Genomic DNA, 60,948 nt, shown 5'->3' with positions numbered 1-60,948 from the left:
CTTTTATTTTAAGCAAGTGGACGATTGTCAATCAGGACAACTCATGCATCAATGTAATCAAACGACTAATTGAAACTGGGTTCATCGTCTTCAGCGTTAAATGCAACGACCGTTGTCCAACGAACGATCAAGTCCGATTTCTTTAAGATATTTCAAAAAGCCGAAATTTCAAGTCAGCGAAAATAAACGAATCTAAAAATTCACCTATGGAACATAGTTCTTACTATCTTAGACACATAGAAATCATTAATTATTATTATATTACGCTCGAATTGTTAACAAGATGTCAAGACTCGCAATCATATATAGTTCACGTATACAAAACAATTGATACTCAGTAAAATATGCAGGACAGTTTTAATATAATTTATCTTGAAGAAATAACAGACACAAACACATACAAAAGTGATGGACATATTGGCATTTAGCACAATGAAAAATATTACATTCACCAACAATTATTGTATGCAATTAATTACACACTAAACAGTAAGATTTCATGGTCAATACTTGGTCATGATAATTTTTAGATAAGTTCTTATCTTAGTTTTACAGAACTGATATGTTGTAATTTGGATGAACCCATATATGCTAACAAGATATTACTTGCAAAGATATAGGAAATACAAACAGAAGAGAAGAATTGATACAACAGTATATTGCATTCAAAGTGTAGATTTGTTCGATTTCTTTCAGCATTCCAGCATCTAGTAGTCTTCGTCTAGTCCACGCAGAGCACGGAGCAGTTCGGTTAGTTCGGTCACGTTGGCATCTGGAGCTGAAACACAGAAACAAACATGATATACTTTGACCAACAGGTTCAATGTTCATCATTTGATTTACCGATACCCTAGAATGAACGTGTAGTTATTGTTTAGGATTAATATGTAATATGCAAGTAATTTGGGTAGAACATTAATGCGATGACACATTACAAAAATACGAAACATCCGTGAACAAGTCCGTTGAATTTGATCAAATTACCTTCTATTACATAAGTGTATTGTTCCGTGGCTAAAACAAGAAAGGGGTTTTCATTAAGTCTCTAAGACGAAAGGATGCACATTTTATCAAATATTCTTACCGTTCTGAGGAAAGGGTTCAAAGGTCAACTTCCTGGAATCGGCATTTCCCACCAAAGCGGTGATGTGATCTTCGGCAAGGATCGGAATACGGAAACACCCGAGGTTGAGATGAACTGACCATTTCTTTAGCTGAAATCAAAAAACACATAAAATTTTCCTCCTAGATATGATGGATATCTTTTGTTGATGCAGCTAGAGTTTATTTTCATTTATTGTTTAGGTCAAAGATCTCGTAAAGTCTCGAATCGTCTCCATTTAAGCAAGGAATGAAGCGCAATATCACGCCAGACAATAACAAACAAAACATGTATTCCTTGAACAATTAAAGAATCATGCGTTATCTTATAAACTAAACTAATGTAGTTCAACTTGTTACATATATAAAAATACGCGTTGAATAATGATGTTGTGCGTTTATTTAAATAACGTAATTTGATGATTAAGTAATGATTTTCATTTTCCATGTAGATGAAAACATAATGATGTACACATGTTTGGGTAAATAGAATAACAGGGAAGTGTTGAACACAGAGGTCTATGTATTCGACTTGAAAACTTGAATTATTCGCAAAAGCTTGTGTATAAGATTATATAAACATATATGCATTTTAGACTAACCTAGTAGTTTCTATAAACTTATTCAACGAAGCCGCTGTGTCGAGCGGAGCGGCTCATTTTAATTTGATTTTTCGCCCTTTCCGGACAGAATACCACGTTTAATTATATTGGAAACAACTCAAAAGATCGCAGTTTAAATTCCACGTACCATGAATTCAATTGTTCCAATGAGTTGAGTACATCGGCTCATGATAGGTTTATTTTCTTCACTTCCAGTAACGATACAACGTGTTATCAAACCGGAAACAAATCAAGCCCAATTGATCGTACCTTCAGGTTTATAGTTCCAACGAGTCGAGCGCAGAGACTTTTCTGAGCAAAGTTGACGTTGTAGATCTGGAGGCAGATGCGGGCGGATCGTTGAAGACCTGGGACTCCGAAACACAGATGCGGTGGATGGCGAACTGAAAGATAGCACCCATTATAGGGGCTTTAACACCTTAAGACCTAGTTGTTGGTATTGACCGTTCCAAGGCGGTGACTTAGTTTTCTTGATGTGCGTATGTTAGTGATGTATGTTTATGTCGTTGTGTGTGTGTGTGTGTGTGTGTGTGTGTGTGCGTGCGTGCGTGCGTGCGTGCGTATGCGTGCGTGCGTGCGCGTGCGCGTGCGCGTGTGTGTGTGTGTGTGTTAGTGATGCATTTTTTGTGTCGTTTCTATGACATGTGTTGTGTGTTGTACGGTTTTGCAATTTGGTCTTTGTCAGAAATAAAGGACCACATGCTTTTACATGATATACCTCCTTCATGTTTTACTTTGATTATATAAGATAAAATATGCTTGTTTTCGGTATGACAACTGCGTAAGTTTTAATATTCGCCTCTTGTGTCACGAGACATTCCTAAATATTCCATCGCTTTAACGCAACATGTACTTTTAAAATTCCTTTATTTAGTCAAAGAATGTGGTTTACTTTTTTGCATCAACTCATTAGCCTAAGCATATTTTTGTTAAACTGTGTCATTATTTTGACGCAAACTGCAATCACAATTATTTGGGGCAATCAATATTTAAGTATTGGTAGAAATATGTTCTAGAGGTTTTACCAAAGGAGGTTATTTCCATTTTATATTGTTCTGTTACATCTGCGAATAAAAATGATTGTAATTAAACATTTATTTATAAAATTAACCCATTTATGTCTAGCGTCTAGAAAAAAGGCCTTAGCAAACAGCGTAGACCCAGAAGGATGGGAGGGTCAACTAGGCATAAATTGGTTAACTCACGCGATATCTCTCGGTTGTACAGGGTGCGTCCGTTGAACGTTATCGTGAGACGGATACCACAGTTTCGGGGCAGGAACCTCAAGCTCACGCATCCTGAAATGACGTCACAACAATAAAATCAAAGGGTGTACCAACAGTAAAATGACGTCACGAAACTCACAATAGTCAAATAAAGTCAGAGTTTTGTTAAGTATCAAGTGTGAAAATAATGACACCTGTTATTTTAAGAGTCGGAAATATGTCATAAATGTACAAATACTTCAGGCAATCGAATTCAAGAATATGAGTCCTTAAATGAGTTTTTTGGTATTTAATAATTATGTTATTAGAAACAAATTTGGGCGGAGCCTTTTATTCCAGTTTATTGATCAATATGTACACATTCTAAGCGGTGTACTGTAATATGTGTCAATTTATATGCACACGTTTTTTATGTGTTGCACTGGCATTGGCAAATAAGAAACCGGAATTGGTAAATATTTAGGCAACTTTGACCTAAATAATTCAGTAATTATTTTTAAACCATTTGTATGGCTCACAAACACTAGCCTGATACCCATGCATTAGAGAGACTTGCCATTCGATTTGGAAAAGAACATAAGCAAACATGCTAAAAATCAATCGTGACAAAGAAACTGTTCTTTTTTTAAGCTGTTCGTTCAAAAATTAAAATCGGTAAAATGAGAAAACTGGGAATAATGCATGTGCGTAAAGTGTCGTCCCAGATTAGCCTTTGCAGTCCGCACAGGCTAATCAGGGACGACACTTTCCGCTTTATGACATTATTTGTTGAAATGAAGTCTCTTCAATGCAAAAATAAAATAAAGGCGGAAAGTGTCGTCCCTAATAAGCCTGTGTGGACTGCACAGGCTAATCTGAGACGACACTTTACGCACATGCATTTAGCCCAGTTTTCTCAGAACGCGCCTCAAATAATCAAGCGTCAACAACGCCTTTCGTCAATGATGTTCACCCTTAAAGTTTTTCTTGCAGTTATTTTAAAATACGCTGCTAATTCAAAAACATGAGTGTGGACCTCTATTCCCATCTTTTCCTCCGGGCGCTTTTCATTAAAGCAATACGTAACCATCGTTTTTGCTAACTGCTGGGAAGGTTACCATGCCAAAACGGGGGGAAACGGGGGAAATAAAAACAAAAACATGTCAATTTAATTAGCGTTTAATTACTCAATTGTTTGATACAAATAAGAGCACGTGGCTCGAACCTTATACCTCACGCTCCGTAATTATCAAAACACAAGTTATTTTGTTCATATTACGTACCATTGAATGTGAAGCTAACACGTTTGCAGAAGATCTTCGCTCTGTATGTGTGTCGCACACAGCAACCGCACGTGTATCTACGGCAGCTACACCCGGAACCAAGGTTCCCGAGGTAGATATCTGAAACAGGGAAACAAATTGTTCGTGTTTTTTACGGTTGTTGTATTTCCAATGTTGATCTCATACCCAAATAAACGACGGTTGAGCAAAATCAATTGAACAACATTTCGAGCAAAAATTTTGTGCACCTACCTGAACCATTTTCGGAGAAAGTGATTCCAAACTTTTCAATCAAGAATTCAACGTCAAGTTCATCATCATGATCGCCAGGTAGATCAATGACGTCATCATTACTCTGGGTTACGTCGTGAAGGGAATCCTCTTTTTGAATTTCTGAAATGATAATCAAACGTTTATTTAATATTAATACTAATGAGAAACTTCTCAGTAAGCAATTGAGCAGTTTTGGGTTATATACTTAAAAAAGGAAAACTCTCGTTACTAGTGTATTGTATTTCATCTTAGGCAAGTGACCAAAAGTCTATGCAAACAGGAATACTTACAACGTAGAAAATTGGAATTCCAGATACATGTACATGTCAGGAGATAAGTTTATGTAGGCCACATTTAGTTTTTTAGCTAAAACAAATTACCAGTTGAATGTACTATACAAGACAATACTTAAACATGACATAAAACATGAGTACACAACACTTGACATGGATCAACAGTTGGGCGACGCCTTGCAACGGTCAATAAAACAGAAAACCGGATTGTTTAGTTACCAGCGCCATATTTGATCGCCAGATCGAAGAAATCCTTATTCGTGAAGCACGTGACACCACGCATTGCTAGGATACCAACTCCGACGAGGAGAGCAAAATAAAATGTAGAAGACATTTCTCCTGTGGACTAATCGACTGCAACAAAATAAAATGCGGGATAAAAGTTAATGGGGTTTACTGTTGTCGATATAAATAGATCCAAACATAAATGGAGAATATTTACCAGAATGATTTCAATTGAAACATAAAAAATATGAGTTATTTAACTGAGACCTACGGTGGCATAGAGGTGACATTCACTTCTCTTTTTTTAAATTGCTATTCTCTTTTTTCTAGAAAAAGAGGAGTGCAAAACTAAATAAAAGCGGCGTACAATTAAAAAAAGAGCGGTGCTTCTCTTGTTTTAAATTTCTCTCCTCTTTTTTCTATCTCGTGGCCACGAGTTAGCTATGTCGTGGCTACGAGATAGAAAAAGGAGGAGTGCAAAACTAAATAAAAGCGGCGTACAATTAAAAAAAGAGCGGTGCAGTAAAAAAGGCAGAGTGCATTAAACAAAAGAGTAGAGAATTTTTGCTATCTCGAGATCCCGACTTAGCTCAGCCAATCAAATTGTTTGTTATGTCAATTTAACGTTTAGTTTGGATTACCTGCCCCTTTGTATACAAAGAGTCAGCAGGTACAGACGAAGTTATAGCGGAGGCGATGGCAATAGTAAGTTAACTAGCAAATTTCAAAAGGTGGTTCGTTGTGCAAATTATTTATCTCTTGATCAGTATTATAATTAAGTATTTCAATGGTAGGATTCATTTTCACGGAACGATTGATTTTTTATGAGATTTTTCATTCTTCATAAGTTGAATAGTTTTCGGATAAATAAATGGAAAACAGTAATTTCGGATAACATTAATTATATGGATTAATAGTACCGTCAAAATCCTTATTTTTACCAATGATATGTACATTTTTGGCTTACATAATACAAGTTATTCTGTTTAAAAATCGATAATGTATGTGTACATCCATTTAATTTGATTGTTTTATCAATGCTCATTTATAACAAACAACTATATAATAAATTTTACAAGCCACTGCTCATTCTAATAGAACTATTTACATTGACCTATTGTGCTTGCAATTTTTGCTATGATGGCTGAGAGAGCTGAGTTAAAATTTAGTTTTGCACTCCTCTTTTTTTCTATCTATGTCGTGGCCCCGAGATAGAAAAAAGAGGAGTGTTTTTTTCTATTTCGAGATCTCGAGATCCCGACTTAGCTAACTCGTGGCCACGAGATAGAAAACAGAGGAGTGCAATTTAAAAAAAGAGGAGTGAATGTCACCTCTATGCCACCGTAGAGACTCGTAAATAATACTGTTCGTTCACCATGTTTTATCGACAGTCACTTACTAATCAAATACAAAATTCACGCGCTCAGATTTCTAAATGTGGACGCGGTTATTAATAAATTATCTTAATCCAAAAGAACACATACAAACATGGATGAACTCAAAGAAGCTTATTGATATATTGCTTAAATTAAGAAGGCAACGATTAGCAACACTTGTAAATATAAACTGTCCACTCACCCGATAAGCCCGGAGCTCCCTGCAGTCGATGCGACAAACACAGTCGGCGACCCTCTTTTTATACCAACATTACGGATCTCTTCAACAAGATTGTCCGCCCAAATGCACTTAGCCAGTATACTTTATCATTGTCTGTTTGTTGTTGTTTTTCTTAAAATAAAAACTAATATTCGAAAGTTTTCTCAGTGCAACAAAGGTACATCTAACAAGCGTTAATGAAGTAGTTAGGATGTTGTTGTACTGATGTTGCGAGCTGAATTCGCAGCCTTATTATGACCAATCAAAACAGGTACTTGTAGTGGCAAGTAGGATGCAAATTGATCGATATCTGGGCTTGACGTTCGGTTTGATTGTTTGCTACTTAGAAACAAACCGACGGTTAATAAACAGGAAAACGGACACTTGAAAGCTCTGATATCAGATAAATAAAAAAGCAATAATAATCTGCTGACTGTATGTTTTTAATATAAACAACCGGTATATTGGAAACAATGATTCGAAGTCATAATGCGTAGGAAATGGACTCGACGACACATGGTGCAAAATCAACGGGGTTTGCAGTGGTATACACACGGGCTTGACAGGATGTAAACACGCCATTAAGAACTTTATTATGCAAATATCTCAAGTTATTGAAATTCATTTGCAAAATTCTTCAGTGTATAAAAGACAGTTTTTTTCTTGCAGTTTGTTCCGATATCTTAAGGTATAGGAATAAATCATTAAATACGCCTGAAATCGGTGGCAAAAGTTCACGTTACGTGAAGTATAACCGTATAAATGAATGCAGTGAACATAGAATCTTTTAACATGAACACATACTTATTAGATACAGTTATTCTGATGTATTTCGCATTGCCATAACCGTCATAAAAGCCTTTCTTGTATGCACTAGTTGAAATTCTTACGAATTTTTTTTAAACGTTATTCGAAAAAAACACCACATACCGGTTCCCATGAAGTCACGTGATCATGCAACCTGTGACCGGGCATGGCGATTTCCTCTCTTTTACCATGCTTTGAATTGACCGTTCAAAGTCGGACACCTCAAATTTATTTATCTGTTTGTGTTTGGTTCGTTTTTATGCCATATGTAGTGAGTCTGTACTGGAGATGAACAGCGTATTGACTCATGAAGAGTTTAAGGCGCTGTTTCCATTGCAGCAATGTATCGAATGATTAATGGTTGAAGTGCACTGTTTGAAATGAAGCTCTGTGTTTATCTCAGCACACCGATGAATAGTTTGTTGTACTAACTGCAGCATTTTATTTACCTCAGCTGATTGAAAACTTATTTAATGCACGGTTTGATTCCCAGCTGTGGATTGACTAAGAAATGGCTTAGTGCCTTGTTTCAATTATATCTACGGTATGTTTTGATCGCAGGTGGGGAAGCTATGGTTGAGAGAAACTGTCTTATAAGCAGAATTGTATTGATTTAAGATGACTGAGCAGTAGTTTAATGTACTGTTTTAAAAGCAGCAGTATATCGACCTCATCTGTTTGAATTGCAACATTTTATTGATACGAACTGACAGATGAATTGTTGAGTGCACTGGTTCCGTTGCAATAGATTCTTGAGTCGCGTTCTGAGAAAACTGGGCAGTTCGCACAGGCTAATCAGGGACGACACTTTCCGCATGAACAAGGTTTTCGGTAAGAAGTACTTCCTTTTAACGAGAAATAACATAAAAGCGAAAGTGTCGTCCCTGATTAGCCTGTGCCGACTGCACAGGCTAATCTGGGACAAAACTTTAAGCACATGCATTAAGCCCAATTTTCTCAGAACAATACACACTTTATTATGTCCAACTGTTGAACACTTCAATAGACTACCGGTAGTTCATTTTCAAGTTTTATAATCCAAAATGAAAATGGCGGTGGTGGTGGTGGCGTTGGTGGTAGAAACAGTAAATGCTGCTGCAATAACAGTCGGTCAAGTATGCTTTGAACATTTTTAAACCTTGATCAACAAAATTGAATATTCAGACATGTTCGACGGGAAATCGACGTAAGTCATTATACATGGTTTTAAAAGCGGATCTAAATCAGTTAAAATCCTGGTGATTTTAATCAAGGTGGTACAATCCGGAAAAAGAACTTAATGAAAATTATATATTTTACCGATAAACACTAAGCAATCTTATAAAGTGGCATTTATCTTCATCGCTATTTCCGAAAATGCGGGGAGTGTACATATCGATTAAGTATGACGTTACGTGGATCTGCGTCAATGTTCGATACAGGAATCCCGGACAATCGCCCACACGGACAATCGCTCCTACGCTAATCTTGACAAGGCGGACATTTGCTCCTACGTTGTTTTGACAACCCGGACAGGCACACCCACATTATTTTAACAACCCGGACAATCGCTCCTACATCAATTTGACAATCCGGGCAGTTGCTCCTAAACTATTTTGACAACCTGGACAGTCACTCCTAAATTATTTTGACAACCCGGACAGTCGCTCCTGCATGATTTTTACAACCCGGACATTCTTTCCTAAATAACATTTATTGAAATAAGGGCCGATTTTCGAATGGAATAAAATATGTTTTTATGGTTTCATTTCAAGACCACGAGTAAATATACACATAACACATAATGTAGTCAACAGTGGCCAATGACATACAGGCATATACATATATATTTGTGTGCAATATAAATTTAGAATTAACAATAAATGGGATCTGCAACTCTAAAGACATGCATATTAAAAATAAACAGCTATTAAATTGTTTTTGCTTTGTCAGTGTGTAAGAGTTTGATAAATTTTAACATATTTTGTGATTCCAATAATATCTTTATATTTATTGCTTTCTAAGGCTATTAAAAACTGGACATTCGAGTAAGAAATTGAACTTCGAGTAGTTATGATATTATGCACACGGATGTACGGACAGGAAATGTGCATATATAAAAATTTATATTTATATAAATATATACACAATAAATATGCAAAACACAACAGATTAAAACGAAAAGAACACATATGTACATTTATACACACAGCTGGATGTATACGAGTCAATAATGTCACATCCAATGCCCGAGACGAATTCGGTGCCCAACACTCCGAAGAAATTCGACCATCGACATGGTTCAAGCCACATACTGTTCGCACAAAATTTTCAGTGTCTGTTGGTGGCTCACCGTCTTCTTTCTAATACGTTTCTCCACCGACTCGCCCTTGCTGAATCTGTAAACATCTGTTTCTACCATCGCGTTGTCTCTCTGAAGGCAGAATATTAAAACCCACAGTGATGGGTTGTCTTGGCCGACGAGATGCCGAAAACCATTGTTCCAGCTTTCCAAGACATTGTTGGTGCTTATTGTCGCTGCGTGGACATTCCACATGTCTGGCTGGAACCTAGGGGGAGTCCGCCTGAAGCGTATCCGACCGTTGGCGTTTACCGTCTGGAACGCACCGGACACGTAGTTGGTGTCAAAGTAGTCCCATACCAATGTGAGGACGTCTGGTGCGGACTGCTTCAAATATGCCATCCCGCTGGCGACGTCATCCACGGGTAAAAATGCAAGGCCAACATGCCACAGGAGTGACGGATTTCTTCAGCCTCCTTGTAGATAATTGAAAGTCCCTCGGCCTGGATGTGTCGCCAAGTCGTCTAGGTCAGATGATAAAAGCAGCATTGGATGCGAATAGAAGGAATCACGGACCTCACAGCGTTGTGTATACCTATTTCGTAGTCAGCGACAACCTTCTCTGGATTCGGGCGCACGTCCCGACGAAGACAGGTGTTAAAAATAGTTTAAAATGTCGATTTATACTTAGATCTGTAATTAGAGAACCCTTGCATGAATCGGAACGACTTTTGCTGCATGCCCATCGTATTGTAGACTTAGACGTGTGTTTCTTGGAGTACGAGTGACCCTCAAAGCATAACACATGCATACCGCGTTTGTTCGTTAAAAGTTCTATGTTTTAACATCACATTGATCGGCACATGTTAAATCTGCTAAATGTGAACTGCTAATTATAGGTGTTAACCTTTGATCGGCGTATATTTGTATAAACCCATGGATGAGGTGTCAAAATCATTTATGAGCGACTGTCCGGGTTGTCAAAATTATTTAGGAGCGACTGTACGGATACCTCGATACAGAGCTCCAACATACAACGTATATATCGAAACAACTCTTTTGTCGAAAAAAAGTATTTAGGTGCCCGCATTGCCTATAACTATGTCTGTAAATTTTTTGTTGTAATACTTTTTTAATGACGTTCAACACATTTCAATCTAGTATTTATTTGTTTTGCTTTAAATGGCTATTCCTTTGTTAATATGAACCAAAATAACTCCAAAATACACAGGAATAAAGTTCATATGTTTGTCATTACAACTTTATGTTGTTTACAGTTTTGAAAAATGGCAATCGGCAAAACATGTGACGATGATGTCACATATTAAAAAAGAATGTATTAAAACAAGCAAAATAGCACGGCTAAATAAAAAAACTGTTAAAAATATATGTTTGTTTATTAAAAATCATCAATCGAAGTCGGATAAAAATGGTAACGCTTTTCGTCGATAATTTGACAATTATGTAATACCGACCTAGCATTTAGAATAACATTCAACTTGAAATGTTTGCGAGGTGTAGTGGCAGATTATTCGCGTTCGCTTCTTGAGGTACCGGGCATTACTTTGTTTGCCTATGTGCTTGTTATTACAATTATTTTATACTATTCCAAACATTCTAGTTTCGTTAGTTAATGAATTTAATTAATACATGTTTACAAAATACGAACATCTGTGAACAGGTCAATTTAAATAAAAGAATCAAGGATGATTACAAGAAATACACATCCCATTTTTGTGTAAATTTATTTATAAACCGGCCAAAAACTTGTTTAAAGGCATTTGTCTTGAAATTAGTTTACGGCCATGTATCCCTTACCTCTGAGTCAAAAGGGCAGTTGTCACTTAATAAGGTAAGCCTGAGCATTTAATCAGGTAATCTGGCTGAATCAGGAAAAGCGCATGTATGTTAACTTACCTCTGTGATGTGACGTCAATACATCTGATAACTTTGCAATTACTACCAATATATATAAATAACCTCGTTATATACAGCCTGAAATCTGTTCCGACCCCCAAACCACCACCAGTTTACCACTTTGTTAGAGGGGCTTTTCAATTTCTTATTTAATATTTGTTTTCGATGGATTATCTCTTATGTGTTAGAAGGGATACAGTCGCCGACAACATTTAAGTATGAAACTTTGACAATTGGCAATCACACCAGCAGTTGCTATGGTTTTTTGTGCACTGCATCCCCGATGATTGAAATATATATATTTGAACTTTCATGTTGATTCCTTTGACAGTTGTCGAGTTATGCTCTGTATAAGAGACCCAAAAGACGCACGATAGGCCATACCGACAAAAGATGCCAGAATACACCCCACTTACATATTTCATGTACTGGAGTAAATAAGAAAAGCTACTTTTATGTTGTCAGCGACCATGTTTCTGTTGACCACATATGGTATTCCAATGGCCGTTATATGCCTGCATACACATGTGCGTGTAAGCGACTCAAAACAAAAATTTAGAGCTATGAGAGCAACCCAAGAAACTCTGAGAGTCCAGCTTTAACCATTCACACAATTTTCCTTATACAGGATAGCGTGCTGTGGCCATACATTGTTAAACCGGAGTAACCCTATACACTTTTGTTAATCCCAGACCTTAACCACGGGTTACGGGTTTAGTCAAGTGATGACCGGGTACCAGAGCACACGACCTGAGACCGTCTTGTCCACAAGTACTTATCGTGACCGTTTGATCCATTTTCCGAAACCGGAAGCGGCATTTTTAATTGTCATCGTTAAGTTAGGTGTTAAAAACGTCAATAGAAACAACCAAACATGGCAAATAACGTTCGTGTGATAGCTACTGACGCCGAATTCGATCCTGAATTGACGAACGCGGGTACAAAACTTGTTGTCGTAGACTTCTTTGCCACTTGGTATGTATGATAACAGTGTAAGTTATTTCGGATGACATTGTTCGGATATTGTAACTCTCGCTTTATATACATGTTAGAGCTTTAACAAGTGGATCTTTCAGTTGAGTTTTGTCGAATTGCTACCTGATTTTTTGTGTACGCGAAATCTGGAAAAGTTTGTCAGTCATTCTGACTGACTTGAAATAATTGTCAGTCTAAATCAGTTTATGGCAGTGCCACGAAACTATAACAACAAAATAAAACAAAAGATAGTACTTTTTAGATGTTTAATTGTTATTTTGAAGTATATCTTTATGTGTCATTATTATGTAATTAAAGTTATATTTGCATTAAAGTCAAGAATTATTACTTCCTCACATACACATTCAATATAATGTGAAAATACTGAGCTCAAGCCGGGGTTTGAACCCACGACCTCCAGAGTGGTAGTCAGACACTTTAACCACGTCGCTAAAGAGCTAGCCCAACAGCAAGGCTGTTGGAAGTGACCTTATTTCACTACACTCCTCCCCCTTTTAATGTTTTAAGGCCCAGACACGCCCGCTACAGCATGTCTTGCATCCGCATAGCCCTCACAGAAACCATTAAACAGCTCAGACCCATTCCCGCATTCACAGTTCTTTTTGCCTCGTCGCCATTAATGTGAAAATACTGAGCTCAAGCCGGGGTTTGAACCCACGACCTCCAGAGTGGTAGTCAGACACTTTAACCACGTCGCTAAAGAGCTAGCCCAACAGCAAGGCTGTTGGAAGTGACCTTATTTCACTACAAATAGCTGAAATAATTCGCATTCAGAATAGATCTGAACGCTGAAACTCCGGTCTGTAAAAACCATAACAAAAAATAAATACAATACTATTATGGGAATTACAGTATTAACAAGTGCATATATCTAAAATCTACCCGTTGTGCGACAAATATGAACTTAGATCACAAACATTACCTGTATTTCATTGGAAATCATAGACATGGAATGATCATTTTCTCAAAGGCAACCATTTTGGCATTGTTGTTTTTGTTATTTCATAGTGATACCATAGCTGTTTCGTACCTATTACTTTGGAGCTATTTCGTTACTGTCAATTCTAATATTTTGAGTTAAAAATAGTTATAATTCTTCTTTTGCTTCTTCTTATGATTAAGATAAGATAAGATTTATTTTGAGTCGGCAAGAGTGAATAAAAACAATTAACATAAGCTTATGTAGCTTGTACAACCGACTATAAAACATGAAGAATAGGGTCAATTCGTGAAAAGTTGGACGTCTTTAAAAGTCGGACAGTTGACCGTCAAACACATAATAAAATATACAATAACCGACTTGAAATCCCCAGTAACATGCATTTAGTGACACATGGCCATTCACTTTGAAAAATACATCTGCACAGTATGTGCATCGACACCGTTTAAGTAAACACAAAACAAATGACGTGCAACACACAGGCTTATGACGATACGCATTGTTTCCAGAAAGGCGGGCAATTTGAATACTAAGGTTCGTTCAGTGATTTTCATTGCGCAACGGCTACACGATTGTATATTCATTAAGATATTGATTGTTTTATTGTTTAAGGAGATAAAATTTAATAGTTTTATGAAGAATATCTGAAAATTTATTATGTATTTGACGAAATTAAAAGTGTCCGACATTTAACTACATATTTTGCATTGCAGTTAAAACTCGGACAATAGCAAGGAAATAACAAACACAAAAAACGAAGCCACTTTGCATAAAGTTATCAATCATGGCTAATTATTGACAATAAATACTATGCAATCTGCACCGATCTGTAGATACTCTAGCTAGATTATAGTACTATACCTGCCGTAAAGTCAACGCCGTAAATTGCATGTCTATTCATCGTATGTTTCTGTTCTAATTTCATTGTGATCAAAGATGGAAATCAATTACACATCAAATTTTATCAATAAATAACAAATACTCGATACGTGTTAAGCAAATTAAAATTAGTCCAGCAGTTTACATCAGAAGCAGCATTAAATAGTACAGCACACGTAAAATACTGCTACATTCAAATTAATTCATTTTACTGTAAATAAATGAAGTTTGGATCAATTACTGTTCCACAGTCCGAGAATTAACTACGCAAAAATAACTGTCCGAGTTTCAGCTACAGTGTGTCCGAGTTTCGACTACTCTGTCCGAGTCATAGCGATTCGCATCAAGCAACATTTTCATAATGTAAATCGCGGTGTTTTCACATAACATCATCGATGTCACCAAAATTCGAAACTACGCTCATTTGACATTGTAAGGGGAGGTAATCCCCAAAACGACTCGTTGTAAGTTCTATATAATGATACAATAGCTTTGGGATATAGAGTTTTGTCCGACTTTTCACGGATTGACCCTAAGGATAACAATTGTACAAAAGCTGAAAGACTGAAATAGATTTGGAAATTAAAAGACAAATATACATAAAATATAAGGCATCATATTATAACATCAGATATGGATATTTAAAAAAGGTTTAGATTAATCTGCTTAAAAGTCAGATAATTATTTAATAAAAAGAATAAAATATCCACTAGATATGTTATAAAATTATAGGTTTATATGAATATAATTTCCAATTTCATTTCTTAATGTTTTGCGCATATTTCACACTTATTTTTTTATGTTCGAACTCAGTTACAAACATAGTTGAAATTTAACCTCCTTCACCAAAGGAGATAACATGAACCTTTACTATACAAAGATTCATATTGGATGAAACAAACTCGAATTATAGTTTATTAACAAGTAAATATCAATAAATTTTGATCAATATATACTATTTAGTAGTGCTGCAACAATACGCCAAAAAGCGTATTGCGATATATTGTCAGTTCAAAAACCTGTATTGCAATATATTGCAATATATTGCTTACTAGTACCAGAATTATAACTCGCCAATTACCCGATAATCCGTATATTCCAGTTTTAAAAGCAATTCTGGTAAATGTTAACTATAAAAATGCTCAAGAATAGCCCAATACACTAACATTCGCCAATTTTCTTAAATATCAAATACATTTTGGCATTTGTTACTATTTAAAGATGTGATGAAATAACTTCCAATCGGGCGTTTATTTTCCCACTGAACACGCGTAAATCGCCCGACGTGATGTTCCCGTTTTATACAACACAAATACACCCACACTTTCCACGCTACATTCTACATGTCTGTATACATTTCGTGCGCTTTTTATTGAGAAAAAGAATAAAGCACTTTTTTTATTGTTGCTTTAGCATTATATTTCGGAAGAGTGTTTCTGGAATTCGGATTACAAATTTTATAATGCTCATTTCAGAATCGAACGAAACATTTAGTTGTGCGTAATTAATTCAACAATAATTCGTTTAAAAGCATAGAATAAATGCTCCCATGTAACAACGCTACTCTGTATAATAGACTTTTTAGAATGCCATTTTTACGTAACAATTTATTTTTACAAAATACCCCTTTGTTTTGTTTACCTTGATATCATTATTTTAGATGGCTTTTCTGAACGAAATGTAGATGCATGTTTGTAAAATTTTCGTACCGGTATGACGAAAATCGTATCGCAATACAATATGCGCATTGCATATTGCGATATATACCGATATACCGGTATATTGTTGCAGCACTACTATTTAGGCAAAGTTCTTTCATAATAGTCACAAATATGCATACATGCTAGAATTTTTCAGGTCCAAATCATGACTTTCCTTAAAAATTGTTTGGACATTTGACCAAAAAGCGGGACACCTAAAACGATTAATCATTTCACCTTTTCTTTAGTCAGTAGTCAGTGTATTACTTACAAAAACTCTTAATTTCTGCCCAATATTGATGATAAATGTGTGTTCAGAATTTCGTGAACGCATACGTTCTCCATTTTCCAGAAGTAAACACACTCCATGAACTGAAATGTGGGGTGTTCCTGTTTGCCTCGATTTGACATCCAATTGGTGCAGGGATATCCCCTTGAACCTATGTAAATCGTGTGACACAATGTGAGCGCATCGAGCACTATTCTTATTCAACCAATCGTAAATTAACTCTAAATTTAGATTGATGCAATATGTACAATTTTTCTGAAAATCCGTCGAAAACAAAAGGTAATTTGTGAGAAACATCAATGTGTATTGGTCAGCATTCAAATTGTTTGATGTACAAAATTGGTGTTTTGACAGGTTTTATAACTTTGGGTTGTATAATACACAGGATAATATTATTGTTGTACTTGATTAGGACCATGAAATACAAACGCAGGCGGCGTTTATTTCTGTACGATACATCTTTGGATAGCAATTAGCGACTCCTATCATAAAAACACCATGGTGTGAATGCTGATTAAATCAATAAGTTGCCAATAAATAGCTGATAAGGTGTCAAAAACAACGCTGGTGCACTCGAGTAGTAGAAGTGTGTTGTAAATTGGGGGCAATAAAGGGATTAGCGATGGTAAGTTTTAGCCAGAAAGAGCTTGAAAAGCGAATTTTATTGGGAACTTATAGACCTTACATTGTTTTTAACGAATGTCGGGACAAATCGTCTCATATCGGGATGCCGGAACAAAGAGCCCAAAAGCAGGACTGTCCCGCCGAGATCGGAACGTTTGGCATATATGCAAATATGTGTGTATTTAAATTCAGGAGTGATGCGACCGAAATTCGTGTAGAAACTCCCGCTATTAAAAAGATAGAGTGGACTATTGACGCCAAGAGTCTGCCAAAGCAAAAATCATCAAAAGACTCTATGGTGGCAATTTATATTGACTAACACATTCAACAACTTAGGGAAAGATCTAGGATCACCTGTAATCACCAGAATTCAGACATTGTATTGTCTTAAGAATGGTGGCATCTTGTGAAAACTTGTTGTGAAAATCCTAGAATATAATTTAATAAAGAACAATTAAATTTAAATGCAGAAATCACCTCCCAAACTTAAACAGTCAATTCCATATCAGTCTACTTACCATTCAAACAAAATCTGAAAATCTCTTTTGTTCAGCTGAGTTTGGATTACTTGTGGTTAATTATTAAATTTATTATTTTGTAATTGTATTGACTTTCGTCAAAATTAATTGTATTTTAATGTGATTCAAACAATTATTTTACTTAAATACAGTGTTATTTGTGCTCCTGAAACCAGGGGGTATGGTTATTTGATTGTAATGGCAATAAGCTGAAATTGTTAAAATTTACATCACTTCCAAAAGCTTTTTCTACAAATAACAATATTGTTATCAGATATTTTTGTCAGTCAGTCAAACCGATTTTCGTTAATCGAATGACTGTCCTGAGTAAAATTTGCAGGTCAGGACCAACAGTTTTTGCAAACTCTGTGCTTTGGATGACATGGAATCTTCTTTTAAAAGAAAAGCTAGGAATAAAAGCCAATTACTTTTTTGGTTAATGGTAATTCTAAAAATACACAGTTTAATTCTATTGAACAATGTTTTTGAACAAATTTGTTAAATCAAAGGAAATTTTATTATGCTGGGTCTTGCTTGTTAATTGACCAGTCGCCAAATAAGCGATCGCTCCGCCCACTAAGTTGTGTTTTTATAAAACGCTCATTCCATTACTCCGACAGTCTTTGTTTGTCGGACCATGTGGCTGCAATAAACGAAATCTGATTGATTATTGTGTGAGTTTGATTAACAGCTGGCGAGTGGTAAATTATACATACTGTAATTAAAGTTTTCAGACACCCTCTTTTTTAGCCAAAATGATTATTTTTCGTGACTCAAAATCTTCGGACACATGGGTTTTCGTCCATAACTAATGACTCCAATTTTTAAGACAGTTAATTTTACAGCACTATTTTACTAGATTTTTGCCCTGTTTTCGCTTATCTGGGACTCTTCAATCATGGAGTGTTACAAACGCAGTAAGGTCATAAAACCTGACTTAGAATGCCCTGAGGGCCATGGACCATTACACTTGCGTTATTGGGTAGATTACCATGTAAACCAGTAATGAACCAGTTTCACCCAACAGCAATTGAAATGATATCATATTCAGGAAGAAGTATGGTTGCTTTTTATAACGTTTTTATATACCATTTCATGAAAGAGATTGCTAATAAGTAAAGTTGTATTTTCTTTAAAGCAGAGAATGGAGAGTACAACTCAATGAAATTATTGCACATTTATAATTGGTTTTATTTCAATATGATAATTGACAAACAAACATATATGTCTCTAAATTTTCAACACTCATACTTTTTGAAAAAAAATTGTATCTGAACATTTAGACATGAAAAAAAATTATTTTTTCCGAAAATTTAGAGTAGTTACGGTATGCTTTGTCTTTTTTTCAGGTGTGGACCATGTAACAGAATTGCCCCACTTTTCATTCAGCTGAGTGCAAAGTACCCCAAGGCAGTTTTTCTGAAAGTAGATGTTGACCAATGTCCAGTAAGTGATAAATTATTATAAGCAAATAATGCATTTGAATGTATTTTGGATGTTTCTCAAACTGTTCTTTGGTCATAATACCAATGGAAAGAATCATGTTTTTTTACCAAGTCTGATTTTTTGCTACTGTTTAAGTATATAGATTTTAAATAGCTTTTCATAAACAGTCATACTTTTTCCCAATTTAATGTAAATTAAGTGATGGTAAAATTTCCAATAACCCTGTTAAAGTAACAGAGACAGAAAGTATACCATCAGTTTTTTTTGTGATATTTTATTGAGCACATTTAATTTTGATTTAGAGGATATTTGTTGGATTTGGTGGAATATCGATTTTAATTCACAAGTGATTAAAGAAAATGATATTTTCACAAGTGGCGCATTCATGAGTGAAATATATTTTTTCTATGATCACCAGTGAATTAAAATCGATATACCACCAAATCAAACAAATTTTGCTTTTATTTTATGCTTTTTTGCAATGCCGGACAATATAATAATTCCATGTTGGGCGCCCGAATATGTTATTTCATGTATGTTCAAGGGAAGCATATCCGTATTTTCTATAAACATTCAATGCAGAGTCGTTTCCATTGTGGGTCACTATGGGGAAACCACAGAGATCCAAAAATAGTGCAGATCAAACAATGAAAATTATGGATAATTTTCACTGTTATTTTTCACTGTTTGAAACAGTGAAATATCAGTTTTAATGCACTGATATTTCTCTATAAATCATCGGTAAGCATAAAATACAATTATGTATCACTTTGTAGTTCATGTCAAAAGCAGGCCCCGTCTATTTTACTCCTTTTCAACACAGGTTTGATGATAATCTTCAACAAGAATTCACAGGAGTTTATGTTGGCCATGTTGTATTGGATATGGTGTCCACCTAGAAATTGGGAGGTCATGGGTTAGTTCTTTAGATTTCATTAAAAGTTACCAATTCTTTAGCTCTCATCTCGCAAGCGTTTCAAGAAGCTTTAGGCTTTCGATGCAATCCAGCTGAAATAAATGGGTTTAAACAAAATGAGTTAATAATATCTGTATTGCACAGAATTTTCTTTCTTTAAAAGCAATGTTTCCAGCGAGATGTCTCAGCCATGCAGACGATCTCCCTTTGACAGGTGCTGTTTTTAAACAAAGATAATAATATTAACTCTTTGTTGCACAGGAAACCGCCCAAGGACAAAACGTCTCAGCAATGCCAACATTCATCTTCTATAAGAACAAGGTGAAGATAGACTCACAGAGAGGGGCCGACTCTAATGCACTGGAGGAGAAGATTAAGAAGTGGTATGGGGCTGATGATGAAGATGGGGAGGAAGGGGTCGCTGTCAAAGGTCATGTAAGTACAGGGCTTGAATTTCAAAAAGCATCGTAAGTTTACAGCTCATCCTTAAGGAGATTTGAAGAGAAATATTTTCCTTAGGCAGTACAGATCTCCCTGTTTTCCTTGTGGAAGGATTATTTTCCATTAAGTTTTATGAAAAAGGTTTATATTAGTTGAAAATTGTTGCCCAAATTTGGCAAACATTTATTTTTACCTCTACCATGATGTGCCCTGAATCTGCTGTTTTTCGGCGTAGCTGTTTAATGTCACTTTTGACCTAAGATGACCTTCATTCATTATAGGTCCGAAATGAATAAACCCGAATTGTGCATTGGCTAATAAAACAAAAATCACCGTAGACTAAAACATTGGATACATATCATTTGAACTGAAATATGAATATATTGTAAATAACATGTAAATTACAATAAATTAAAAACTGTCATGATACAAAAATCCTCTAAACATTACATCGAAACGTTTCTCCTTAGTTTACGAAGCAGTATAGCAATAATCACATGTCTCTACAATTAAAAGAAGCTATTGTTTACATGCCGTAGCAGTCACACTAAACACTACAAAAACAGGCTAGATTGCACTTTACCGGTATGCAGTTGTTTAACACCATCAACAAAGCGGGGGTTTGGGGGTGGTAGCCCGCGATACTAAGGAAATATATAGGTGTTGGAAATATATCTGTCTTTGAATTATTATAATCCATATTTGCGTGTATTAGTGTAAATATGTTTCTTTGTACTTTGTTTTGTTCATTTTTCATATAAAGTTCTGTTTTTCTGCAAAAAATTCATATCACTATGATGCTTGCAATATTGAGTCTTTTATGTTTACATTCTACTAACATCTTTACACATTATAACACATTATTTTTTATTTCATTCCAACATTATGTTCATAGTGTTTCAGTGGCGAATATGTTTTCTTTTCCTATTGAAACTAATGTATTACTCGTTCAATTATGAAAACCTAGTCATTACAATACTTATTGACAATAAAACATACAATTGCACATCTTCTTGTTCTTAATTTTTATTTGTTAATACATTAAAATATATTATCTTATTATCACTCACTACCTTCATTAAAATACATGGTCGCTTCATTCAGCGATTTTTTTCCTTCTTTATAAAGTACCGGTAAATGGCACTTTCCCAATAACGAAAAAACTACAAATTTCCCAATTGCTGTCCAAAAAATTCCCAATTGAAGTTAAAAAAAATAGTTTTTTTTGTTGTTTTTTTGGAAAATGCAACATTTAGTTAGTTTCCCTATGCAGCTCTATGGCTTAGACCTAGGTAAATATAATATTGACAGCTTGAAAACACTTAGTTATCAATTTTTAAGTATTTGGGAGCATAAGATCAAATACACCAATTTCCCAATTTGACGAGTTTTCACGACTTGATTTTTCCCAATTTTCAGGTTTTCACGACTCAATTTTTCCCAATTGGACCGGTACGGTTACTTTTCCCAATTGGACAAAAAAAATCGCTGCTTCATTCCATCTCCTTTCACTGGTCGCAAACATTACAACATCAACGCCGTATATCTTTTTAAAAATGGTGGGTCTGACATTTTATCTGACAAACGGTCCGAAACGGATGAAACATAATTTGTTGAATTTTGAAAGTTTGGCTGCAAGAGTATTAGACTCAAAGCATTGTTTATTATGGAATGGGGGGCCAGGTCATTTTCATGTAGATAATTGTTAAGTTTTTACTGAAATTGATATTTTTATTTTGCTTACAAATACTTAAAATTGAGAATAAAATTGTTTTCAATATTCTTTATACTAAGGTTCAACTTGTTGAGGCGAATGAATTTTTTTTTGCAATTTAAAAAATTGGAAAACCTTCTATTGAGAATTGTTGGCAGTGACTTTGGACAATACATACTTTTTGAGAATGGTAATCAGGGCCAAAAAAACTTTCTTTGAAGAAGCCAAATATCGGCAGCTTCCCCAACCGAAGTAACCACGTTTTTTCCCCTAATTTGATCAAAATTTTCCCCAATACTGGAAAATTTCCCCCACCAAAAATAATATCTAAACTTATAAAAGTGAAAATTGTTTACTTGTCAAACCTGTATACGTATTGATCAAATTAGTTGTGCTTACCTCGCGAAGCATGACGTAATTTTGTCATTCGTGACCAATCAGCAAATGATGGAACGAGCTGAATTCAAAAGCTATAAATAGATTACATTAGAAGGCTATAACGACTTAAAATATTTTCAGTTATGTGGATATTTATGCCCCCGAAGGGTGGCATATAGTTTTTGAACTGTCCGTCAGTTAGTCTGTCCGTCCGAAAACTTTAACATTGCCCATAACTTTTGCAATATTGAAGATAGCAACTTGATATTTGGCATGCATGTGTATCTCATGAAGCTGCACATTTTGAGTGGTGAAAGGTCATGGTCATCCTTCAAGGTCAAGGGTCAAATATATGGCTTCAAAGCGGCATAGTAGGGGGCATTGTGTTTCTGACAAACACATCTCTTGTTTTGGAATATTATTGTATCATCTAAAAAATACCAGGTAAGTCATTCCTTTTAGTGTGTTAAAGGCGTCGATTCTCAAACTTTTGATTTACTCTTATTTTTACAGCTTGCTTTAATTTTACGACATACATGTTTCATACATACCAAGGTCACGGAAGTAAACTCCATTATCCAAATGAAATACAAATTTCTTATTTTCCCCATATAAGAAAAAATCACACTATTTTTCCCTCCCCCAAAAAGGCTGAGGCCCCTTTCCCAAAAAGGGTGTTTTGGCCCTGGTAATGGGGTTGACCTTTGGGGTAAAATTGAACAAAAAAAGTTGCAAAATCTCAGGACTCCCTTGACTTTATCATATTCAGTTCAGACTTTCATTTTTCATCTGTTTTTTCTCAGGGACCTATAAATACCGGTATGTTACTGTTTTGCAGATGGACCTTGGAACATTCATCAACAAGTCTGGCTGCGAGTGTTTAAATGAGGCAGATGACCATCCATTGGCTCATTGTCTGACAACAAAGGGAGGCTACCTTGAGTCTGACTGTGATGAACAGGTAGGATTGTCTCTATTTAAGTTTCAATCTTTCGATCATAAGCTAGATTGTATGACAAGCCATTGGATTATGGAGACACTGGAATTTTGTTTGTTCTGTCTTTCCTGACTTCCAAGGTAGGTAACCTAGTGTCTTACTGCGATGGAAATAGCAGATTGTCCACTTTGAATAATAATTAAATGTTCCATACTAGAAAGCGGTATTACCTAGTGTATTACTGTGATGAACATGTAAGATTGTCTCCCTTTAAATAATTGGGTCTCCATATACTTATTACAATCCTTATGTTATTGTATAAAACACCATCAACCTAAGTAAATAATAAAATAAGCATTTTGCACCCCGAGACCCATATAATTATTACTTTTCATGAAGAGCACTCTAAGCTGAATGAATGAAAGAAGTAAAAAAGGTATCTGAAGAAATATGTTACAAACAACTTGATTCTTATAGAAGTTCACTGTTGTTTCAACCTGTTATGGCAACTGGTTAGATCTGTGCGCCTTTGCACGAGTCTTCCTTTTCAAGTCTCCTATCTTTAATCAAAAGAATGATTTCTTAGCAAACATATACGCTTTCTCTTCCCACAAGTTGAGAAAAGATATCTCGCGTGTTTAACTGGAAATATGTGTCTAGTACATGTACATAAATTAAATTTTTTAGAGAGTATACCATCATACATCTAAATAATTTATGTCACAGTAAGTTTCTCTAACTTATCCACTCCCTGACTAACAAGCGTGATAACCTAGTTTCTGACTCTTATGAAAAAGTAAGATTGTCTCCCTTTAAATAATAATTGATCGGTCCATTGTATGACTTCTAAGGGAGGTTACCTAGTGTCATACTGTAAGTTATTAATGTTATTACACTGACTTAGACATTGTCTCCATAAAAAATATACTTTCAAACATGTTTTAAAGGTGTTGTAATGTTCAGTAGGTATATTGAATAGAGTTAAGTTCATGTAGGACTTCAAATCTTATTTTTAGCTCACCTGTCACTAAGTGACATGGTGAGCTTATGTAACCGTGTGATGTCCGGCGTCCGTTGTGTGTGCGTGCGTGTGTGCATCCGTCCGTCAACAATTTGTTAGTGTAGACAGTAGAGGTCACAGCTTTCATCCAATCTTTATCAAATTTGGTCAGAATGTTTATCTTGATGAAATCTGGGTTGGGATTGTATTTGGGTCATCTGGGGTCAAAAACTAGGTCACTAGGTCAAATAATTGAAAAATCATCAACAATTTGTTTGTTTAGACAGTAGAGGTCACAGTTTTCATCCAATCTTTATGAAATTTGGTCAAAATGTTTATCTTGACGAAATCTGGGTTGGGATTGTATTTGGGTCATCTGGGGTCAAAAGTTAGGTCACTAGGTCACTAGGTGAAATAATAGAAAAACCTTGTAAAGACAATAGAGGTCGCAGTTTTCATCCAATCTTCATGAAATTTGGTCAGAAAGTTTATCTCGATGAAATCTGGGTTGGGATTGTATTTGGGTCATCTTTGGTCAAAAACTAGGTCACTAGGTCAAATAATAGAAAAACCTTGTGTAGACAATAAAGGTCGCAGTTTTCATCCAATCTTTATGAAATTTGGTCAGAATGTTTGTCTTGATGAAATCTGGGTTGGGATTGTATTTGGGTCACCTGGGGTCAAAAACTAGGTCAATAAGTCAAATATTAGAAAAACCTTGTGTAGACAATTGAGGTCACAGTTTTCATCCAATCTTTATGAAATTTGGTCAGAATGTTTATCTTGATGAAAACTGGTTTGGGATTGTATTTGGTTAGTCAGGTGAGCGATTCAGGGCCATCATGGCCCTCTTGTTAGCTCATCTTTTTTTTGAAAAAAAATTATGAGCTATTGTCATCACCTTGGCGTCGGCGTCCGGTTAAGTTTTGCGTTTAGGTCCACTTTTCTCAGAAAGTATCAATGCTATTGCATTCAAACTTGGTACACTTACTAACTATCATGAGGGGACTGGGCAGGCAAAGTTAGATAACTCTGGCGTGCATTTTGACAGAATTATGTGCCCTTTTTAACCAGGTTTTCCGAAGGAAAAAACTGGTTATTAGATTGGCAAATGCGGGCGGGCTGGCTGGCTGGCTGGCGGGCTGGCTGGCTGGCGTGCGGGCGGAACAAGCTTGTCCGGGCCATAACTTTGTCGTTCATTGTGAGATTTTAAAATCATTTGGCACATTTGTTAACCATCATTAGACGGTGTGTCGCGTGAAAAAATTACGTCAATATCTCCAAGGTCAAGGTCACACTTTGAGTTCAAAGGTAAAAAATAGCCATAAATGAGCTTGTCTGGGCTATAACTATGTCATTCATAATGAGATTTTAAAATCATTTGGCACGTTTGTTCACCATCATGGGACGGTGTGTCGCACGAAAGAATCACGTCAATATCTCCAATGTCAAGGTCGCCACGACTAAAAATAGATTTATTTTAAAACAAACTTACAAAGGGGGTTAATTTTGTTTGTTCATTTCAAAAGTTCAGTTTGAGTTGTCTCCCTTTATCAGATTTTTTTTCACAATGAAAACCTGGTTTTGTGACAATTTTGTCCCTTGTTATACTTAGAAAATTGAAAATTTGGTTAAGTTTTGTGTTTAGGTCCACTTTATTCCTACAGTATCAAAGCTATTGCTTTCATACTTGCAACACTTATTAACTATCATAAGGGGACTGTGCAGGCAAAGTTATGTAACTCTGACTGGCATTTGGACGGAATTATGGGCCCTTTATACTTAGAAAATTGAAAAATTTGTTAAGTTTTGTGTTTTGGTCCACTTTACCCCTAAACTATCATAGATATTGCTTTCATACTAGGAACACTCGCAAACTATCATAAGGGTACAGCAAAAGGACATGTTGCATAACTCTGGTTGTCATTTTTATGGAATTATGGCCCTTTTTTGACTTAGTAACTTTGAATATATGGTTAAATTTTGTGTTTCGATCCACTTTACTTCTAAAGTATCAAGGCTATTGCTTTCAAACTTCAAATACTTTCATGCTATCATGAGGTTACTGTACCTGGCAAGTTGAATTTTACCTTGACCTCTGAATGACCTTGACTCTCACGGTCAAATTATTAAAGTTTGCTAAAAATGCCATAACTTCTTTATTTATGATTAGATTTGATTGATACTTTGACAAAACTACTCTTACCTGACATACCACAATAGACTGCACCCAAACCATCCCCCGTGCCCTCCCCCCCCCCCGAATCACACCCCCCCCCCCCCCTTATTTTTTTTTTTTTTTTTAAGATCATCTCACAAATGACCACCACACCCTCACACTATACTATACCCCCCCCCCCCCCCCGAATCCCCCCACCCCTAATTTTTTTATTTTTTTTTATTTTAAGATCATCTCACAGATGACCACCACACCCTCACACTATACTATACCCCCCCCCCCCGAATCCCCCCCCCCCCCCCCTAATTTTTTTTTTTTTAAAGATCATCTCACAAATGACCACCACTCCCTTACACTATACTATACCCCCCCCACCCCCCCCCCCCCACCCCCCAAATTATTTTTTTTTGAAACTGTTAAAAAACAAATATTTATTTTTATTATTTTATGTTTGAAATACCGTCCAACCATCGCACCCAAGAATCCCCCCCCCCCTCCCCCCGAATGTTTTTTTTTTTTTTTCGCATTTTTTTTTCGCATTATTGGAAGATAATGTAATAAATGTCCACGCACCTACACTATACACCCCTCTTCACTCCACCCTCCCTCCTTTGTGATTGAAAATGAGAGTCCCTTCACCTTTAAAAAGAAAAAAATGAGCGGTCTGCACCCGCAAGGCGGTGCTATTGTTTTCTTATGCAATACTTTGAAAGCTGGGCTCTTATTAACAGTGCTTATTACTGACCCTGTTTGATGTGAGAGTTGAGAGAGTAGCTTGAGTTGAATATAAATTGACTACCTGTATCACTCCTTACACAGTCAGTAAGAAGTCGTGAAATGAATTCATTTACCAAATACAATTCCTTCAACCAGCATTTACATAATTACACAACTAACTTAGCAATACTGTATAAAGTCATGATAATTATGTCATGTTTATTTGTGATATCATATGTCAACATGTTAATATGAAAGAATTTAATTATAATTTATTTGCTGGATATGTAACGCAAGCAACCTTATAGAAAAATACGTGGTAAGTACCTGACCTTGCTAATTCAATGAAAAACTGTATGAAGAAAGAAAGTATTAATTCTTTGTAAACCTTGACAACTTCACACTGTTACGCTCAATTGGTCATTGTCGGCTCAGGTTCTACTTACATGTACATCGGTACAGTAAATATACTTAAATACACCCAGTCAATATTAGACTGTACCCGAGTTGTATTCCCGCACAAAATCCGATGTAAAACGTGCTACCGTTTACCGTAAAACGATATTGTTTATCTTAAACAAACTTCTCTTTTAAAAAAACTGAATTAACATGCTTTTTTAGTACGAGTTTCGATAATTTAGAAGCCATTTAACAGAAAATTGACATAAATGTGAACATAATTAAAAAAAATTAAATTGCTGACAACGACCGATTTAGCGTTAAAATTCCCACGTACGTTTTAGTTTATTTACCGTACCCTGGGTACATGTAAGTATACTTAAGAGTACCCAGGGTACATGTAGGTAATACCCACGCTGACCAATGACCAGTCGAGCGTTACGTATATTTCAGATTCTCATCAGCATAGAGTTCTCTCAGCCTGTGAAGCTGCATTCTTTGAAGTTGTACGGACCAGCAGGTCAGTGTTCGAAATGCCCATAATATGTTAAAATGTCATTGAGCACATTATGTAACTTCACCTTGCAGATACTTTATATAGATTTTGTCTGTATGTTTTTTTGTTTTCAAAAAATCATTATGCACTTAATGCTTATTTTCACAAATTCAAAGGGTATCAACTAAATTCATCAATTACTGAGAACAAAATGCATAGCTCCTTTTTGAATTGCAGATAAAGGTCCAAAGACAGTAAAGATTTTCCAGAACCAACCGCGATCTCTTGACTTTGATTCTGCTGACAGCATGGAGCCAGTGCAAACATTAGAGTAAGAAAAATAGTGTTTTTGTCAAGGAAAGTTTTGTTAAATCCTGTATCAACAATAATGTTCTTGTTTGCAATTTTGCAAATATACGCAGGACTTTTCAAACAAAAGACAAACTGTTCTGCTCACTGCAACATCTGGTCTTAGTTTAAGATTTGAGCTAGACTACTCATCAAATAGTCAGAGCTATTCTACCGGTACTTGACAGACAAATGTGCATAATAATTTGGTTAGAGTAAACATCACATCACTGTTTCAACAACAGGTATTCAAATAAAACTTCATGTGGTGAAACTTTAAATGGTCGCTGAGTGACGCTGACCAAGTTCCATAATTTTGACCTGCAATTTAGCTGAATTATGCCCCTTTTTGTTCTAAGAAATGTTTTAAAGATGAACATGTAACATCTCCGTATCAGTTTTTCTACCACAGTAATTCAATTGAAACTTAAACCCTGTGTTTGGTCCATTTTTGAGGTCACTGACCAAGAGCTGTAAATCTTACCTGCAATTGAGCAGAATTTTGCACCTTTGTAGTTAACAAATGGTTAAGATAAATGTGCATTATCCCCTTACCACTTTTGTAGCTTAAATGCAGGTGTTGCTTGCAATATTAATAAAAATCACCTAAATTAATTTGTAGACATTTGTAAATCTTATTACTTGGCATGGTCACATGTCTTGTTTTAATTTATTAATTTTTGCTCCTTCGGTTTACATTAACTATACAATTATAGGATATCATGTGGGGTTGGTATATCAAAAGAATCATTAGTAAAAGAAAAAAAAGGTTTCTTTACAATAACTCGAGATAATGGAAGTATTGTATTGATACTTAATGCATAAAAACCTTATATCCTAACGTTAGTTAATTGAGGTATATGAATCAAACTTGCCCATGGGAATGGTGAGGTCAAGGTCACTATTACTTTATTTGGAAAAATGCTTTCTGCTCAGTAACTTGACTAATTAATAATAGTGTAAACACCTTATCTGGATTATTCACATATCAAACTGTTCTGTTGTTTCAGACTGACTCAAGATGACATCAAAGAAGGAAGTTTGATTCCATTGAAATTTGTGAAATACCAGAATGTATCCAGTGTAACAGTGAGTAGTAGTTTAAGTAAAACTTATAATTATTAATTAAAAAAATTTGTTTGAGAAAAATAAAATATGCATGTCTCTCTTGCATATTGAAGGTATAACCTGGGGAATAAACTCTAAATCATTTCTGTTTATTCACATAGACATCAATGCATGCTTATGGCAAAATACTATCGTGTTATTCATACATATAATCAGTAAGATAAAGATGGCTTCTTTTTACTCACCAACAGTTGTTTTGGTTAGTATGAACACATCAGCAGTTGCTATGGCTACTGTTAACTTTCCAAACGTTCTTATTTTTACTTCCAACTTACATATGTTAGTGCTCGTTACTCTTAACTCACAACAAGGTGCTATGGTTACTATTAACTTACAAACAGTATCTATATGGTTACTATTAACTCACCAACAGTTGCCATAGCTACTAAACTTACATAAAGTTATTATTGAACAGTTGTGATGGTTACACTTAACTCGCCTTCAGATTCTATGGTTACAATTAAATCACCAACAGTTGCTATTGTTACTTTAAAATGACCTTACATTACTACTTACTCACCAACAGTTGCAATGGTTACTATTTCAGCTGTTTATCAAGGACAATCAGGAAGAGGGAGAGGTAACACACTTGGATTACCTCGGATTTATTGGTTCTCCAGTCAATGCCACCAACATGAGTGACTTTAAACGGGTAAGATTTATCATTTACCGTAAAAATGCAGTCATAAGTCGAGATTTTTTTCCTCAAAAATTTGATTAAATTTACAGTCTCGACTTATGAGGTTGTCCATGAAAAATACTGATGACATTCTACTTAGATCGATCCCCGCGGAAATGGTTAAAGTTGTTGTTGTTGTTGTTGTTGTATAGAAAACTTGTTGAAATACGACACACAAAATTTCCTCTTTTAACTGATACTTACCAATTAATATAACCACAGTTTGCCGCAACATTTCCCTTGTTTTTATTTTCATAATTTAATCCAAAGTTTTCATGTAAGCAGGTGTTTTTTTTACAACTGAACGTGTAATCAAAAGATCGAGTCATTTTTAAAGTAGAGCGAGAATTGGCAACCTGTGTGAATTGACAGTTTGACGTCATCAAAGAAAAGCCGCTTCCTGTCAAGAAGCCATAAAGCATCACCCTTCTCGCCGATAAAATAAAATTTCTTTAATATGTGAAGCGACATGTTAAACCAATCGCGAGTTTGTTATTCACTGGTAATCGTCCAATTATGTTTGAGCACGTGCATAGCTCCGCCTTTGAAACTGTTATGTAGAACAAAGGTGGAGTAAGCGGTCTATTGGTTATGTCAATCATTGTCATAAAAACGTGTTTACCGAGGAACTAATCAATTCATCCCCGTGTCTCGGCAGCCATTTTGAACAGAGATCAATTTTTGTAAATAAAGATTAACCGCCACCTCATAGAAAAACAAAGAGAAACAGACGAACCAGAGAGCCACAACAATACCAGAACATCTATCCACTACGCCGCACTGTTCCTTACCCATCCATTGATTCTTTTTTTTGTTTTTTCGTAAATCTCTAAAACTTGCAGCATTTCGGACGTCATTTGGTATTCGGAATTATTTTTGGCTTCTTCATCGTATAAATTAAACATTACCAAATGACAAATTAACTACCTTATTTACTTATATAAACTATATTGGGTTGTTTACCGGTGCGGTGCCTGCATTTAGTGCTTTACACGTATTAAGAGCTGTGTCAAATAAAAACCATTATTATATCACACACATAACATCTAAGATTCCCACAAAACTAGCCTCGTTCCTTCTTTATTTCTTTTTCATTTCTACAATATGTCGTCATACAAAAGAGCATCCATCCACCCATCTAAGGGGCAGTGTCAAAACCTGACCCCTTTACTAGGGGAGGCACGTTCAGGGTCGGATAGGCATCACCTATCTCATAACACCATGCCCTTTAAGTGCCTCCTCCAGTCAGCTGGAAGTGTAGCCCCCATCATGTCTCTTCTTACCATTTTTCAATTGGCCTCAGGTTTGGCGGGGGTACTCCCCGGACTAGTTGAGCGGGCGGTGCCCCTGGCGTCTGGCTGCGTGCTTTTGCAGCTCAAGTCCGCTCAAGCGCTTGCCACCCTCCTTTCTAGGGGTACTTTCTATCTTGGCAAAGTCGCGGTCCGGGCCTTATCCCCGTCGAACATGAGGACGATTCATGGTTATATAGCAGGGATCCCGGAAAGCCAGGATTTGATGGAACTTCAGACATCTCTTTCTTTTAAACCTGCAATCTCTATCTCTGATATCCTCATCACTAATTTGGAAAGGGTTGAGCCTTATCGCCCTGCCCCACCTGGCTTTCCGAGACTGGTCAAAATCTCTTTTTTAGCGTCCGTACCAGTCCCAAATAAAATCTTAGTCAAGGACACCAGTATCACCCTTGACATTCGTCCCTGCCCCGTCACACCTGCCCGTTGCTTCAATTGCCAGGGCTTTGGTCATATAGCCAGCAGGGGTAAATGCTCTAATACCACCTCTTGCTGCCGCTGCGCCGGCGCTACTTGCCAAAGAAGGTGCACAAACAAATTTCGTTTGTGCGCCAACTGTGGCGGCCAGCACTCCGCATCCTACCAGGGGTGCCCCTCCTATAAGAAGGCTATCCATATAGCCACCTATGCCAATTTTTATGGGGTCACCTGGTCCGAGGCGGAGAGCAGGCTACTTGCACCTGACACTGTGAGCCACAGCGTGGGCGCCCTAAACACCATCATCACAACCGGTTCCGCTTCCTTACCTAAACATGCCTCTCCCGGTTCTATCTCTCCCCAAGCCGGGAGGACATGCACCATAGTTGAGGGGCTAGTGGGTAAGAGTACCCCCCCTCAACCTATAAATAGGGAATCCCCCCCCAAGGTTACCTTTGCGGAACCTGTAACCAAACACACATCCGATTTATGCACCACCCCCCCTGTATCACCTATCCAGGGGGATCCACCCACTCAGAGACGCCCTCCTGTGGCTACCAGGGGGTCCTCCCCGTCCACCACGTTGACCGACGGTGCTAGCGACACCACTTGTAGTGGTCCTACACTGTCGGACAACTCTATGTTTGATATCACGGGGAGAGACTCTCTGGTGTCAGTGCACTCCAGTATATTGGAGAACCTTTCTATCTCTGGTATCTGTGAAATAGAGGAGGAACCCCGAGTTAGTGTCCCCCCTAACCGTCCCAGAATGGTCGACTCCCAGACATCCCCAATGAGCTCCCCTACCGACAACACCAGCAGACGTAACTCGTTTGCTGGGGACTCATTTATTAAAATCAAGGATCCGCCAGCAACAGGTCCCACATACAGGAAAATATATCTCAGCGAGCTGGCGGATCTGGTTGCTGAGATAATAAAGGACCAGAAAAGGCCCACTGGGAGTCGAGTTATATCTTACATTTATAACAAAGTTGATTCTCGATTCAAAAATTGCAGAGAATCAATAACAAAGGTCATCCCCCCTGATAAAATTTTAACTAATAAAATCCATTCTGGAACTGGGGATCCTCCAATAGTAGTAGCAGATCCAGGATGCCCCCCCCCCCCCCCCCCCCCCCCCCCCCCCCCCCCCCCCCCCCGTTAGGCTTGCCAGGACCCCCGCGAAACTCAAAGGGGCCTGTGCAGGCCACAAACTAGGAGTTAAATCTCCTCACCACTCAATAAATCAGATTAAACGCAAGTTAATTTCGTACCACTATGGACAGTAACCTGCAAATAATTTCATTCAATGTTGGTGGTCTTTCCGCCAACAAATTTACAGAATTAAAATATTTTATTGACTGCAACCCTAATACCCATATCATATGTTTACAGGAAACTAAATTTTCAAATATTTCTGTAAAACAAATACCAGGGTATAACTGCGAATTTAAGAATTATGTTACTTCAAACCAAAATATTGCTGGTGGTCTTGCCATTTATATTAAAAATACAATTAATTATGAACACCTGGGAGTGAACAACCAATTTAAATCTGATGGTAGCACTGCTATTGAGGCATTAGCAATTAAAAATTGTTATTGACAAGAACCGGCCTCTTATCCTGGTCAATTTATATTCAAGAGGATGTGATCTTGAAACCCTGAACGGCCTCTTTAAGGAATTAAGGACCATTAAAGGACCCTTTGATATAATATTCACAGGCGACTTTAATGCACATCACCCTGCTTGGGGTTCCATAAATTCAGATGCAGAAGGTCGGGCGGTAATAGAATGGTTGGACAAGCAAGATCTTATACTGCTCAATGACGGGTCTCCAACCAGGCTTAACCCCACTGGTTTAAACTCCCACATTGACCTTACTGCAGTTAATGCCAGGATAGCAAGTGCGTCTGCATGGGCAACTGTTAAAGATACCATGGGATCTGATCACCTCCCACAACAGGTTACCCTGCTCAACTATATTGCACAGGGAACTGAGGCCCAATGCTCAGGAGAGCAAAAGTTTTTATTGGAAAAAGCTAATTGGGCTCAGTTTAGGGACCTCTGCTCAGATCTCTCCCTTGCAGATGTCCACTCCCAGGATCCAAATCTGTTTTGTATTAACTTAACCAGCAGGATACTGTCCATGGCGGAATGTAGCATACTGGTCTCCTCCGGCAAGGTCAAAGCCAGAAATAGGGTCCCGTGGTGGAATGAGGCGTGCTCCAATGCGGTACAGGATCGTAAAAATGCTTTAAAAATTCTTAAAAAGAACCCCGCTGAGCATAATCTTCTTAATTATAGGTCCCTCGAAAATCAGGCAAAGCGGGTTATTTTGGACGCAAAAAACTCAAAATTGGAAAGAATTCTGTGATTCAGCTATCATTAATAAGAAAAATACTAGGGATTTTTGGCAAAAAATTCACAGAATCAAAGGAAATTCATTCACCCCTGTACCGCTACTTAAATACAAAGGCGAAATTGCCACTACCCCAAGGGACAAGGCTCAATTTTTGGTACGACATTTCCAATCTGTCTCCAGTGACTCAAACCTTCCCGTTGAAACTTTGAATTATCAAAAGCGGTTTGAGACTGAGCACCGAAATATTTTAAATGAGCCTGGGGATAACAGCACGCCTCTCAATTTACCATTCACTATTACAGAATTATTAAGTGCCATTAACAGCAGGAGCAACACCGCCACGGGGCCTGACAAGATAGCATATTTAATGTTTAAAAATATGCCAGCCGTAACTCTAAAAATCTGGCTTAACCTATTCAATCAGGTGTATAGGACAGGCAGGATACCACCCGAGTGGAAGCAGGCCACAGTGATTCCAATTCCTAAACCCGGTAAAGACAAAAATGATCCAAACTCATATCGTCCAATAAGTCTAACATCACATGCAGGTAAATTACTAGAAATAATGGTCAAAAATAGATTAGAACACTTATTGGAATCAAATAATATACTAAACCCCTTCCAGTCTGGCTTTAGGAAGGGGCGATCTACTCTTGATCAGCTAGCTAGATTACAACATGATATTCTTTCTGCAAAAAATCAAGGGCAATCAGTATTAGCAATTTTTTTGGACCTTCAGGCCGCCTTTGATTTAACATGGACCTTCGGCATACTAAAAAAGCTAGCTGACTATGGAATCACTGGATACTGTTTCCACTACCTCAGAGCATTCCTAGAGGGCCGTAAAATCCAGGTCAGGGTCGATGGGGAGTTATCAGAGGTAGCCATAACTGACCGCGGAACCCCTCAGGGGTCCGTAATATCCCCAACTCTGTTCTCCCTCATCGTAAACGGTCTACCTGATGCCGTAAAAGACTCAGGAATGGTTATCTCCCAGTTTGCCGATGACTCAGGCACTTGGTTAAAGGGGTCTAACATGTTACGCCTGCAAAAGAGGGCTCAAGCAGGCTTAGACTCCATATGGAAATGGGCAATTGAATGGGGATTCAAAATTTCTCCAACCAAAACAGTAGGAGTACTATTTGGCGAACAATTTCAGCACTCTTTGGACTTAAATTTAGGCGGGCACCAAAATTATCTTTGAAAAAGTGGTGAAATTTCTAGGTATGTACCTAGATAAACAGTTAACTTTTACTCACCACTTCAAATATTTGGCAGAAAGGTGCGAAAGGGACCTAAATTTAATGAGAATGTTAAGAGGCACAGGTTTCAGATCAGATAAAAATAGCCTCTTAACACTCTACAAGTCCCTTATACGTCCAAAGCTAGATTATGGAGCCCAAATCTATGCATGTGCTAAGCCAAACGCCCTAAAAATGGTTGATGCCATTCAACACAAGGCCCTAAGGATAGCTCTGAGAGCCCTAAACTGTACACCGGGTGCACTGCTAGAGGAGGAGGCCGGTGTGTTACCTCTTGACTTGCGTAGAAAACAACAGTCCCTCAATTTCTGGGCCAGGGTTAAGTCTCGGCATGGTTCAAACCCCGTTAACAAACTTGTCGGGACTGGCACCTTCGTCAAGGGGAAAATACTTAAGCGTAAGCATGTCGCCCTACCTTTTGGTGCAAGTATTAGGACCCTGGTTGAGGATGCCGGTCTCGACAAGGTACATGTAGCAGACCTGAGGCCCTCCAAGGCCCCCCCCTGGACGCTTGGACCCATTGATGTTGACCTATCACTCTCTAATAAAATAACGAAAACTGACTTGCCACAACTCATCAAGTCAGAAGCTCTCTCTCTTATAGATAATATGTATGCTGAGCATCTAAAAATCTACACTGACGGCTCCAAATGCCCTAACTCTGGTTTGGTAGCCAACTCTTTTGTAATCCCTTCAAAAAACATTAGTAAAACGCACAGGCTCAGCAACAATCTCTCTATTTTTACAGCAGAACTTTTGGCAATTAAATTCTCTCTGTGCTGGATATTGGTCAATAAACCTACTAAAACTGCTATTTATCAGACTAAATGTCATCTCTTGAGTCCATAAAAAACAGAAATAGCAGATCTAGGCCTGATATTTTAGCTAGCATTTTGCAACTTCATCAACAGTGCCTAGATAAATCTTTAAAGGTCACATTAGTATGGTGTCCAGCACATGTCAACATCAGTGGGAATGAACAGGCCGACAGGGGGGCCAAAGAGGGCCTCTTGAGGGGGGCCGTAGATGTTGGGGAACCCCTGGCACCTTCTGAGATCTACTCCCTGACAAAGAAATTCGTTTTGGGCGAGTGGAGTCTCCGGACCGACAATTTGTCTTCCCGTCGACATACTTTTACTAGACCTGCGAAAACCCTCAGGCCGCCTGACAGATACTCAGCAAGCATTGTGCTTGACAGAGCCATCACGCGCCTGAGGATGGGAACCACCCTATTACCCGGTGGCGCAGGAAAGTATGTCCTCGGTATAGACCCTGCATGTCCTAGGTGCCAGGAACCTCTCACTGCGCCCCACATGCTGCTACACTGTCCTAACCATAAGGCGCAGAGGGACCACCTCGAAGCTGCATTGCACTTCCATGGACTAGTTTTTAACCTTACCAACGTGCTAGACCCCAAGGGAGCAGCTAGGGGCCCGGTCTTCTCTGCCCTCGCCAAATACTTACTAGCTTACTAGATTGTCAAATAACTGACAAAGTCTAGGTCATTGGGGGAGGGAGAGCAGCCAACACCCACCTAATTATACAGTCTTGTGACTGTTTTCTTTTAAAAATGTGTAATCTTTGCACAAACCTGATGTAATCAAATAATTGTGTTGGATTTGTGTCGCTTTTACACAACCTTTATTTTAGTTTTTAATGGGTTTATTGTTCTACCCCGCCCTTTCTAAATCAGACCAATGGCATTGACCTGGTCTTCTTTATTTTAATACATTTTTTATGAGAGTATGACGTTAGTCCACCATTTACATTTTTCAGTTTTTTTAATATAATCATATTTTATGGCATTTCTTACTACAAGAAAGGACGAGGCTGTCCAGTAACCTGGGATTGTTGGCTGCATTGCACCCCCTCCCTTCCTCTTTGACACCCCACCCTTTCCCCTTCAAACTCGAAGAACCATGTCGGACTGGAGTGCACGGTGCAGGGCCTTATACCATTATAAACACCTATTTAGCCCTATCTAGGACAAAGTATTGTCGACCTTGTTGAAAGTACTAATTTTGTACCTTGGAGTACATTAAGGATTATTATAACTGCTATCTTGTGTAGCAATTTCCTTATTTTTGTGAAAACTGCTATTTTATATAGCAAATTGCCTTAATTTTATTATTATTGCATTAACTCATGTTAAAATTGCTACTTTTATAGCAAATATCCTAATTTTTATATATAATTGCTATTTTATATAGCAAATTGCCTCGGTTTTTACTGTCTAATTGTCATTTTGGATACCATATAAGGTACTTTAGTATTATTTCCTCCAATGTTATCATCAGTATACTAATAATATTGGATAGATTAGAGCTTTTTGGGTTTATCTTAACGTATCTAGGTAATATTTGGTCTTTTTACCATTTTACATCTTACCATTATCAATTTTCCTTCAATAGTATACAAACTATTTTTCATTTACCGTGCACTCCCTCTGGTCCAGGGGAAACAACCATTGTAGACTCCATCATCACAATTACCTCCCTTAGTACAACTGAGTGACACCACCTCTGCTGGCTCTTCTTTTCCCTCACCCACATCGGCCTACACTTCCATAAAATCTCTCCTTCTTTCAACCCTCCAGGGTGGCAACATGTATTTTAAATATATAAATGCATATAGTCCTGTACATATTGTAAATAATGTACATCTTGTACAAATTTAGCTGTCTTTGTCTCATTTTTAACTGTAAAGTACATTGTCTTACCCTTAATTTTTATGTGGCCCTATGAAGGTGACCGTTTGGAGACACGTAAGTTATTGCCCTTAACATATAAGGGTTTATTACTAAACCCACTTTTAAATATTGTTTTAATGCCACTCTGGGGGGATCTCTCTTTTCCATAGCCCAATCCTCCTTAAGTTCCATACAGACAGGGTCTTATGTTGGAGCATTACGGCTATATTCCCTGTCTGCAAGTGTTCAACATTGAGCCACATACATAAACTTGTACTCATTATTTTTTTAACAACTCAATACTAAATTGCAATATTAATATATAATTGAGAGTTACACACTCTATGTGATATCATATATTGTTGTGTTTTTTTCCTTTCCTTCTCATATAATTGCATTTACACATGCAACTTCACTCTACATTTGAGAGCTGTTAAATCAGGCTCTGGCATCCCTATTAATAAATGTTCTTAGATATAAACATATCTCTCTTATGATTAGATCTTGTTGTTTGGCGTTTAGTTTAAACTTTAAACATACACATAAAAATGGTACTTAACTATGCATGTAAACATATTGTGGCAATGTTCAACCACTTTGTGATCTGGAAAACCCTCAAATATTATTATTTTGTTACACAAACATATTACACATCTGTGTATTCCTTTTTCTATAATTATTATATTAAAATAGTCCTATTTGGATTCAAACATTTAAAACACAGATCACAAAGTCTAAAGACTCCAACAAACCCATTGCAGTATATACTGAACAGTGGGTCTGGTAATGATGCTGCCACATACAACAGTATGTGTGTTTTCACCATCTTTACTTATAAAAATTGGGCTATTCTTTCTCTCTCTCCTCCTTAAAAAACAATACAAACAATAACATACAATAACAACATCATATGAATGATAATAATTAATAATAAGTACAGTAACATAACAAAAACATAGTAATCTAATACTATAAAACAACTCCAAGTTCTTTTGGATTAACTCATTCTTTTTCTTTCATTTATATTTTTGCATATAAACCATTATTGTTTACTTTTTCTTAAAGTACAAAGTCAGCCGTGGGAAAATCTATTTTAAAACGGATTGACCTACTGGCAATCCATAATAAGAAATTTCGGCCAATCAGCGCCATCGTTATATAAGCGCATCAACCAATTAAAACGCCGCTTTTTAACCGCGTTAGGCCTATCCACTGTAAAGCACTGCGTCTTTTTAACGCTTCATATAAAGGTTATATATTTTTAAACCAATAGATTTTTATTAAGGCACCGCACCAACACTGACAAGTTTTATATTTATACCAATGGTACAGCCCAGTAAAATCGGGCTGTCCATTTTATGGCCATTTTCGGCTTTTTATGCAGAGTTCTATGTTAAGCAGTGTGCTCGGGCAATGGTTTTTAACCGAAGTCCCGAGGGTAAATAATCCCATTAGAACTAATCAATTGTTTTGATAGTCAAATTAAAGTACGAAGATTTGATTACAGCGATCACAGTGTTTCATCAGATTATAAGTTTGTGGATTATTACTAGCGTGGACAATTTAGTGCAAACTTTTTAATAATAATTTATTAATTTGACTAACACATTTGATTTGTCAAAATGCCTCGAAAACGCCAACGCCATGCGTATGACAATACGTTTAAAATACCCGTGATAGAATTTGCAGAGCAATCAATTAATAATAGTGCTGCTGAACGCGAGTTTGGTGTTTCGTATATCGTTGATGTGTAAATTACGATGTACATGTATATAAGTTCTGGTTTCCTATGTTGTATTTGTTTATGTGGTTCATTATGATTTGCTAATCTATATTTTCATATATTATTTTCGATTTCCTAAATATATATCGTATTGATTATATTTAACAAAGTACATAATACACGTGTCCGCTATGTCTACGTCGCACAGTGCTATATTGACGTCATGGTCTATGTTTAGAATAAAAACTTCCCGTACATTTAAAATTGCGTCTGTTTATGAAATTCTTGCACGGACAATTTCTGACTCGACTTATGACTTGGACATATTCAAATTCTCCGATTTTCGTATAATTTTTTACCCCCCGACTGATGAGCGGGTAGACTTATGACTGCATTTTTACGGTAATTGTTTTTGAGTCCAAGACAACACATATAATCAAGTTTGGGTTATTCTGCAACAAATTGGAGGTAGATCTTAATATTCTTAATAGCAGTTCTGAGTAAATGCTTAGAAATTGTCAAGTAAAATCCAAATTCTTTAAAAAAAATATATGTTTAACACTTTAAAAAATGAAATATGTAGTCAATAAAACCACATTAGTGCAACAAAGTTTCTCGGCCTAGTTTAGTTAACAACAAATTGTGTTGCTTTTACAAAAACTCAATTGTGAAAGTATTTCATGGAGAAAAGGCATATTATAGAGTAAAGAGGTTTTCATTCGCTACATAAAAAGCACTGTCAAATAATACGGGAGTTTGTGTAAGAATTGAAATAATTGGGGTAAGTTGTAAAAAAAATGGTATAAAAGGTAAGAAGACAGTCTGTAGTGCATTTTTTTGCCCCTGGTATGGTGGCATTTAGCAGTTGAACTGTCCGTCCATCCATCCGTCCGAAAGCTTTAACATTGCCCATAACTTTTGCAATATTGATGATAGCACTTGATATTTGGCATGCATGTGTATCTCATGCAGCTGCACATTTTGAGTGGTGAAAGGTCATCCTTCAAGGTCAGAGGTCAAATATATGGCTTCAAAGCGGCGCAGTAGGGAGCATTGTGTTTCTGACAAACACATCTCTTGTTGTTTGTATTATGCATCTGCTAAAAAGACAAGGGGATAACAGGAAAATAATTTAATAGGAGCCGCCAAAGAGCAATTTCCCCTTAAATTTGTAATGTGTGAACACTTGGATTTTTTTCAGAAAATTCTTATATTATTGTTAAAGTAGGATTTAAAAAACAAATGTAGCAGAATTTGAACTGTTGTCAAAATGTATGTTTATAACTCTGGGAAACATACCAAGATTTTGCGGCGAAAGTGCGATGAAGGAAGGAATACATTTAGAGAAAACATAGTCACTCTCTCATGATAACAGATTGATATCGGGTGAGACTGATATTGGCAGGGAATCCAATGTATGTAGGAGCTTTCCTGCCGATATTCATCATGTGAAAGTTTGCTCTTCCAAAATGTACACCAAGTGCAAGGCTTAGAGCTGTGATTTTATTACATAATATGTTAATGACTCAAACAACAGCTATAGTTGTACATGTTTTTGACGTGCTGTTTAAACTTCAAAATGCAGCAAAACTTCTCAAATCAGATGACAGGAAGTTAAAACTTCTAATTTTTTAAAGTTATTGAAATCCCTTCTGTAGATGATTTGGAATGGGCTGACATTGGCTTTACACTCAAGAAATGTCCTAGTTAATGGAATTGAGGTAGGCTGCTCTTTCATTGTGAAGAATTGTCATATTTATAGATATAAGTCTTTCTTTGTTAAACATATATATAATATTATGTTTTTTTCAGGTGGCTGGAAAGAAAGGTGAAAGCCATTGAAGAGACGATTAAATGTGATGACACTTGTTTGCATTCTAAAAAAGTTCTTTTAAAAATAAGAAAACAGGGTTAATTTTCTGGGCCCATGTTCACAAAGCTTCTTATAGAAAATTAAGGACACATCTACAAATATCGGTAATAATTTCTTTAAGTCTATGATTATTTTTTGTATATGCATTATACATAATTTTATGCACTCAACTTGTCAAAAGAGGAATACATATTTCCCCTTGTTGCGTTTAACATGTTTAAAACGAGTAAATATTTACAAGATAATTATTGATTTCGCCGAAGTCTCAGCATTCCCCATAGCAAAACGGATCTTATTGTTACCATCTTAAGTGTTCACTTATGTACAACTTAAGTTAAGATCTTCAGGAGGAGCTTAGTGATTACAGGCCCAGAGTCAGTACTAATTATTTCTTTTAAATTAATTTATTGGTTTTAGTTACAATATAAAGCTAAAAATATTTAAGTATCATTAACTGTTGAATCAGACCTATTGTTAACTATCTGTGTTTGAAGTTGAAGAACGATGTAAAAAATGTATATGTAGGCTGAATGCAACAGCCTGATATTGCAAAGGTTGTATACGTTGTGTTTAAATATAATTATTTATGCTATAAAATGGGATACTTTAATTGAATAGCCCCAGAAAGTTGACAGAATAATTTTCCTTAAGAAAGACAAACAAAATTATGTTATGATTTTCATATTGGTTAAGGAAAATGTTTGTTTTATTTATATGGCAATATGGGTTAGTCGGTCAGATGGTCAGTCTACTTAGTATATACCATTTTGTTTATGTACTCTATCTGGAGACTGATTTGACCTACTTTCTCCAAATTATGAAGCCAGTTTGCATAAGGAAACAAAGACACCTATCAAGTCCAGGTTAAAGGAGAAGATCACAGTGTCTTGCAACCCACAGTTGTAGTTACAGTATATAATAGTCATTGTGGGTACCATTAATTCCCATATTACCAGTCCCATAAGTGGACTTTCTATTATTATGAAAAAGCATTTAAAATTGGACGCTTTGTTCCCTAGTAATAGGATTAATTATTGTACTTCCTCCAGTAAATGCACTCAGTTTAATTACACATAAATTGATATTTATTTTTGGCTTATGTATCACTGGGGGTTAGAAATCATTAAAAACTTAAGTCTTGGGATGGGTTGGGGGATTATGCATGTCTTACAAACATGTCTTGATAAGATGATTGGAAAATGCTGACCATAATTTTATGTTATTTGTATTTTTATGTCAAATGTTAGGATTAAATACAGGCTAACATTGAAAACTTTAGCATTATATTGATGTATTGGTTTGGTTCACTTTCTCATTTTTAATTGCCTACATGTATATGTTTGTATTGCACATAATTTTGTTTGGATATGAAGAATTTGAAAAATGAACACAGGGCATTCTATTGTCAGTTTTGTTTTGTTCTTTTAAACTTCAAGAGGTCTTTTTGTGACAGCCATTTGTCCACTGTGCATCATTTGTCATTAATATTTTCATTTTTAACATGCTGGAGGAATATTTAATTTAATTTTTGAATACGCAAGAGAAATATTGACTATTTGAAAGCAATAAAGGAAAATTGTCCTTTGAACTAATGTAATATTTTATACAAGGAGCTTTTGCCTTAACAGACTATAGGACATTTTGCGCCATAGAACCACAGAGCACACACAAACATTGTAAATAAATGTTGGTCAAGTACTCTATTTTCGAAGTGTAAATGATGCATCAGTAAGGTTAAAGCGAGATTTTGACGTCTGCGTGGCAAAGAAAGCGTTTTTTGTTTTTTGGACATTTTTTTTGAACAAGTGATACTTATTTATTCAGGTTAATGTTTCAATGTTTAACATATGAAATTTTGAAAATAAATATAACCACATTTTTAGCTCATCTATTTTTTGGAAAAAAAAATATGAGCTATTGTCATCACCTTGGGGTCTGCGTTGGCGTCCGGTTAAGTTTTGTGTTTAGGTCCACTTTTTATGCTCCCCCAAAATTTATTTTCGGGGGAGCATATAGTCCCCGCTTCGTCTGTCCGTTGATGTGTCCGTCCGTGCACATTTTTTGTCCGGGTTTTTTCTCAGCAACTAATGACCAGAATTCAATGAAACTTTATGGGAAGCTTCACTACCAAGAGGAGATGTGCATATTATCAGTGGGTTCTGGTCAGATGATTTTTCACAGAGTAATGGCCCTTTGAAATTTTCCATTAACTGTACATATAGTGCAATTCTTGTCCGGGCTATTTCTCAGCAACTAATGACCGGTATTCAATGAAACTTTACGGGAAGCTTCATTACCAAGAGGAGATGTGCATATTATCAATGGGTTCTGGTCGGATGCTTTTTCACAGTGTTATGGCCCTTTGAAATTTTCCATTAACTGTTCATATAGTGCAATTCTTGTCCGTGCTATTTCTCAGCAACTAATGACCAGAATTCAAAGAAACTTTATGGGAAGCTTCACTACCAAGAGGAGATGTGCATATTATCAGCGGGTTCTGGTCGGATGATTTTTTACAGATTTATGGCCTTTTGAAATTTTCTATAAAAAATTATTGTCACCCCAACTACTGTGCCCTCAAGATGTTACCTTTTATCTGAATATAAAGTGCGTGCAATATTGTGACAAAAAAAACTTTGGGAGAGCATCACCCGTCTCCGACGGTTTCTTGTCTCAGAAAGTATCAACGCTATTGCATTCAAACTTGTTACACTTACTTACTACCATGAGGGGACTGGGCAGGCAAATTTAAATAACTCTGGCGTGCATTTTGACAGAATTATGTGCCCTTTTTATACTTTGAAAATTTGGTAAAGTTTTGTGTTTAGGTCTATTTTATTCCTTAAGTATCAAAGCTATTACTTTCATACTTGCAACACTTACTTACTATCATAAGGGAACTGTGCAGGCAAAGTTATGTAACTCTGACTGGCATTTTGACAGAATTATGTGCCCTTTTTATACTTAGAAAATTGAAAATTTGGTTAAATTTTGTGGTTAGGTCCACTTTATTTCTCAAGTATCATAGATATTGTTTTCATACTTGGAACATTCGCAAATTATCATAAGGGGACAGTACAGGACAATTTGCATAACTCTGGTTGTCATTTTGATGGAATTATGGCCCTTTTTTGACTTAGTAACTTTGAATATATGGTTAAATTTTGTGTTTAGATCCACTTTACTTCTAAAGTATCAAGGCTATTGCTTTCAAACTTAAAATACTTTAATGCTATCATGAGGTTACTGTACCTGGCAAGTTGAATTTTACATTGACCTTTGAATGACCTTGACTATCAAGGTCAAATTATTCAATTTTACTAAAACTTCTTTATTTATGATTAGATTTGATTGATACTTTGACATAACAACTCTTACCTGACATACCACAATAGACTCCACCCAAACCATTTTTTTTAAAGATCATCTAAAAAATGACTACACCCTCACACTATACCCCCCCCCCCCCCTACCGTCCCCCCCCCCCCTTTGTTTTTTGAAACATGGTTAAAAAACAATTTTTTTTATGAAATACCGTCCGACCATCCACCCAACAATACCCCCCCCCCCCCCCCCCCCAAAAAAGAAAAATAATTTATTTTTTGCATTTTTGGAAGATAATGTAATAAATGACCACACACCCACACTCAACACCCCTCTCCACCCCACCCCTCCCTCCTTTGTGATTGAAGTATTGAGATAGGTCCCTTCACCTATAAAAGAAAAATAGATGAGCGGTCTGCACCCGCAAGGCGGTGCTGTTGTTATTTTCGGCGTGGGCTCTGTTTGACAGAGAGATACTAATAAAAACGTTATTTAATTGAATGTTTGTCGCCCTGACGTTGATATTTACTGATACACAAAGAAAAATGCTAACGGGGTGTGTTCTGTGTATATAATACATAATATCACGAACAGGACCAGACTTTTGTGCATATTTATGTGTTTTATACGTTGTGAACACAACACTTTCTCTTCCATCATAGTAAAAAAAATCACAAAAACAAAGTAATTTCATTAGTGGATATAATTAAGATCTTACTCTACAAGTTGAATGTACGATTTGTAATACTGGTTTCACACGTGCGCGCGCACTAGCACACACTCGTTTCTTCAATGTAAATTTGTACTTCAACGGAACTTTATCTCATGTAGATGTCAAAGTTAAATAAATTTGGAAACTAATGCTACGAGATAATTATTATAATATATGATGATTGTTTTCTGCGATTTCTAATATTGGTTTCGAAAATTATTCAGGCCTCTTATTTGCTGATGAATGAAAATGGTTGTACTGAAAGAAACAGCCCACCTCCATTGGTTTTGAAACACATGCTTATTTACATACGGGCATTTTGTCGTATTTAAACACAAACAATTACTAGTATTAATAGTTGTATTTACTCTTTATATTGTTTTAAAGGGACCTTTTCACGTTTGGGTAAATTGAAAATAAGTTGTTTCAGATTCGCGAATTTTCGTTTTAGTTATGATATTTGTGAGGAAACAGTACTCCGAATCATATGTATTTGCGCAAACATACAATGTATGTAGCTTCTCTATGAAGAATTACAATGTCCGCCCTGTTTTTTAAACTTCGACAATACTATAATGAACGTTTTTGTTGATTGAATAAAAAATATACCACACATAGCATTTCACTTTGTGTGTTTTCAAACACGCGGTTGCACTTTTAGGACAAAATACTTAATTAATTTTGGACAAACTTTACAAAGTTGTGTATTTTGACAATGACCGGGCACTCGTCTTTGTTGTTTTTTTTGTAAATGGTTTTGAATTAATTAAGAAATAATCAAAAACGACCCTGAAGCGATGCTTTGTTGACAACCGATTGTCCCACACATAGCCGAAAAAGTCACGTGGTACAGGCACTTTGTCTAAGTGGGAGACTTTTTACTCCAGGACTCCATGGGTCAGTGGTTCGAGCCCTGCTGTGTGTTACCTTTTTAGCTCACCTGAGCACAACGTGCTCATGGTGAGCTTTTGTGATCGCCTGTTGTCCGTCGTGTGACGTCATCATTTGCCTTGTTCAATGTTCACTCTCTAGAGGCCACATTTATTTCCAATCTTCATGAAATTTGAATAGAAGATTGGTTTCAATGATATCTTGGACGAGTTCGAAAATGGTGACGTTTGCTTGAAAAACATGACTGCCAATAGGCGGGGCATTTTTCCTTATATGGCTATAGCAAAATCTTGTAATAACTCTAGAGGCCACATTTATTGTCCGATCCTCAAAAAACTTGGTCAGAAGAATCATCCCAATAATATCTTGGACGAGTTCGAAAATGATGCCGGTTGGTTGAAAAACATGACCGCCAGGGGGCGGGGCATTTTTCCTAATATGGCTATAGTAAAACCTTGTTAACACTCTATAGAGGCCACATTTATTTTCAGATCTTCATGAAACTTGCTCAGAAGATTTGTCCCACTGATATCTTGGATGAGTTCAGAAATGGTAACCTTTGCTTGAAAAACATGGCTGCCAAGGGACGGGGCATTTTTCCTTATATGGCTATATATGACTATAGTAAAATCTTGTTAACACTCTAGAGGCCACATTTATTGTCCAATTTTCATGAAACTTGGTCAGAAGATTAATCCCAATAATATCTTGGACAAGTTCGAAAATGATGCCAGTTGGTTGAAAAACATGGCCGCCAGGGGGCGGGGTATTTTTCCTAATATGGCTATAGTAAAACCTTGTTAACACTCTATAGAGGCCACATTTATTTTCAGATCTTCATGAAACTTGCTCAGAAGATTTGTCCCACTGATATCTTGGATGAGTTCAGAAATGGTAACCTTTGCTTGAAAAACATGGCTGCCAAGGGACGGGGCATTTTTCCTTATATGGCTATATATGACTATAGTAAAATCTTGTTAACACTCTAGAGGCCACATTTATTGTCCAATTTTCATGAAACTTGGTCAGAAGATTAATCCCAATAATATCTTGGACAAGTTCGAAAATGATGCCGGTTGGTTGAAAAACATGGCCGCCAGGGGGCGGGGTATTTTTCCTTATATGGCTATAGTAAAACCTTGTTAACACTCTAGAGATCACATTTATTTTCCGATCGTCATGAAACTTGGTCAGAAGATTTGTCCCAATGATATCTTGGATGAGTTCGAAAATTGTTTTGGTTGCTTTAAAAACATGGCCACCAGGGGTGGGGCATTTTTCCTTATAGAGCTATATATGGCTATAGTAAAACCTTGTTAACATTTTAGAGGCCACATTTATTGTCAAATCTTCATGAAATTTGGTCTGAAGATTGGTTTCAATGATATCTTGGATGAGTTTGAAAATAATTGTTTGCTTAAAAAAATGGCTTCCAAGGGGCGGGGCATTTTTCCTTATATGGCTATTGTAAAATCTTATTAACACTCTGGCGGCCACATTTACTGTCCGATCTTCATGAAACTTGATCAGAAGATTCATCCCGATAATATCTTGGACGAATTCAAAAATGATGCCGGTTGGTTGAAAAACATGGCTGCCAGGGGCGGGGCATTTTTCCTTATATGGCTATAGTAAAACAGTGTTAACACTCTAGAGGCCACATTAATTTTCCGATCTTCGTGAAACTTGGTCAGAAGATTTATCACAATAAAATCTTGTTATCTCGGGTGAGCGAGTTTTGGCCTTTCAGGCCCTCTTGTTTTTTTTGTTTTTAATTTTATTCTTTTTTTTTTACTGGAGCTTTTTATATCCAATGTAAACATTTATCAATATAAAGCATTTAATGACCAACTTAAAAACATGCCAAATTCTGTGAAAAGGCCCCTTTAATTAATCTTTAACACACACACACACACAAAACAATAATATTTTCGGACTCGCTTACCATTTTGATACTACATATCGTTTTAATTATATTCAAATATACCTACAACGTTTTAATGTCTTGTTATTTTGATGTGTTAATACCCGTTCAACCGCATAAGAATCAAAAATAGAAACAAATACATTGACATAATATTATAGTTTATTGCTTTACTTTTTATGTGTATTAAACAGAAGTGCAATTATCACCGGATCAAGATTCCAAAATTTAACTGAATTAAATGTTTTAAATGAATTGGGTGGGGAATGCTCGTCAACATTGTCGAGCGAAAGCAATATGCAGTACTTTTCGTGTGCGTGAGGAAAAGCACAGTTTTAGCTAAAGGCAAAGACTTGTATACTCTAACAGGTACTTAAAAATATATGCCCTGTCTTAACTTCAAACACAACGTTACAATTATAACAAGCTTTATATTTAAGGTTTAACATCAACGGAATTAGTCATTATTCAAATACCTCCCATTTATAAAACTAAACACCATGAAGTTCATGGTCAGCTTATTATCTTCGCGTGTTTTTCTGTGCCCTTATGAAACGGAATACCACACCCGTAGCCAGGGTTTTGAAAAGGGCGGGGGGTGCGAATTTTCACATCAACGATTGTTATTGACCAACGAAGTGGCGAAGGGGGTAGGTGCGGGAGAGTCTCCCCCCCCCCCCCTTCCTGCAATCAGGGGGTTTGGAGGTCCTCCCCTAGAAAATTTTGAAAATCTTGCATTTTGGTGACTTTTTATCTGTATTTAGAGACTGAAGTTATAGAGCATTTATAAGAAATTTCACTTTCATTGACCATACTCAGAGACTGATAAAAAATAAAATATTGGGTGCACCCAACGCACCCCCCCCCCCCCCCCCCCCCCCCCGTGGCTACGGGTATGAATACTGTAAAACTACAATAGCCATGCTGAAATTTTATATTTTCCACAATAATTTTTACACTGATTTGAATAAAAATGTAACGTTAGTTAAGCAACTGTAGAGAAAAGCATTCTTTACTTAATAGACGTCAATACCTTTCTTTAACGCTGGCGGTTCATCGTTTACATTTGAAGCCTTGATGTAGGTTTGACCCTTCCCTTCGTCCATCCGTCGGATTTTTTTTATCGCGTGTAACTTGTATTGCAGCTGGATGTGATGCAACTTCACAAACATATGTGTCTTGTTCTGATAAAACGGGGCATAATGCTTGTGTCTAAAGTGTCGTCCCAGATTAGCCTGTGCAGTTCGCACAGGCTAATCAGGGACGACACTTTCCGCCAAAATAGGATTTTTGCTAAGAAGAGACTTCATTTAAACGAAAAATGTCATAAACGCGGAAAGTGTCGTCCCTGATTAGCCTGTGCGCTGCACAAGCTAATCTGGGAAGACACTTTACGCACATGCATTAAGCCCAGTTTTCTCAGAACATTAACTCTTGAACTTGCGCACCTCCATATTTGTGTTTGAATGTTTCGACATAAATGGAGTTATTTTCCCAGTTTAAGCAAAAAAATACGTTTCTTAACTTATGTCGTATGTAACAAAAAATCATTTTTTCTAGAGAGAGGATTATTAACACACATAAAAACCAATAAATGAACTTGCGTACACAATTGTTTTAGCTAAACAAAATGTAATGTTTTATCTCGTGTAGCTCACAAAATACTTCTACTAAAGTGATGAAACTTGAAGAACAAATAAATTAGCGCACATGGGTGTTTAATAACTTTAAGAGAGTTTTCAAACACAAGTGTAATGGGGCGTGATCGTCTGACTCATGTCGAGTTTTCACCAGAGGTCGAAGGTCAGGTAACTGTTACTCAAAGAAAGCATACAACTGAATAGTGTAATGATTCAAAATTCACAAGATACGACTATCTTTTATTTTATAAGAGAGATGAAAGGTCGGGTCGCAGCAATTAAAAATAGAAACAAAATGTACAAGACATATGATCGTGAAACTTGGTGTACATACAAATGACGTGAATGTGCAAAATTCCCAGGGACCTGATATGCCCAATTTATTGGTGTTTATGTCTTACTTTTATTGCTTACAATACTGTGAAATCCACTTTTAATAAACTTAAATCGAGTGCCAATTTATTATGTGTTTGACGTACGTTGTTTAATCGTTTTTTTATGATTTCAAGTAATCTCATAGTCAAAACCGTATCATGACTTGCAATGCCATTACCATACTTTTGACACAAAAGATAAGGGATTCATGAAATTGTACATCTGAATATAGAATCCTTTTGATCTAGTAACTTATTCAGTTATTGAAAACGTTTCCGAAATTATCGATTAAGGTATAGTTTTCGCCCGATGATAAAAAGCCTACAGCCAGTCCGAGACTCGAATTGGGACCTCCCGTTATCAAGGCGAGTGCTCTAGCAGAGACGTAGATATCTATGTACGGCTCTGGCACTAGCGGCCGATCTTACATGGCTTGAATTGCTAATCACTAATCCCGAGTAAACTCGGTAGCAGTACACTTTATTTAAGCTTAAGAAACATTCTCCGATGTATCGGCACATTGAAAAGTCCTCTATTTCTAATAAGTATAATTATTGTGGATTATTGTTTTTCCAATGAATATTTTGGACCAATATATTTAACTTCAAAGTATGTCATCGTATTAATTGTTTATTGTCCCGACGAGGCAGCAGCGGGAGTTCGTGTAGAGGAAGGAGTGTCGGGAAGCCCCCCTGCTGATCTTTTATCTCAACAGTTTTGTATTCAAAGTAACGCGTTGCAATCATAGGGTTACTGGTAATATGTGCACTTGATCAAATATCTGTCGTAAAGGATGTTTGTAACATCAATGTACGACGGTGGTAGATCTCGTCTTATCATATGACACTTTGTTATTTGGCGTTATACAAGAGACTTCAGCGTGTGTGCCCCCTTGATCCGAATAAACATGATTGTACGAATGAATCCGTACGATGAGAGGTTTAAGTAAAACAAGGATATTTACTTTGTAATGGTTTAATGGTTGCACAATTAAAAGTGGGTGATTCTAAAGAGTGTGCAAATAAATTGTTCATTGTGATTTTTATGATTCTACTTAGAGTTTTTTGTTTTGCGGTATTCAAAAACTGCGATTTTTAACAGACACTGTTGAGCGGCTCCATTAAAGCAAGTGAATGGTAGAAGTGCCTTATATACATATAAATTATATTGTATTTAAAAGGGTAAATTATAAGCAGGCGGCCTATTACTTACTTGTTTTAGTTTTAATACTATTCTCTTGTGTTTATATGTTTATATTTAACTTCACATGCACGGTAAGTAAGATCTGGGCATAATTATTCATTTAAAAACTGAGTTTTTAATAAACAAGCAAAATGCTTGAGTCAAGATTTAACAATATAATATGGCGATTATTCCAAAAAAAAAGCTCTGTAAGCGTCCTGATCACGTGACGTCAACGAACTGCGTGCCACTAGGTTCGGCATCGTAAAACGTTTATATCTTTAAATATGGTTTCAGCGATTTGTTTTTTCCAATTGGGAAAAGTAACGGGTACCAGCCCATTTGGGTAAAAATAAGCGCGAAAAACCTGAAATTGGGAAATTCGTGTCGTGAAGTCTTCAGATTGGGAAAATTGCGTGTTTGATTTGTTGTAAACAAATACTTTAAAATTGATAACTACGTGTTTTTAAGTTGTCAATATTTTTAAACTAAGGTTAAAGCCACGTAGCTGCTTAGGGAAACTAACCGATTCACTTGGGATTTTCTCGGACAGTAAATGGGAATTTTTAGCGTCCCCTACCCCTTTTGAAAAGTGCCGTTTTCCTGTACATTATCGCTGGGTTTAAAACACCGGTAGCATCAGTATGTATCTTATTTAACCTTACCGTGTGGACTTCGTGAAATAACGAGCATATTTTGGTCAAAGGATGCTACAACTTTACCGTTAATAATACATTGAAGCCGTTCAGATCGAATTTTCGCTTTAAAGGGACTGTCCAACAGATTAAAGCGTAGTTTGACGCGAATCGATATTTTGGGAAACTACGAGGATTGCTTATATAGCTAAAAATACCTATTCGACGTGAGCGTGGATGGCGAGTGGTAACGTCGGGAGATATTTTACTCCAAAACTCCCTGACTCTAGGGGTCAGTGGTTCGAGCCCTGTGGAGGTTAACGTTTTTTCTTCTTCTTTTTTTTTAAATTGTATTCTTATTTTTTACTGGAGATTTTTAGTTCAAATGTTTAAATTTATCAATATAAAGCATTTAAAGCAGTTAATGACAGCTTTAATACATGCCAAAATCTGTTGGACGGCCCCTTTAACGCCAAGTTAGTTTTACAATTGTATTTCTCTACATTTTGCGACTTTAATAACTTTACAAAATCAGTAAATGAGATAATTTTCGTGCATCAGAAATGCGTGAGGGCAAAACCTGTTGAATTTGAAGAATACGGTAAAAGCGGATAATCAACCGTCGAAAAAGTAGCTTTTAACCATCGAAAAAGTATATTAAATCTGTTAAATGGACAACTCACGTTTACATTTATCTTTACTACAATCTGTGCGAACCTTAATATCTGATGTTCATTTATCTAGTATTTTACTCTAGTGTTTGTTTTTGGAAACAAACAAAAATCGATAATGCCTTTTCAAGGCGTTGTGGCGGAAAACTCCGTTAGTGCGCCTAACTTTACCGATATGTTTCTATAACATCTGGCTCTACTCATCAACAAACCGATCGCCCCTTTATCAGCTGTCTTTTCACCCTCTTATTGGAATTAGCGTATCGGCAAATGTGCGCGAGACATTTCCTAGTGTGCCTTTATATTTTATGCAAATAAATCTGAACAGATCCAAGTGCTGGAGAACGGATGTCGACAATAACCGTAATCTAGAGATTCAATGAGGCGAAAGAAAACAAAACGGTCCAAAGATTAAGAAGCAAGATAATATCAAGATTTTCTCACTTCATGCTGGAAGGGAACTTAAGGCAGTCGGACTTGTCATGGAAAAATAGTATCCCCATCTGCTTTTTGTGCGGAAAATGTTTTTAAAAATTGTGACTAAAACAACAAGCGTAATTAAACCATAAAGGATAGTTTTGAACTAAGGATATGTGATACAGTTGGCTTTGTGCGGAAGATTAAAGTATATATCCAAAACAAAAGGGCCAGGATAAGAGATTACCTAAGATTTATCAAATTGAAGAAGATAAAACAATGGCTTCTACTCCGAATAGCGACGTATCCGGTATGTGTTTTAAATATTCATATTTAAAGTATTTCGAAAATCATTTTTGGAAATAATTTTGTTTTTGTAGTTGTTGTTTTACCAATTAATAAAAGTTGTTTGTTATGGGTGTAGGATTTATTACAGTCGCACCAGGAAGACATATAGATGTAGCATGTAAGTAGTAGAGTATAGATTAACAACACAACAGCTTTATTTTTATAATTGAAAAAAAACACGACCTAAGAACCACATTATTTTTTCTTCTTCTTTTTTTATCAGGCGCCATGCCATGCAATTGTGTGTCTTTTTATCGGGGGTGAGAATTCAATAACAGAACATAATTTTTCGATCAGTATAACATCATGTCGCTCTTATGTGACAGAAAAAAACATGTAATAGGCGCGATGGTCTTATTTTGTTGGAATCAATAATTAATTAGCTATTGCGAATATTGGTTATGATCATTTGCTGTAAATGCAATGTGCTAAGTGAGTTTGATGGTGTGTATGTTACTGTATGAATTACATCATTAACCCTTTGCATGCTGATAAATTTGTCGTCTGCTAAAATGTCGTCTGCTGAATTTCTAAAATTAGCATTCTCTTTTTTTTAAAGAATATTATAAGAATAGCAAACAGTTTGGATCCTGATGAGACGCCACGTTCTGTGGCGTCTCATCTGCATCCAAACTGTTTGCAAAGGCCTTCAAAATTCGGTTCCAGCACTGAAAGAGTTACATAACGGTATACATTCATGAAGTAGATTACGGTTCAGCTTTAATAGTAATATAATTGATAACATGATCATTGTGGTGAGTTAATTGTAATAATATGATTGTGAAAAAGCTGAATGTTTTAATAGTCATAATGCTTATGATGGCATCATCATATTCATTTGTATGATGATGATGATGATGATGATGATGATGATGATGATGATGATGATGATGATGATGATGATGGGTAACTGCGCCGTTTTGAGTTTTACAGCTGTTCATGAAATGTCGCACCAAATCAGGCAGAATTTATCAACGCTATTATTATATTTCGGTAAAAAAATATCTACTCAACAATGATAATGTCAAAGTATGCCTTAATATCTTGCACCAGATGATACCATTTTTGGGCCATCTGGCTTCCAGTTTTGATGTTCAAAGCGCTCGGGACGGAACGCATTTTTAACGTCGTTAATCGATTACAAATTAAATTTACAAGATGACCCGCGGCGTATCATTATCCCTTTAATGACAGAGAGAACATTTGATTCGAGAATAGACTGTGCTTAATTTGAATTGATTCGTTTTAGTTGCAGAGGTTTCCGTGTGATGCATTTGTAAATTGAAAGGAGCACAGCGAGTTAACAAATGGTCCACTGGCGGTTTTTATAAATCGTATTAATAGAACTTTCCTGAAATTGAGTCTCGAACTAAAATTTTATTCAGCAGACCAATCAAGCTCGACAAATATACTGACAAAACATGTGTGAGTTAAATGCCGGCGCAAACTGTCTTCACCAAACCCAAGAGGAAACCCAAATGTCTCCATAATAGGATAGTAATTGCGATACGAATATAGCCGTTGCTATTGGAAGGAATTGAACTCGCGCAATATATCAAAATGCTTTTAATATTGCATGAAAAGTGTTTTGACTAATTAACAATATATCGACTGGAAGGTTAATAACCGTCGCATATTGTGTTAGCATTACACAGTTGTTTTATTAACTACCAAATTATGTAATGAAACATTAATATGAATAGTTATTTCATTTATGTTATCAACTCGTATCTGGTTATCAACATTGACATTAAACAAATATCGTGTATGCCTCTCTTTAAACATTACTTGTTTAGTTGTTATGATTGTGATTTAATAAGAATCATACGGCTTTATTATTAATCTACGAGAATTTTATTAACCAAATGACAACATGATAGCATATTAAATGATCATCATTTTACATGTTATTATCAAAAGAGTAAACATAAAAAACGATGCAATGTATTGATCGTTTGTGTACATTTAATAAAGACAATAATTTCAGTAAATGGATTTACATGGGGTTAACTAATAACGTCTGATGGCTCCGGAATGTTTGCCAATTCATGTGTTGCTACAAGGCGTATTTGTCATGGTTCTGTTGGTATATTACTATCAAGGATGCTAAAATAAAATACTAGTACACGCTATAAGCACAGACATATTAAAGAGTTAAATAAAGTCTGTATACTTTTGGTAATTGTATATGTACCGTAGTTAAAAAACAAAATGATGTACAGTTTAACAAATGTGCCTAAGTATTCAAAATTTCCACTCAGTTGTTCGCACAATGAACTGCCATTTTAACGAGGCGTTAAAAGTTCGTTGTGTCGCCTAACCTGACCGACCCTATTATGTGTTTGCGATTATGTTTGAAATCTTACCATATTATCGTAACCAGTGTTTTTATATGAATAAAGAATTTTGCGTAGGGATTTGGAAGAGTTCGCTTTGAAAATCCTGACTGCAGAGGGAAATTACTCGTTTATCATTAAAAACGTGTGATGTAAACATGTTTGGCAGACCTATAAATGAGAAAAAAATCAACAACATTGTTTATCCTCACCATAGCTGTCCCGTCAGCATTATATTAAAGTATCTCATAAGTCGTCGCACGCCTTACTTACCATCCACTGGACCAGCGTTTAATAATGATATAAACTGTATGTCATCTCGTTTTTACAGACAAACTTGATTCAATTTTAAGAAATTACTAAAACGTGTTTTATGTGCACCGTAAAAACAACATGTTTTGATTGTTTGTTTTCAAATACAGTATAATGTATTCAAACGAACGAACCAACTTATTGATCATACAAGTACACGAAACTCAAGTTTTAATCAAACGTCGTACTATCGACCCGCTCCCTAGCAACGGTTTCTGCACATGACATTGTGGCCTCCATACCCCTCAGAGATGAACAACGTAGTGACTAACGTTAATTATTGGACAGTATAATAAAAGGCTAATTAAATGAGTGCGTGCGCTTCAAACATTGCTTGCGACATCATGTGTTACTTTGTAGAAAGTTTCTACAAAAATATAGAAAAGGATGCGTGTTCAAATGTTTCGTGTGATGAAAGAGAAGCTACGTTTTTAGTACATGCGTTCAACTTTTTTCGGCGTAAGCTGCATAAGCCAGCTTTTCACCTTAGCCTGACCTTTGTAAGTGTCCAATAAAATTCCAATAAAATTTCCCGCGGCTAGGTACGAATGAATACACTTCATTTATTCCATTGGCTGATTTGAGTATACCACCAGAACATTGGAAACATATCCGCGTCTTTGTAACACTGTTTTACTGTATGAAACAATTTTATCTCGAATGAAAAGGCTTAATAGATAGAACAGTTTTACACTCAATTCTCGACATCAATACAGTTTGTGCGTACACCTTTTATTTTCAGAGTATTACCAGCGCAAGAGCGTTTATACTTAAAAGGCTATGTTCTCATATTTAGTACTTACTTCCTTATTCCTGTCAACATGTTAACATGTAAAAGTATAAAGAGCAATGGAAGCGAGGCCTCACTTTAAAGCATTGCATTTCAACCCGCGAGGTATATCGGGTCAATTCGCGGACATTCAGAGTTTATATACAGGTCATCACCGGAGTTGGCGGCCAGTAAAATAATCGTTATATAATAAAGACGCTATCCGTGAACTAGGTGACCTGGAATTTTCTTTAGACCAGAAATATGTTAAATGAAGATATTCAGCAATATAATTATGGTATGTAAATAATAGATTCTTAATGTGTTTTCAACAATACAATGATAAATATTATTGTTGATAAATTTAACAATAATTATTCGTCCATATTGCCTAATGTACTAAAGTGATATTATGAGCATGTAACAGTTTATAGGTGTCTATCGCAACCGTTGATTATTTTTGATGTTTCTACTTCATATACACTTATATTAATTAATGCAGCATCATCATACTAAAACAATATACCAGAAAGAGAAAAATAATGCATTTGAATATCAACCGTACTTTCGTTTGACAACTGATCATGCGTTTACGAGTTGAACCTAAATTTAGTTTTAGTGCAGATTTGTTCATACGACACAAAGACACGAAATTGTTTTACGGATCATTTCAGCTTACAGGACTGGGTGGGTCACGTAAGAATATCGAATATAAAATATATTTTTATAAACAACTGGTAGCAAGATGAGTTGCAGATAATTAATCAGTAACCACATTTTAACTAACTATTTTGATCTGTTAATTCTTTTCAGCTCAATTCAACAGTGCAAAATGCCCATAATATCACTTTAAGCATTAGCACGATGATAATTGATACTGTTAATAATCGAATCAAATAGCAATGCCCGACAAACCACTAAAACAGGTTTGTTCGAAGAACGCGCCTATAAATACGGATACTTCTCGTGTGACCGGTTGACTCAAATGTTTAAATTTCACTTCCATTCTTCTTTTGGTTTTCTGTTTTGTATCTATAGGTTTATGACCAGCAATATGTTATAATGTAAAATAAGCCGCGAAAACTCCCCGTAACATCCCGTACTGCGTGTGATGCAGCTAAGAACTGCACAGAAAAAGACATTCGCTATACTTGATCTCATTCATTAAACTATTTACGCCGTATATCTTTTTTAAAGATATTTCTTGTTATTATTTCCATACGGCAAATTTTAGTATCAACTTTTTATGCTTGAAGGTTACTTGTATAACCATTTAACACGGCAGTACATGGTTTTACCATTTTAATCGTGGCAAACGTCGTTTCAATAGGTAGTAAAACGTCAGCGGATGATTTATGGTGTATGAACAGAGTGCAACAACATTAAATTAAAATGTAAACATTAAATAAGGTTTTCATAATCAGTATACGCCATAAACGTTTACACCAAAACATAACTTTCAACTTCGCTCGCTCTATTTCAATTAAAGTGTTAAAGACAGGGTTGGCACGAAAAACCCGCCCCGGATAAACCCGGTTTTTCCCGCCCCGGGCAATACTCTGAAAGTAGGCAATACTGGGCAATACTATTTTTTCTCCATTCAACATGCAGTTGTAATTGTTTTTTATCATCCTTACTTCTCTGCTAGCCTCTATGATTTTATCATAAAATCCCCAAATAGGATCTCTAGGTTTCATGTTTGTGCAGATTACAAAAGAATTACAATAACAGTCATTTAACTTTAAAGTCAGAATTGATAATGAAGGATCATTGAAGAAATACTTTTTATAGTGAAACACAATTAACAGGAATCTGTCACTTACTGTAGCAATCAAAGCATGTTTTAACAGTTTATGGGAGGGCCCTAATTGGCACTAGTCTGTGTATCTTTTATGGCCCCTTATAAACAGTAAGAGGGCCTTTGTCTGGCCCTTATGTGGCCCAAATAGGTCCAATGTTTATCTAAGTGGCCCAGTGTTATTGTAAGTTGTACAAACGATGTTAGTGTCATAAATGATGGCACAAAACTGTGTCAATAATTTAAAACACTAAATTGGGGCATGAGTCTTAATGCAACATGAGATCAACTATATTATTTGCATGATAACAAAAAGATATCTTACATGTATAATCCCTCATGTCTCTACCCATTTCCCTTTTCCTTCATGAATACCAGTCTGTTACAAATCATATCATATTTTTAGAAAAATAATGTCAGTGAATTAATAAAATGTAAATCAGATAAAACACAGATACCAAGATATACCCAGTATTGTCCATAAAGACCATTAAATTGAATTTCATTTATGTAAAAATAAGAAATTATTATTAGGATTCCAAACTTTCCAACTAACAAATAGATTCTAATTATTAATAATTAATAGATATGTTTTATAGAGACTAATAATTATATAAGCTATATAATTGTGTAATATCTTTATTACCCAGTAAACCCCATCCAAACCATCCAAAACAAACACAAAATGAATTGCACTTTTTTGCAGAAAAAAAGTAATTATTAATATGCATCCACATGAAGTAGAAGTTAACAGTGTAAATAATAGAATAGAATTGCTAAAATTAGTAGTTATTTTCGGTTATGTACTAAATCATTTTTATCATAATGCAAGTTGTGCTGTTGTATAATTGTGTAATATATTCGATACCCAAGTAATGCCCATCAAAACAGACAAAGAAAAAGAATTTACATTTTCATGAAAATGAGAAGGAATTATGAATATGTTTTCTTATGAATTAGAAGTTGACAATGTAACTAATAGTTAAAAATTGTTAATAGATATGTTCTTTAAATATGTACAAACTCATTATTATCGTATAAGTTATACAATATTGCAATATCTTTATTACCCAGTATTGCCCAATATTGACCAGTAAAACCCGGGTTTTCCCAGTATTACCCTCCCGGGCCGGTAAATACTATAAAATCCGGGTTTTATTCCAACCCTGGTTAAAGATTCCGAGCACAACCTTGTTGGAGCCTGGGTCCGTTTTCACGCCGTTCCTTAAGAAAGTTTTTTATGCCTTTAAATAAGGAAACATTCCACACGGAAACTAGTATATAATTAGGGAAAATGTGCCGCTGTATTAAATTTGAATTTGTGTTTTGATATTAACAGTTTTGGCAATAAAACAAATTACAGACGCCGGTTTGTTTTGCTTCCCTTAAATTACATGTCACTATACAACATATGTAAGCGTTAATGTAAATATCGTTTCAATCAAACGGTTAACTTATTCCGTTACTAGTAATTATTATCCATCAATTGATATTTATATTCATTTCAAGTGACTTTGCCTGCAGCATGAGTCAACGGCATCTGCTAAATAACCATCTGTATTTAATTAACCGCGTTTGACCATTTAAAGCGATGCAGGCCACTCACAATATTGTCACGCGATGAATATGAACTCTTTGCATTAAAAG

General features: G+C 36.2%; 2 protein-coding genes across 2 annotated transcripts; one reads left to right on the top strand and one right to left on the bottom strand.

Annotated features, from left to right (window-relative positions):
• Positions 1–352: 352 nt before the first annotated feature.
• Positions 353–6,701, bottom strand: LOC127868958 (uncharacterized). The gene is made up of 8 exons (XM_052411178.1): positions 6,582–6,701; positions 4,998–5,132; positions 4,465–4,605; positions 4,213–4,332; positions 2,930–3,022; positions 1,974–2,107; positions 1,085–1,214; positions 353–778 (listed from the first exon to the last, which is right to left on the bottom strand). Exons 2-8 carry the CDS (start codon positions 5,110–5,112, stop codon positions 708–710), a joined length of 804 nt encoding a protein of 267 aa, XP_052267138.1. The 5' UTR covers positions 5,113–5,132; positions 6,582–6,701; the 3' UTR covers positions 353–707.
• A 5,700-nt stretch (positions 6,702–12,401) lies between these two features.
• Positions 12,402–43,369, top strand: LOC127868956 (thioredoxin-like protein 1). Its single transcript, XM_052411176.1, has 9 exons — positions 12,402–12,579; positions 18,900–18,996; positions 20,174–20,347; positions 23,284–23,406; positions 28,131–28,197; positions 28,411–28,504; positions 29,532–29,610; positions 30,197–30,301; positions 41,907–43,369. The coding sequence occupies exons 1-9, from the start codon at positions 12,479–12,481 to the stop codon at positions 41,934–41,936; spliced, it is 870 nt and encodes a 289-aa protein (XP_052267136.1). The 5' UTR covers positions 12,402–12,478; the 3' UTR covers positions 41,937–43,369.
• The last annotated feature ends 17,579 nt before the right edge of the window (positions 43,370–60,948 follow it).

Source organism: Dreissena polymorpha, chromosome 2, assembly GCF_020536995.1.
Source record: "Dreissena polymorpha isolate Duluth1 chromosome 2, UMN_Dpol_1.0, whole genome shotgun sequence".
Taxonomy (NCBI): Eukaryota; Metazoa; Mollusca; class Bivalvia; order Myida; family Dreissenidae; genus Dreissena; species Dreissena polymorpha.
Note: the sequence above shows the minus strand (reverse complement) of the source record. Positions and strands in the feature narration are given on the sequence as shown.

Excerpts from the sequence above, each read along its gene's own strand:
- LOC127868958 (XM_052411178.1), bottom strand. The coding sequence starts at position 5,112 with ATGTCTTCTACATTTTATTTTGCTCTCCTCGTCGGAGTTGGTATCCTA. Across the intron at positions 3,023-4,212 it reads TGTTAGCTTCACATTCAATG|GATGCGTGAGCTTGAGGTTC; the intron begins GTACGTAATATG and ends ACGTCATTTCAG. Across the intron at positions 2,108-2,929 it reads GTACAACCGAGAGATATCGC|TTCGCCATCCACCGCATCTG; the intron begins GTGAGTTAACCA and ends GCTATCTTTCAG.
- LOC127868956 (XM_052411176.1), top strand. The coding sequence starts at position 12,479 with ATGGCAAATAACGTTCGTGTGATAGCTACTGACGCCGAATTCGATCCT. Across the intron at positions 20,348-23,283 it reads GGGTCGCTGTCAAAGGTCAT|ATGGACCTTGGAACATTCAT; the intron begins GTAAGTACAGGG and ends ACTGTTTTGCAG. Across the intron at positions 30,302-41,906 it reads ACATGAGTGACTTTAAACGG|GTGGCTGGAAAGAAAGGTGA; the intron begins GTAAGATTTATC and ends TGTTTTTTTCAG.